Source organism: Schistocerca nitens, chromosome 1 (assembly GCF_023898315.1).
Source record: "Schistocerca nitens isolate TAMUIC-IGC-003100 chromosome 1, iqSchNite1.1, whole genome shotgun sequence".
NCBI classification, from domain to species: Eukaryota; Metazoa; Arthropoda; class Insecta; order Orthoptera; family Acrididae; genus Schistocerca; species Schistocerca nitens.
The window spans coordinates 625,789,432-625,861,520 of record NC_064614.1 but is presented as its reverse complement, the minus strand read 5'-3'; the positions used below and the strand labels follow the sequence as shown (position 1 = coordinate 625,861,520).

The 72,089-nt window shown below is 42.9% G+C and overlaps 1 protein-coding gene across 1 annotated transcript; it reads left to right on the top strand.

Annotated features, from left to right (window-relative positions):
• Positions 1-16,506: 16,506 nt before the first annotated feature.
• On the top strand, positions 16,507-56,955 carry LOC126257673 (facilitated trehalose transporter Tret1-like). Its single transcript, XM_049955582.1, has 3 exons — positions 16,507-16,580; positions 51,619-52,649; positions 56,244-56,955. The coding sequence occupies exons 1-3, from the start codon at positions 16,529-16,531 to the stop codon at positions 56,583-56,585; spliced, it is 1,425 nt and encodes a 474-aa protein (XP_049811539.1). The 5' UTR covers positions 16,507-16,528; the 3' UTR covers positions 56,586-56,955.
• Positions 56,956-72,089: the final 15,134 nt, after the last annotated feature.

Below are 72,089 nucleotides of genomic sequence, written 5' to 3'. Positions count from 1 at the left end.
GTGTGACAAAGACAGAGACGACTGTGGTAAGAACAGATCTTTATTTTTTACGTTAAATACAATTTTTTTTTTACATCAGTGGCACATTAAATTTTAGATAACTGCCATTTCGCAGATCACTCAGGTATCATAAGATAATCCGTCATCATTTTTCGTACATTATTCGCACAAATTACCGTACGCACACATTCACTTCTTGTTATACTTTCAAGTCCAGTTACGGACAGAGTATCCTCGGGGTTGTATCCTTCTTTTCTAAGAATGGTATTGTGCAAAACAACAAATGCCATGACAATGTCAAGAGCAAAATCGGGTTTTAAATTTATAGCGCTGTTGAAAATCCTCCATTTATTAGTCAGTATCCCAAATGAACATTCTACGTACCTCCGGCCGCTTGACAGGCGATAATTGAACACTCTTTTAGCAATTGTAAATTGGTGTCCAGAGTATAGTCACATGTGTTAATGCAGTCCAAACGCTTCATCACCAATAAAAAATAAGGTACCTTTGGACTTAACTGTGCTACGAAGGCAGTTTTTTCCATTGGTGATTTCCATAAAGAACATTCTTTAAATATAGTAGAATCACTCTCTTTGCCATAACTGCCCATATGTGCGTAGATAAATCTGTAGTCAGTCAGCCACAGCCATCAACACTATAGATGAATATCCTTTGTACATGTAATACATTGAGTTACATGGATGGACGATACGAATGTGCTTCCCATCTACAGCTCCAATGCAGTGAGGAAAATTTCCTCTTTGCTCAAATTTTCCAGCAATGTTTTCAAAGTCGTCTTTGGTAGGTAGAGGCATACATTCAAAACGTGGAGAGCAAATTGCTTGGCACACACGTCTGACTATTTTACTGATTATGGAAACGCCAAGTCTATAACTATAATGCAGGTCTGTGAACGTACAACCACTGACCAGATATCTGGAAAAAAAATTTGCTTCAGTAATATTACATTTTTTATATCTTTCTGGAAAAGCGGATAGTGTATACCTAACGTAAACAATAATGGAAGAAATGAAGTGGACAACCCTACATTAGGACCATTCTCTGCCCAGTGATCTGAAATTGGAAACAATTCGCGCATGATCATCACACTTCTTGATGAAACTATGTACGAACATTGGTACAGTCGTGCTCAATCGTATCCGAACGACCTGAATTGCATTTCGCCTGATTTGCATGCAACTCCCATAACGCAGCTGTCTAGCAGGTCCTCTACTCGTTCCTTGGTACAGTCGTTTGACTATTGAAAATGGTTCCAACAAGTCACCACTAGAAGACACTGCTCTGTATCGCAATAACGCAAGATGTAAAATTATACCCCGATACTAGAAATATCAGGGAACACCTTATCACAGATAAGACTGTCCTTAAGGCTTGTAAGCTCACATTTATTGCAATAAATGATATACCTGAAATGTTACCACTCTCATTGCTACGTCAGATAGGTAATGCACGTAGTAAGTTAGTCGTATTCATGATTTCCTCTTCAAAGTAACATATCGTACTTGTTATTTAACACAAAATTACATTAAACTTTAAATTATTCATGAACAGCTGGTTGGGAATATGTATGAACTTCAAATGACACGACGAACCGTCTCGTTCTGCATATGGATTCAAACCCAGGTCATGCAGACTAAGATTTCGCGACTGACGGAAACTAACAATCATTCCTGACTAGGCATACCTCGATTTTAAACAGTGTCAGTTAGCAAATATCAACTTTAAATTACATAACGTAAACATTTTTAACAGACGCCAATTCCTACCAGCATCTATTGTCCCTGTTAACGAACTACGAGAGATGTTAAATATTGCTTATTCACAAGTAACTTACTTGAAATGCCGTGAGGTAAAGTTTTGAGTTGGACAGGGATTCGAACTCAGAACCTAATCGGATTGTTATCGAAGCACAATCAACTGTGACATATCCGATTTTCTCGGCAGTAGTTAGATGTTTTAACTGAAATGACGAGACGAAACATTAATGTTTTCATTCCCAGGACTCCAACCCGGTACCTATCGCTTTTATATTCTAGAGAAAACGAACGTTAAATATGGGTTTGTTACACCAGCAGCGACATGTGAGCATGTTTGAACTATAAATAATATGACGAAGAGTTCAGTGCCGACTGGGAATCAAACCCCACACATGTCGTTGTTGACTACACACAAAGAGACGTCAGCTACCGAAATTTTCTCCGCCAGCAGCTGGGAATAACATCCTCGAACTTAGAGTGATCTCTCAAATAGTTCTGTGTCTCACTGGGAGTCATAAGACGTCAGATTTCGTTAGTGTTGAGAGCGAATGAAAATGCATTAAAAATCAAAATTATTATCCACCAGCAGATAGCTGTTCTCATGCTAGAGCTTGATGATACATAATGAAAACTTTAGTGCCGGGCAGGAATTCGAACCCATTCACGCCCAATATGTGGAGATGTTGAGGAATCTGCAGTTTTGAGTAAACAACAAATAGTAGTCGAGCTGTATTGTCACGAAGGGATCAAATTCCGCGTCGACGGCGGTGTCAGTTGCACTCCAAGTTCAGAACCAATTTCGTCGACATACAGAAGCTTAAATAAAAGATGGAATAAGTGTCCTGCGACCCTACATAGTGTTTGTTTCGTCACTAGAAATAAATAACTACTATAAGAAAGTTACTGGTGATAGAATTCCCACATTTCGACACTCCTGACCGTATTGTGGTTGAACTTAACGTCTACTTGGTAGAGAAGGAATATCATGTTTAATGTGAATTTCAGACCACAATGCCATTATACCTTCTTCACTTGGTGTAGCCAGAAGAGAATAGAATCTGTCTCTCCCTATTAAAAATCATAGGCAGAAGTGGGAACGAATCCAGACCATCAGCATAGCAACATATCATCAAGCCAACAGACCACCAAATCCTCTTCAGCGCGACACTTTCATCTATCACAACACTGTTGCGACAACCCGATGAGAATTCTGACACACAGGCTCCCTGTAGTGGTTTGCAGCATGTTCAGTACATTCATTTACTTGGTTGACCGAATCGCCATGAACTAGCTGCCTCGGCTACCCAGCTACCATTCGACTCTATTTTGTAATCACCGAAATAAAATCACGTAACTGCCACCTACACAGAACTGCCAACAGTGTAGGATGCAGAAATTTAAATAGGAAGTGTTCCTTTCCATTTGAGCTACTCTATTGCGCTATCTGTTTGTTGAAAATGTCATGCAGTGCAAAAGAAAAGCTGTAACTGTCTGTCTCTCAGAAGTCTAGATCCGGCTATTCGCATTATCTCACAGCACTGTGGAATGCGGAATTTCTGGAGGAGCTGTTGTTGACATCTGGAGCTGCTGCAGCTGCATGAGAGCTAGTAGCGTAACGGTAAGCGCCGCGCACCGTAACTAAGAGACGCGAGTTCTCTTATTCGCTGCTACATTTTTTAAAACGCAATTCTGCCGTCTGCTGAATTTACCAATTTAATGGAACTTTGCACATAATTCTTTTCACTTCTCAACCCAAAATAGCCGCATGTGGACAAAGGGCTAACTTCTGTGACATTTTGTCCTTTTCAGGTTTAATATACGGCCAGGCAGCAGATGCATCTCGAAGCTTTTGTATTATGTATGGGGAGAGCGCATCGTGCCAAAATAGAAAAGTATTTTCTACATTAGCTGTCGTCTGGTAGTGGCATTTTATTCTTCTTCAAACTTTGTTGGACAGCTTTAACTCAGAACAAGTTTTCTACATGGATGTAATCAATAAACTGCACGTGCATTGTCAGACTGTTATAGATAACATCAGAGAATTCACATATATCGAGATGATTAATTTCTCTCTCATGTTTAGTGTTGGTTTAACAACACTAAAGGAAAGCTTACGAAAATTGTGCACTGTATTATAAGAAATTGAATAAAACTACCCACGATAACCTTATGACGAATGTTTTAATAAAACTGAGTATCTGTACACAAGCGTGCCTCTATCGGCACAAATTAGTAAAATACTACTGACTTAGATTTCGATTGGGACTGTGTTTAATTGGTATGCTGTGTCATACTCAACAGGTATGCAAATTGTGGCATTTCGTAAATAAAGCTATGTATTGCTAGAAACCCAAAATTTGCTTGTCAGCAGCGGAAAGAGTCGTCCCCTTTTGTGCAGCATTGAAAGATTTTCACCATTGCACTATGAGCTGAAAGTATTTTCTTGCGACTTCCTTATCGATGTTTGATCTGACTGCTTGTAGCTGTTTCACAGAAGGGATAAAATCGTTTCAGTCTGCGAGACTGGAACCGCGAAGCATAACAGACGCTTTTCCACAGCTCAACACGTCACGACACAGCTAGCGAAGAGGTATGTGTTGTGCCTTCCTCTTACGAGGCCAATAGGGACTACAAATCGTAAACCGCTATTTAAAGGACGAGATTAGTTGCGATTTCCACGTGCAACGGCTTTCCTGGGCTGAAAACCGTAAATTTGCAAGCTTTTGTTACACCTCAAACGATAATAAGTCAGCTTATTCAATGGAAATGACAGGAAATATCAAGTGAACTTTGAGGCTTAATTCCGTGCACACCAGGAAGTAACTCGTAGATCACAGAGTTGCGAAACATACATTGCCTTGTTGCCAAATCTCAGTTACAGTACCAGCAGGAAGAAGACGAACCGATGTGATCCTACAGCGGTCTGGGAAGTGACCATAGCTGGCGTCTCAAAGACGCGGCTGCTACGGCCTGGAATGCGTAATGCGTCTGATTCGCATTTCTGTAACTAGGTGTAGGGACTGGAGGGTACTTACTAATAATACTCAGAACTGACTGCAAACTAAGCATCATAAATCAGTAACTCTCATAGTTGTTTTTATATTTCTTTCGTAACTGTACTCAAAACTAAGAAACTCATTCACGGACGTTTTCGTGCCTCGCCGATAGTCGAGCACACCAAAAAAATAAAAATAAAAAAAGAATGTGTGTGTGTGTGTGTGTGTGTGTGTGTGTGTGTGTGTGTGTGTGTGTCGAAAACGTCCGTGAATGAGTTTCTTAGTTTTGAGTACAGTTTCTTATAATAAAGTGCACAATTTTCGTAAGGTATCCTTTAGTGTTGTTAAACCAACACTAAACATGAGAGAGAAATTAATCATCACGATATATGTGAATTCTCTGATGTTATCTATAACAGTCTGACAATGCACGTGCAGTTTATTGATTACATCCATGTAGAAAACTTGTTCTGAGTTAAAGCTGTCCAACAAAGTTTGAAGAAGAATAAAATGCCACTACCAGACGACAGCTAATGTAGAAAATACTTTTCTATTTTGGCACGATGCGCTCTCCCCATACATAATACAAAAGCTTCGAGATGCATCTGCTGCCTGGCCGTATATTAAACCTGAAAAGGACAAAATGTCACAGAAGTTAGCCCTTTGTCCACATGCGGCTATTTTGGGTTGAGAAGTGAAAAGAATTATGTGCAAAGTTCCATTAAATTGGTAAATTCAGCAGACGGCAGAATTGCGTTTTAAAAAATGTAGCAGCGAATAAGAGAACTCGCGTCTCTTAGTTACGGTGCGCGGCGCTTACCGTTACGCTACTAGCTCTCATGCAGCTGCAGCAGCTCCAGATGTCAACAACAGCTCCTCCAGAAATTCCGCATTCCACAGTGCTGTGAGATAATGCGAATAGCCGGATCTAGACTTCTGAGAGACAGACAGTTACAGCTTTTCTTTTGCACTGCATGACATTTTCAACAAACAGATAGCGCAATAGAGTAGCTCAAATGGAAAGGAACACTTCCTATTTAAATTTCTGCATCCTACACTGTTGGCAGTTCTGTGTAGGTGGCAGTTACGTGATTTTATTTCGGTGATTACAAAATAGAGTCGAATGGTAGCTGGGTAGCCGAGGCAGCTAGTTCATGGCGATTCGGTCAACCAAGTAAATGAATGTACTGAACATGCTGCAAACCACTACAGGGAGCCTGTGTGTCAGAATTCACATCGGGTTGCCGCAACAGTGTTGTGATAGATGAAAGTGTCGCGCTGAAGAGGATTTGGTGGTCTGTTGGCTTGATGATATGTTGCTATGCTGATGGTCTGGATTCGTTCCCACTTCTGCCTATGATTTTTAATAGGGAGAGACAGATTCTATTCTCTTCTGGCTACACCAAGTGAAGTATGTATAATGGCATTGTGGTCTGAAATTCACATTAAACATGATATTCCTTCTCTACCAAGTAGACGTTAAGTTCAACCACAATACGGTCAGGAGTGTCGAAATGTGGGAATTCTATCACTAGTAACTTTCTTATAGTAGTTATTTATTTCTAGTGACGAAACAAACACTATGTAGGGTCGCAGGACACTTATTCCATCTTTTATTTAAGCTTCTGTATGTCGATGAAATTGGTTCTGAACTTGGAATGCAACTGACACCGCCGTCGACGCGGAATTTGATCCCTTCGTGACAATACAGCTCGACTACTATTTGTTGTTTACTCAAAACTGCAGATTCCTCAACATCTCCACATATTGGGCGTGAATGGGTTCGAATTCTTGCCCGGCACTAAAGTTTTCATTATGTATCATCAAGCTCTAGCATGAGAACAGCTATCTGCTGGTGGATAATAATTTTGATTTTTAATGCATTTTCATTCGCTCTCAACACTAACGAAATCTGACGTCTTATGACTCCCAGTGAGACACAGAACTATTTGAGAGATCACTCTAAGTTCGAGGATGTTATTCCCAGCTGCTGGCGGAGAAAATTTCGGTAGCTGACGTCTCTTTGTGTGTAGTCAACAACGATATGTGTGGGGTTTGATTCCCAGTCGGCACTGAACTCTTCGTCATATTATTTATAGTTCAAACATGCTCACATGTCGCTGCTGGTGTAACAAACCCATATTTAACGTTCGTTTTCTCTAGAATATAAAAGCGATAGGTACCGGGTTGGAGTCCTGGGAATGAAAACATTAATGTTTCGTCTCGTCATTTCAGTTAAAACATCTAACTACTGCCGAGAAAATCGGTTATGTCACAGTTGATTGTGCTTCGATAACAATCCGATTAGGTTCTGAGTTCGAATCCCTGTCAAACTCAGAACTTTACCTCACGGCATTTCAAGTAAGTTACTTGTGAATAAGCAATATTTAACATCTCTCGTAGTTCGTTAACAGGGACAATAGATGCTGGTAGGAATTGGCGTCTGTTAAAAATGTTTACGTTATGTAATTTAAAGTTGATATTTGCTAACTCATACTGTCTAAAATCGAGGTATATCACTCTCTGTGTGCCTAGTCAGGAATGATTGTTAGTTTCCGTCAGTCGCGAAATCTTAGTCTGCATGACCTGGGTTTGAATCTATATGCAGAACGAGACGGTTCGTCGTGTCATTTGAAGTTCATACATATTCCCAACCAGCTGTTCATGAATAATTTAAAGTTTTAATGTAATTTTGTGTTAAATAACAAGTACGATATGTTACTTTGAAGAGGAAATCATGAATACGACTAACTTACTACGTGCATTACCTATCTGACGTAGCAATGAGAGTGGTAACATTTCAGGTATATCATTTATTGCAATAAATGTGAGCTTACAAGCCTTAAGGACAGTCTTATCTCTGATAAGGTGTTCCCTGATATTTCTAGTATCGGGGTACAATTTTACATCTTGCGTTATTGCGATACATAGCAGTGTCCTCTAGTGGTGACTTGTTGGAACCATTTTCAATAGTCAAACGACTGTACCAAGGAACGAGTAGAGGACCTGCTAGACAGCTGCGTTATGGGGGTTGCATGCGAATCAGGCGAAATGCAATTCAGGTCGTTCGGATACTTTTGAGCATGACTGTACATATCTCCAACTAACAATGGCAGTGTTCTACTTTCGCGAATTACTACTTGTGGAAATGTTGTCACTTGTTTCACCCCAGAGTGCACCTTTGCACAGTGTGTCCACAGTTTTCGACAACATTGAGATATTCTTTCCCATTCATCTGATTGTAATTACAAACATTCGTGTAGGCTGGATACATTCTCGGAAGGATGTATTACGGCGTTCAATGGAACTTTTCATTCGTGCATGTAGATCGTCAAAAGTTCGTAAACTCATCCGAAAATAATTAAAAAACTTATGTTCATCTCCCTTTAATTCCTCAAAAAGAACAAAGAATGCACCCACTTCGTCTCTTCTCATATTGAGTGGATGACCCAATGCATTCTTCTTCTGTTTTTCAAACGTCAGTACAAGAGATACCACTCTAATAGCCGGTTGTGCTCCATTTGTAATCGAGAATGACTGAATATACACAAGACACGGATGGACGGCAGGACATGCCGTGCGGTTGTCGGCTACGTATGAAGAAGCGGTAGGTCCTCTGTCGGCCCGGCAAAAATCCCGGCTTGTCGGCTGCCCGGTTGATGTGAAATAAGCCCAGACGATGGCTACATCATACGACGGTGACACTCAACAGCAGCAGCGTTAGGACTGGATTATGAATAGGAAGGTAAAGCAAAGAGTGTGTTGCAGTGAATATTTCAGTGACAGGGTTTTTCTTGTCAGAATCGACAGCAAACAAACGCCGACAACGATATTTCAGGAAAAGAGCTAGAGAAATTATATGAAGATATTGAAAGGATAATACAAAAAAAGTGAGATGAAGATTTAATAGCCATGGGGGACTGGAATGCAGTTGTAGGAGAAGGTGTAGAAGAAAAGGTTACGGGAGAATATTGTCTTGGGATTAGGAATGAGGGAAGAGAAATATTTATTGAGTTCTGTAATAAATTTCAGCTAGTAATAGCGAATGCTCTGTTCAAGAATCACAAGACGAGGTGGTGTACTTGGAAAAGGTTGGGGGATACGGGAAGATTTCAGTTACATTACGTCATGGTTAGACAGAAATTCCGAAATCAGATACTGGATTGTAAGACGTATCCAGGAGCAGATATAGATTCAGATCACAATGTAGTAGTGATGAAGAGCAGACTGGAGTTTAAGAGATTAGTCAAGAAGAATCAATACGCAAAGAAATGGGATACAGAAGTACTAAGGGATGACAAGATACGCTTGAAGTTCTCCAAAGCTATAGATACAGCAATAAGGAATAGCTTAGTAGGCAGTACAGTTGAAGAGGAATGGACCTTTCTAAAAAGGACAATCACAGAAGATGGAAAGAAAAACATAGGTACAAAAAAGGTAAAAGCGAAGAAACCATGGGTAACACAAGAAATACTTCAGTTGATGGATGAAAGAAGGAAGTATAAAAATGTTCAGGGAAATTCAGGAATACAGGAATTCAAGTGGCTGAGGAATGAAATAAATAGGAATTGCAGGGGAGCTAAGTCTAAATGGCTGCATGAAAAATGTGAAGACATCGAAAAAGAAATGATTGTCGGAAGGACTGACTCAGCATACAGGAAAGTCAACCTTCCGTGACATTAAAAGCAAGGGTTGTAACATTAAGAGTGCAACGGGAATTCCACTGTTATATGCAACGGAGAGAGCGGATAGGTGGAAAGAGTACATTGAAGGCCTCTATGAGGGGGAAGATATGTCTGATGTGATAGAAGAAGAAACAGGAGTCGATTTAGAAGAGACAGGGGATCCAGTATTAGAATCAGACTTTAAAGAGCTTTGAGGGCCTTTAGGTCAAATAAGGCGGAAGGGATGGCTAACATTCCATCAGAATTTCTAAAATCACTGGGGGAAGTGGCCACAAATGACCATTCACGTTGGTGTTTAGAATGTATAAGTCTGGTGGCATACCAGCTGACTTTTGGGAAAATATCATCCTCACAATTCCGAAGACTGCAAGAGCTGACAAGTGCCAGAATTATCGCACAATCAGCTTAACAGCTGATGCAAACTATAGGGAGAGATGGGTAATATACAATATGTACAGCCGGCCGCGGTGGCCGAGCGGTTCTCGGCGCTACAGTCTGGAACCGCGCGACCGCTACGGTCGCAGGTTCGAATCCTGCCTCGGGCATAGACGTGTGTGATGTCCTTAGGTTAGTTAGGTTTAAGTAGTTTTAAGTTCTAGGGGACTGTTGACCTCAGAAGTTAAGTCCCATAGTGCTCAGAGCCATTTGAACCATTTTGAGCCAATATGTACAAGAGCGAATAATAAGAGTGGACGACCAAGAGCGAAACGCTCGGATTAAAACTGGTGTAAGACAGGGATGTTGTTCTTCGCCTCTACTGACCTATCTGTACAGCGAAGAAGCAAAGACGGAAATAAAGGTTCAGGAGTGGAATTAAAATTCAACGTGAAAGGATATCAATGATACGATTCGCTGATGACATTGCTACCCTCAGTGAAAGTAACGAAGAATTACGTGATTTGCTGAATGGAATGAACAGTCTAATGAGTACCGAATATGGACTAAGAGTAAATTCAAGAAAGACGGAAATGATGAGAAGTACCAGAAACAAGAACAGAGTACAGCATTGTATGGTAGTGAAACATGGATTCTGGGAAAACCGGAGCAAATACAATCGGATCATTTGAGATGGGGTGCTACAGACGAGTGTTGAAAATTAGGTGGACTGATAAGGAATGAGGAGGTTCTGCACAGAATCAGAGAGAAAAGAAATACGTGGAAAACACCGACAAAGAGAAGAGACAAGGTGATAGGCTATCTGTTAAGACTTCTGGGAATGACTTCCATGGGACTAGAGGGAGCTGTAGAGGACAAAAACTGTAGAGGAAGACAGAGATTGGAATACAGCAAATAATTGAGGACATATGTTGCAAGTGCTACTCTGAGATGAAGAGGTTGTCACAGGAGAGACATTCGTGGCGGGTCGCATCAAACCAGTCAGGAGACTGATGACCCCAAAAAATAAGACAGTCAACATTTGTGCCGGGCTGGGGCTTGAACCCATATCTTCCGCTTAACGCGAGCGGTCGCTTTGGCCGCCTCGGGTACATGAGAACGCTCGGCGGACCGACACAACTTCCAGATGCCTCTACTTTCGTGCAGATCCTCTATTCACACAGATACTGTGAGTCCCGTACATGAAGAGAGTATAATTGAAGTCGAAGCCCAGTAATGAAGGGTGACTAATGGATAGCGCAGTCAAGGTTTAGCCATATCCGCATATGAGAATATCTTTCTCGTTGAACGCTGCCTGCTAAATCTACTAGAATTCTCCAACTTGTGAGCTCTAACAGACATGCCGTTCGAACCGCTCCTTTCTCGCCGTTACCTTATCCTGAGAGAAGGTACGTGTCTAAATTTTGTCCTTGCTCTTTTTTCCTTCGAATGCAGAGCCTGACGTTACACAGAGCTTTTCGCAGCGAGATGTTGTCTATCATTGAGTCGCTTTTTGTACCTAAGTTTTCAATCTGACTTCGCTTTGCAAGAGTAAAACTTTCTTAACTAAATTATAACTAAATTTTTTGCTTAGCCTGTGCTAGAAAAAGCACTGGTAAAATGGAATTGCCGTGTGGCTAGGGCTTCCCGTCGGGTAGACCGTTCGCCTGGTGCTAGTCTTTCGAGTTGACGCCACTCGGCGACCTGCGCGTCGATGGGGATGAAATGATGATGATTAGGACAACACAACACCCAGTCCCTGAGAGGAGGAAAATCTCCGACACAGCTGGGAATCAAACCCAGGCCATTAGGATTGACATTCTGTCACGCTGACCACTTTTTTTTTACCACTCAGCTACCGGGGACGGACATGCCAGTACTTATTAAGCCATTACGCACCCAGACTCATGAACTAAAATTCCATGTCATGCATATGAGAAAAGAAAGGAAAACCAATTTGCATCTTTTACAGGAGCGGCGTACACTAATTCGACATCAGACTAGATCTTACTAGTCGTGTTGGTTGAGTGAGTTCCTGTTTTATTGCTTTCCGTGACAGGTTTTGATGATTAACAATCTCAAATCTTCCGACCTTTATTTCTTTACATCAGTAATACGATAATACTACGGGGTTCCAGTGGACGAGACTTGTGTATTCTCTTTCTCCCACATTTCTTCACCAAAGTACCGTGAGGACACTGATTACGTGCCCAGAGCCGTCCTTCATCGAACAAAGTTAGACATGTCTGTGCGATGGTGCAATGATGGCATTGATTACTGAATTTTTCGCAAGTAGTCTTCACAACCATGCGATTATTTTCACACACTTTCAAGCCTGACTGAAACTTTCATTCTCACTGATGTTTACACCTATGAATTCCGAACACACGGTATGTAGGAAATATGCCAGAGGGGGAGAGTTGTAGATTATCCTGCAATAAAGGGTAGTATCCGATGAATTAGATTCAATGAAAAAGAATGAATGAACCGTTGGGAGTGAAAACAATGAAGAAGTAACGATACGATATCGGTGAAATTCATTAAGTTGCTTGCTACGCGGGAGATACGGATTCGTATTCCGTCCTGACTAAACCCAATTAGTGATTTCACACAACATGTTACATTTTCAGCCTTTGAATGGTTTTCACTTAAATCACTCCAGGCTATTGTATCTCGTTTCATTTCATCCACACTGAACGCTTAATTTTATTTCAGTGAATCTAGTGGCGGATACATACGGGGGCCGCGTGGGCGCGTGCCCCCCCCCCCCCCAGGCTTGCCGGCCACTGGCATTGCCGCCCCCCCCCCCCCCCCAGGCTTGCCGGCCACTGGCATTGCCGCCCCCCCCCCCCCCCCCCACCACACCAGTCAGCCCGCACGCTATTAGTTCGTTTCTTTCGTCAGCCGACTCGACCGAATCGAGTTACCCAGTAATTGTACTTTCCTATACAGCACGCGCGTCCGCGTCATCGTATTTTATACGTTTCTGTCACACAGATAGTTAACACATACCTACCAGAAAAGTCGAGGCCATTCTAGTGATCTCGATACGTTATTCTGTCTGGCATTTGTTCGAGAAAAGTCACGAATATTCTACTGTTTTCTTCTACGGAGAACCTTCGATACGTAGCGTTGCCGCGCGGAGTGGCCGCACAGTTGGAGGCGCCATGTTACGGACTGAGTGGCCCCTCCCGCCGGAGGTTCGAGTCCTCCCTCGGGCGTGGGTGTGTGTGTTTTTCTTAGCATAAGTTAGTTTAAGTTAGTTAAGTAGTGTGTAAGTCTATGGACCGATGACGTCAGCAGTTTTGTGCCTTAGGAATCCACCCACACAAACACACATACGTACACGTAGCGCTATAAATACGGACTATTCGCCGAATACGAAGCTAGTTTACATTCACAAATATTAAGATTACTGACTATTTTTTTTTTATTACGGTAAAACTAAAGGTAGCTCAGTACATCCCTAGCGCCTCTTCCTTGAGGCCGGCCGGAGTGGCCGTGCGGTTCTAGGCGCTACAGTCTGGAACCGAGCGACCGCTAAGGTCGCAGGTTCGAATCCTGCCTCGGGCATGGATGTCTTTGACGTCCTTGGGTTAGTTAAGTTTAATTAGTTCTAAGTTCTAGGCGACTGATGACCTCAGAAGTTAAGTCGCATAGTGCTCAGAGCCATTTGAACCATTTTTCTTCCTTGAGGTTTTTCTGTATCCGCCACTTATCTAATGTAATTAGTATTATTTATTAGTGGTGTTCCAAAATAGGTCAAAGAGCGAATGGTGACAAATACTGCACTGCATCAGATTAATTGCATGAATAGAGTCAGAAGAATTAATTATTCTCCACAACAATATGAAGGAGACAGTAAAGAAAAAAAAATACATGCAAGAACTGTCCCGTAAATCCAAAACATTTCTAGTTTGCATTACTAAAAAAATAATGTTAAGATGGCGCATTTAATGATTTACGCGAGCTACAAAGTCACTACCACTTCAGTTCCATGCACAGAATGTCACACAATGTGAGCCGGCCGGGGTGGCCGAGCGGTTCTAGCCGTACAGTCTGGAACAGCGCGGCCGCTACGCTCGCAGGTTCGAATCCTGCCTCGGGCATGGGTGTGTGTGACGTCCTTAGGTTAGTTAGGTTTAAGTAGTTCTAAGTTCTAGGGGGCTGACGACCTCAGAAGTTAAGTTCCATAGTGCTCAGAGCCATTTTGTCATACAATGTGAAATTGTCCTTTGAGATGTTGTTCAACTCGACCGTCACATTCGCACCTTCTTCGGCCTTGACGGACCACTCTGCACTTTGTCGTTTTGTGGTGGACTGTATTAACAACACGAAGTCTCGTCACCAGAGAAGTTTTTTTTTTTTTCTAAATTGTCCTCGTTTTTCATTTCAGTAAGTTGGAGCAGGCGTCCGCGGGTTGTTGTCTTATTTTGAGAGGCAAGGTGTGCGGGACAACTTTGCACACACTTTCCTCTTCTTCAAAACAACGTATCGAACTCTTGACTTAGGATGCACAGTTCTCTGCTCCATTACGATTTGTGACGTAACAACGTTGATACAATACGGCTACACGTCCATCAAGTCTGTTTTTAGTTTAAGGTGCCACTGTAGTTACTCTGCCGACGTCGCTAATACGCCGGAAATAAAAGCATTTGCGGAACTTTTTGATAGAAGTTGTATATGTCTTTATGTACGACAGTCTACTTAATTTGTCATGCTGAATATGTCACTTACCAAGCCACAATCTCGGTTTAACCATACGAATAAAATTAATGTAGAAAAAAGGCGGCAAATACACTCCTGGAAATTGAAATAAGAACACCGTGAATTCATTGTCCCAGGAAGGGGAAACTTTATTGACACATTCCTGGGGTCAGATACATCACATGATCACACTGACAGAACCACAGGCACATAGACACAGGCAACAGAGCATGCACAATGTCGGCACTAGTACAGTGTATATCCACCTTTCGCAGCAATGCAGGCTGCTATTCTCCCATGGAGACGATCGTAGAGATGCTGGATGTAGTCCTGTGGAACGGCTTGCCATGCCATTTCCACCTGGCGCCTCAGTTGGACCAGCGTTCGTGCTGGACGTGCAGACCGCGTGAGACGACGCTTCATCCAGTCCCAAACATGCTCAATGGGGGACAGATCCGGAGATCTTGCTGGCCAGGGTAGTTGACTTACACCTTCTAGAGCACGTTGGGTGGCACGGGATACATGCGGACGTGCATTGTCCTGTTGGAACAGCAAGTTCCCTTGCCGGTCTAGGAATGGTAGAACGATGGGTTCGATGACGGTTTGGATGTACCGTGCACTATTCAGTGTCCCCTCGACGATCACCAGAGGTGTACGGCCAGTGTAGGAGATCGCTCCCCACACCATGATGCTGGGTGTTGGCCCTGTGTGCCTTGGTCGTATGCAGTCCTGATTGTGGCGCTCACCTGCACGGCGCCAAACACGCATACGACCATCTTTGGCACCAAGGCAGAAGCGGCTCTCATCGCTGAAGACGACACGTCTCCATTCGTCCCTCCATTCACGCCTGTCGCGACACCACTGGAGGCGGGCTGCATGATGTTGGGGCGTGAGCGGAAGACGGCCTAACGGTGTGCGGGACCGTAGCCCAGCTTCATGGAGACGGTTGCGAATGGTCCTCGCCGATACCCCAGGAGCAACAGTGTCCCTAATTTGCTGGGAAGTGGCGGTGCGGTCCCCTACGGCACTGCGTAGGATCCTACGGTCTTGGCGTGCATCCGTGCGTCGCTGCGGTCCGGTCCCAGGTCGACGGGCACGTGCACCTTCCGCCGACCACTGGCGACAACATCGATGTACTGTGGAGACCTCACGCCCCACGTGTTGAGCAATTCGGCGGTACGTCCACCCGGCCTCCCGCATGCCCACTATACGCCCTCGCTCAAAGTCCGTCAACTGCACATACGGTTCACGTCCACGCTGTCGCGGCATGCTACCAGTGTTAAAGACTGCGATGGAGCTCCGTATGCCACGGCAAACTGGCTGACACTGACGGCGGCGGTGCACAAATGCTGCGCAGCTAGCGCCATTCGACGGCCAACACCGCGGGTCCTGGTGTGTCCGCTGTGCCGTGCGTGTGTGATCATTGCTTGTACAGCCCTCTCGCAGTGTCCGGAGCAAGTATGGTGGGTCTGACACACCGGTGTCAATGTGTTCTTTTTTCCATTTCCAGGAGTGTATATTTTTCCTAGACATCATCAGTGCAGCTCGCCCATCGTCGACGTATATGGTAAGTGTTTCAGTTAAATGAAGTTTTCCGTGCAGATACTGTTATTAGCTGTTGCACAATCATATTTGCAGTAACATGGCAACTAGTCTCGGGCTCATGAGTGGCACTGAATATCAGCAAAGCGAATATCATATTATCTCTAAGCGAAATCTTATTACTAAGCAAATTGCTTCTACTCTGTTGACATGAAAACTGAGCTCCCGGAATTAGATAATTTGCTTTGTGATTCCTCTGTATAAGATAACAGAATTACTGAAAAGCCGTAGTTAAAGCGGTTGTTCGTAATATTCTGCGACGTTGTCAGTCTTATCTGTCATTTAATATTGCTCAATTATAATGTGACGAGCGGCCGAAACGTATAAAGCACGCCTGCGCATTTTACCCATATTTCAGTACCAGCTGCAAGCAATTGCCTGAAGCATGGCGGTAGGACACAGCCGACGCAAGATGCAGTATCTGACTGCGGTGACAGGTAAATACTTGTTGCCTACTAGCTTTCCACCCCACTCGCTTTACTATTCATGACAACGACATACGAATGTCAGCGAATGTCTATTAGGAAATATCCCAGCCGACCAGGAGAGTGATTGAGCGTACAAGAGTAAAGAGGTTCCTGAAACTGTTGTCTCTGTTTTACCATCTTCATGAGAAAATGCAGTTTAGACTCGTGTGGCTCAATGCCTGAGGAGAGCCTTCTAGTTGGCGTTACTTGCACGTCTCGAGTAAATGATTGTGGAATGTGACAGAGTAGTGTGCTTGTGTTGCTGACGATGGAGGACAATATGAAGGGTGGAAAGTTGCTGCAGAGACATATATAGGGGAAGGGTGTTCTTACGTCACAAGGATTCGTGCTGGTTGTGTCCAGGTCGAGTATCACCGTACATGTGTGCGGTTATATTATCAAGGCGTTTGGTCGAAAAGCGATACCATACCAGAAGGAAGCTGAGTTAAAATTACTGTCCTCCTGGCCTCATTTACATTTTCCGTGGTTACTGTAGTTCACATTAGAATTGCTGGAAAATTTCTTGGACAAGGCCACGATTCTTCGTTCAGCAACTTGTGTTCTCGTGTTGTTCCAGAGACGAATTGTACAAAAATACATTGAAAATCGTCTCACAGTAATTATTCGCACTGTGACTCCCAGTATTAATGATGAGTCAGATGACATATGCGCTCAGTACACAAAAATTAAGTTTTTCCAATTAACACTTAAATTTACAATACAAGAAATGAATATCCCTGATACATTCCTGACATGGTCAGTCGGGGGCCAATTTGCATTGTATGACAACTGAAGAAAACTTTACAAGCCAAGATAGTTAAACAATCATTTTATTGAATGACCAGTATCAACAGAGCTATGCTGTCATCATCGGATCTTATGCCGTAAAAATTTTAACAGCAGAAGATCCGTTGATCACAGCATAGCTCTGTCGAAACAGGTCATCGAATTTTTAGCGAACGTGGTTTGTGATGTTTTTTCACTTATCGAATATCCCTAAAGATATGAACTGAACCTTATACATTTACTCAGCACTCTGTTATTGAAGACAGAAATACTTCGAAAAATTCTCAAGAAGGGATTTATCTACAAGGAATATATCAGTGATATTCATTTCTTCTACGGTAAATTAACATATTCACATACTGAAAACACAGTAAATAGTAGATATTTGGAAATGTGTGTGATTTTTCAGTTGTAACGAGCCAGGTTACGTTGTAGAGCAGCCACGTAAAGTTGTGGCAGTGTCGTAATACTGTTATTTATTTTCTCTGCCAACATTGCAGGGGAAAGAACACTAGGGCTGAACATCCCATCTGCACAGACGATTTGCCCCCCACCGGTACGCGGTTGCTAAGTCAGGGTTTGACACTGTGCAAACCGATGCATCATCCGCCTATCTAAAGGGACATGGTCGTCACATTTTGCATTCGTTATCAAAAAAAAAAAAAATAAAATAAAATAAAATAAAATAAAAATAAAAAAAAATAGAACGGTGCGTGGCGGCCATAAGGCGACTACCGTGCTTTAAGGGCGAGAATGATACCAGACCTTCGTCCAGTGCCTCTGCTACGAGACTGATATCAGGTATTGTATGTGAAACGGTGCTTAGCGTGTTAAATTGTACCGAAGCATACATGCAAATACCGGTTTCTGAGAAAGACATTCCAAAGATGGTCAATATGACACCTTTTGGTTTGTCTGAAAGCTTACTCTTGACTTTCGACTTGAGAAACTCTGCGCAAACATGGCAACGATTCATTGATTCAGTGTTACGAGGATTATCGTGTTATTTCGCTGACCTGGACGGCATGCTCGTGTTCTCAGCGAATCCAGAGGAACATGAACGGCAACTAAGAGAAGTTTTTGAGCGCACCGATGTGTACAGCATCGTTTTGATCATCTTTAAGTGCGTGTTTGGACAACGTTTTTTGGCCTCCTTATTTCATCAGCGGGAACACGTTCTCAGCCGGAGAAACTTGAAGCCTTTTGGAACATTCCTCGCCCAGAGACAGCCAAAGAATTACGCAGGTTCAAAAATGGCTCTGAGCACTATGGGACTCAACATCTTAGGTCATAAGTCCCCTAGAACTTAGAACTACTTAAACCTAACTAACCTAAGGACATCACACACACCCATGCCCGAGGCAGGATTCGAACCTGCGACCGTAGCAGTCCCGCGGTTCCGGACTGCAGCGCCAGAACCGCTAGACCACCGCGGCCGGCATACGCAGGTTCCTTGGTGTGCTCAATTTGTGCCGCTGCCATCTGCCACATGCGGCAGAATGTCAAGAACTACTTAAGGCAGCTCTGGCCATTTCGAAAACTAAACGTGGAGCAACTGTGCACAGGTCACAGTCAGTGATAGACGCCTTCGATATAATCAAGAAGAGCATACCTGAGGACGCGCTTTTCGCTCATCCTGCTTAGATGCACCCCTTGCGATAGTGGTCAACACTAACCAGATATCAATCGGTGCAGCACTGCAACAGTATGATAACGAAGCCTCGCAGCCCCTCGCTCTTTCCTCTGTGTTGACATCGAGCACACATGGTGATTCCCTTAAATATACACATATGGGTGCACTGTAGCAAGAGGCCAGTGATCAAAGTCGCTTCCACTGACATGCATAAACTTTGCCACCTGTACTGGAAGAAGACTATATTCCGTAGCTTATCAATCACAATAGAGAGTTCTCGTGTTATTTCATAAGTAGTTTAATACAATGGAACATGTATGACCTGGAATTATTGGCATCTACACATCCTTGAACTATTCTCATCTGCAGCTGGAGGCAAGAGTATTCACAAGTAGGAGGATAAAGCCAAAGTTGGTGCAGTCTGCATTGTTGCCAAATTTGTTTAAGATGGCGACACTCCCTGGAGGGTCAGCCCAACTCCTCTGTGTGGGGGATAGATGTGGCAACATGACACTGATGATTTCACCCCTCCTCTCCTCTCCTCTCCTCTCCTCTCCTCTCCTCTCCTCTCCTCTCCTCTCCTCTCCTCTCCTCTCCAGGTCATATAAATGAATTGTCATGCACACGGGTATTACATGAATTTCAGACACATGAAATATCAATACAGAACAGTATCTTTCACATTATCTGATCCCATGTAGGAAAAAAAAAAACGACAATCATTTTTACATTTGACAGCAAGATAAAATTCACATCTCTCTCATCCTCGTTACTTTTCTAAAATCCAACAGAGTAGAATACAAAGTATAAAAACGTCGCTAATGTCACCTGATAGAGAACTTGATAAGATTTTTATCACTTCTCTCTCCTTCGATATACCCAAACAAATACCATCTCTGTGCTGACGTCGAGCACACATTAGTTCACAGGAGCAGGTGGCCAGTGATCAAAGTCGCTTCCACAGACGTGCATAAAGTTTTGTCGCCTGTACTTGGAGAAGACCATATCCCATAGACTATCAACCACATTAATGTGTTCTTGTTTCATAAGCAATTTTTCGACATTGTTTTTTTTTGCTGTAACACATACAGCAGTGTATGACTACAACTTTACACACCACCACACGTTTTATGTTTCTACCATGACTTGGGAGGTCTGTGTAAGGTGCTAAACCAACATCAACATGTTTCGATCTATTGGCTATCACAGAAAGCTCGACATCATACGGTATATGGTAAGCTCCTCTCACAACATGCAGGTTGGTTGAAATAAAAGACAGAGGCGCTGTTCCTTATTGACAAAAATGTGGAAGACATGAGAACATATGGAAACTGGAAGAGTTTTCAACATTGTAGAGCATTTCGAAACAGCTGTCTGAAGGTGATGACCTCTACATTTAATCTCGTGTTCCATAGTAACAGGAGTAGCAGATGTATTACATTTTCGAAGAGACCAAGACCATTGTTTCCTCATATTGGTGGTGCATATTACACCCAGGTATCCAGTATCTGTTTTGGTGTTCATTCTGACCTCCAGATCTTTGGACATTGCGTCTTTCATCTTTATGACTTGGTATGCATAACCACATGTGGAACAAGGGAGTATTATGCAGGACATAAACCACAGGTCACACCGAGTATGGACAATCGGTTGTCAGTCGCATAGGTGGAAGAATGGAATTATTTTCATACACTCAGGTGATTATGTGAGTACCCTCATTCCTCCAGACTTTTGTCACATTTTCCGCTTTTTCAAGTATATTCCATCAATTTTCCAAATTTTACAGGTTTTCCGTAATTTTAACGCATTTTACATAATTACTCAAGTTCCAAACTGCTGATCTCCACGACTTGTCACGTCAGCAATACATCACATCATATCGTTCTTGGGATTGCAGTATGGTTCTCAGTTTCTGTATCATTGTTAAACCACCCCCTCCATTACTATGTGACTGTTATATACATGTGAAAATATCGTGAACCCTGTTACGCTGGCTGTATCACGTGGTACAAATACTGTTTTGTAGTGTGCAAAATAACCAGCAGTAGAGAAGATATGCAAAAACTACGTTCCTTAGCTTGAAAACTTCATAAAGTCGGTAAGATTTTATTACTATTGGCCATCTCTCCCTCTGTGGTTGGGAGTCACAAAGTATTCTCACTTTCATAGGCTAAGTCGGAGATCGAAAAATCTCGGCAACGAATCATAGCCATAGCAACACTCTGCCCTTTATTTAGAAACAACCTGCGCCATCGTTGAACTTATCAGCTAAAGATCCTGAGCAAAACACTAGATGGTCTTGCTGCATCTTGTAACTGTTCCACTGTCTTTAGCTAACCCTCCTTAGGCAACATTGCCTCTGATTTAATTTGCAACTGACAAAAAGGTGGTGAGTAACAAACGCGCTACATTCAACGTCTCATGAAGGAAAGGAACGAGCTGAGTTCCACGCAATGGATACACTTCAATATTTTGCTTTCAGAAAGTGCATAACTTATGTTCCAAACTTGCACAATTAACTGTCGCTAGTGATATAGACCAGTATTCTCATTCCAGTATCGTAACTGCCTTTCCAAGAAGGCTGTTACGCGCCAATCTTAATCATGTCACTCATCCAAGTACACATGATCTCTCTAGATACATGAATGCTCAGATCGTTAGCACTCCTTACTGGTGTAGAGCAGATACGAGCCTAATACATTTGAGAGTGTTGTGGCGATAGAACAGATGGTTAAGGAGAAAAAGAAATGTATGCTTAATGCATGGTGGAGCTCCAGGCGGAAGGAGTTTCAAACATTTTACGTAAACCACATGTACTATCAATTCTTGAGTATTGTCCTAGTGTCTAGAGACCATACCAAGGAGGTACTGGAGAGAGAGAGAAATGATTTAAGACTATAAACACACACTCCTAAGGCTACATAATTCCGCGCTTAAACATGTTGTGTGGTGTGCGTACTGTAAGACCTTCGGTACAGACACCATCAGATTATGTGACTTGTCGCTCTAACGAAGTAGGCGAGTGTAAGCAACATGTCTCGTGGTCTTATCGTGGCGTGTTTATCTTCTGCCGTTAGGTCAGACGATAGAAATGCCACTTGCACGCTTAGAGTAGTAGATTGACGTTGACCAACTTTAAAGAGAACTTGATTAATTTTCACACACATTTATTAAAATAATAACCAGCATAAACATTACTTAACTTAGTTCTGGATGCTATTTACAATTGACAATCTGAAGTTCCTTTGGTCTTGGTACGTTAATCTTATTCTCACATATCTCTGATACTTGACAAAGTGTCTATACATTTATCTTCATGGTTATGTACAGGAATATGGTAATCTTATTAGGCGCAGACTGAAACTTGACTATAGACTGGTACCGACTAATGCAGACTGATACAGACTGGTGCAGACAAATGCAGATTGACTAATCGGAGGTCTGTACACTCGTTATAGTACCTCGAGCGTTCAGGTATCACTGCGCGAGTGTGATCCGCGAGGAGAAAAGGTTCTACATTAGCAGCAATCTCATTGGCTGCATTACATATTAATACGCGGATCGGCGGAAGCAGAATTTGGTCCGTCTCTAAGACAGCGCCATCTCGTAGTGCGGAGACGGACGAGTGCTGCTCCTGCTCTGTTGTGCTTAGTGGGGCGCGCTCTATTGGGAAAGTTGTGTATGCGCTGACTACGCGGAACTATGTACACAACATGTTGTAATGTTAAAGCAGTGTAGTTTCCGATATATTAGTCGTGTAAAGCAATGCAGTTAATGTTCCGATGCAGAGAAAATATTTCCAACACCATTCGTAGGTTCACAGTGCAAGCTTCGTATCCCCCTCAATATGGTGGCAAACCTTAAGATGCTAAAACTTCTGCCTACTACATCAAGAGATAAAAACATAGATTCTTTGTGATACACGCACAGTAAATGTTCTCAGAGGTATATAGTGCCCATTGTTCACGTCCTATTACGTTTCGGAAATTGCGCTACATTCGCAACAGTCCTATAAAATGATCACCAGCAATGTAAAATGCACGAAAAAAAGACATGAGGAAATGGAAAATTGCTTAAAAGCGGTGTTCGACGTGTGAAATTATATTCCATGCTGCACTAAGTCCGTGAACAGAACACAGTCTCTTCCACACACAACCACTGTCAAGCAAATGTATACACAGGCATTGCAGTACTTCATGTACCTCATCACTAACTTAGAATAGCTGCAGTTACGAAACTGAAGACTCGATTTATGTACAATATATAGCGAGGAAATAGTGCACATCGCAAGCATCTTCGTTCATCTAGAGCAGGGTGCCAAAATAGGTTTTCCATCGATTTGGTGGACATGATTCATCACGCATGCATTGTAAGTCCTCTGTCAGCTATCGTATAGGGAGGTTTGCTGCTAATGATCGCAGGTAGATAGCACTCTAAATCACACCCAGAACACACAATTTTATATGAGTCGAAAGCAGGTTATACCAGACAACAGAAAATGACTAAGAGAACAACAGAAAAAAATAGTTAACTGTGCAATAAATGACCTACCACATCATCTCCTTCTCTGTAGTATGCATCATCAGTCTACCTTGTTACAGCGCCTCTCAACCAATTACTCCGTTTACTTTCTTTCTTCCTTTAACGCAGATCCATGTCAGTTTAGAGCCAAATGGTTGTCTTTCCAGAAAAGCATCAGAGACAACAGTCAATCCGCATGTATTCCTTAGATGAGTTTAAAACACTTGCACAGGGTCAGACACGCGAGCCATTCTGTAGTTGGATATTGCAGTCCCCAAGCTGGTAATACAATACTCTATAGCAAAAAGGACGTAAAGTTTACCGTAACCACATGTCCAGACACTTTATAAAAATGCTGCAAGGTGGTTGTTGATAACTTTGTGATCACTCCAGGACTTGTGATCTGACATATATAAATTTATTACTCCACATTTGGTGCTCATCTACGTTAAACGATCTGTTCCAGCCATCTTATCGCTGTCTCTGATTAATTAATGTTTCACTGGTTCCCTGTGCTTCCATGACGACTTTTTCTCGTATTCCTCTTGCTGTCATATAATCGCTCTCATGTACAAGAATTTACCTGCACCAAGCAAACATGTCAGTACTCTCTCATACTCCCTCTATTTTGTTGTATTTTTCCTCAGTTTACATGTATTTTCCATCAGTTTACGTAATTTTGTCGGTTCTATGTCTTTCCTGCATTTTTTCGATATGTATATGCTTATATTGCTGACATGACCAGATGTGGCTTGATTTTATATGAGTAATATTCCTCAGCCTGTCTAAAAATTCTCGAGAATTTCCCTCCTTCTGATGATCTACTTGCATGTATTTAAGATAGGACATGCATGAAAGTAATCGAACTAGACAGTTGAATGTGTAGTAGCCCCCATTTCATAGCTACATGACAATCGACGAATGTTGCGTGCAAAGGATACAGTGGGAACTTCGTGTGCATGGACCATAGTTTGGGGTTAGAAAGCTGACGTTATCCTGATGTAAACACGACGCAATTAGGCTGTTTCGTATGCGAGGCGAGGACCCCAAACCCTTGCTCCCTCATTCCAGCAACACCAAAAGTGTCGCCAGTGACGGTAGGTTTCTGGGGAAATTTTCGATATCCATACGGTAGGTGAGTCCAACTCCACCATGAGTGGGATATTGGTAATGCTGGATCCACACTGTACTACATTCAAGAATATTATTAGATGTGGATCCAGCTCACAACACATCGTTGGTATATTGTATTGGGCAGATACACCTGTACATAGACAGGTATAGCGGATGGGGTGGATCCGTCGACCTAATAATACCAGGATAATGTTCAGAATGGATCAGCCCCATGTATGATGCTAAGCGATGTCTGAAATGTGGGTCCACCTGCATTAAGTCTTAGAATATTATTCGGGATGGATCCAGCTTTTTGTACTTGCAAGAATATGGTTCATTCTGAATTCAGTAATATTTTTTTGGGGGTGGATCCACTTACGCAAAGCCTAGGGTGGCGGTTGTGGTGGATCTCTCTGCATAATTATTCCCTCATAATTTAGTGTGGATCCGCCCCACTGTATAGTATGTAAGTTAGATCAGCAACGTTAGAGTCGATGCTACCACCACAGGAGATGCATTCAGTGTCAATGAAGTAAGGGAGATAAGGGATAGGGCCCCCACCTGGGGAACTCAGCAGATGAAGTAGCGTAATTGCGTTGTGCTCGCATCACAGTAACGTCAGTTCTGTAACCCCAAACAGCGCTCCATGTACATGTGTAAATACCCTGGCTAGATTGGTGGCATGTATCACAGTTGGATGGTATATACAAAAATAGCAGACGCCTACAGAAAATCGCGGTAGCAGCAGCAGGAGAAATCAGTTCCATACAAGGTCAGCACTATGTTGCACCTTCCTGTAAATTGGAATGCGAACCAAGTCAACATGCAGAACTGCTTCCATACTTTGAGTTTCTATCAACTACACCCCTACATGAGTCTGCAACATATTCATTGGTGCAGCAGAGTACGACACTAGCTTGTTTCCAGACTAAATTTCCAATATATCCTTTACATGTGGCAGTCATCAAGTTTCATATAGATACCAAATGGGGTTACTTTCAACTCTCTAGTTCGATTACTTTCATGCTTGTCCCATCTGAAATGTATGCATATAGATCATAGGTAAGGAGTAAATTCTCGGTAATTTTTAGTAGGTTAATGAATATCACCCACCTTTATAAAATCAAACCACACTTGGATATGTTAGCAATATGAGCATGTACAGTCGTGCTCAAAAGTATCCGAACGACCTGAGTTGCATTTCGCCTGATTCGCATGCAACCCACATAATGCAGCTGTCTAGCAGGTCCTCTAATCGCTCCTTGGTACAGTCGTTTGACAATTGAAAATGGTTCCAACAAGTCACCACTAGAAAACTCTGCTCTGCAACGCAATAACTCAAGATGTAAAGTAATATCACGATACTACAAATATCAAGGAACACCTTAACACAGATACGATTGTCCTTACGGATTGTAAGCTCACATTTATTGCAATAAATAACATACATGAAATGTTACTACTTTCATTATTACGTCAGATAGGTAATGCACATAGTAAGTTCGTCGTATTCATGATTTCCTCTTCAAAGTAACATACCGTACTTGTTATTTAACACAAAGATATCGTGACTGACGGAAACTAACAGTCATTCCTGACTGGGAGGAAGGAGACCCGACCAAAAAAAAAAGTTGCGTAACGGTAAGCGTCGAGCGCCGTAGATAAGACGTCGCGAGTTCTATTATATTCGTTGCTACATATTTTTAAAAAGCAATTCTTCTGTCTTCTCAGGTTATCAGTTTAATGAAACTTTGAACATAATTCCGCCCGCACCTCGTGGTCGTGCGGCAGTGTTCTCGCTTCCCACGCCCGGGTTCCTGGGTTCGATTCCCGGCGGGGTCAGGGATTTTCTCTGCCTCGTGATGGCTGGGTGTTGTGTGCTGTCCTTAGGTTAGTTAGGTTTAAGTAGTTCTAAGTTCTAGGGGACTTATGACCACAGCAGTTGAGTCCCATAGTGCTCAGAGCCATTTGAACCATTTGAACATAATTCCCTTCACTTCTCACCCCAAAAAGCTAAATGTGGAAAAAGGGTTAACTTCTGCGACATTTTGTTCGTTTCAGGTTTAACAGACTTCCAGGCAGCAGATGCATCTCGAAGCTTTTGTATTATGTATGGGAAGTGTGGTGTCACCGCCAGACACCACACTTGCTAGGTGGTAGCCTTTAAATCGGCCGCGGTCCGATAGTATACGTCGGACCCGCGTGTCGCCACTGTCAGTGATTGCAGACCTCACGCCAGCCTGCGTGAGCTTAACGCGTGCCTTTCGGCTTCCTCCTAGTGGCTTGGCTGTCTTGCCAAGTCACAACAGTTTAGCGACGAGCTAAATCGCGTTTGTACCAATTCTGCAAATGCAAAACGATGTGGCAGCAGCCGCTCCACCGCTCACGCAGCCACAACACGCAGTTGCACCACCTTTTCGTCCTTTTGATGCGGCACTGGAAAGCTGGACGGAGTGGTCACGCCAATTTGGATTCCATCTCGCCGCCTACAGAATTCAGGGTAACGAGCGGCAGCCTTTCTTATTATCGTGCGTTGGAGTGTCCACCTACCATGTGATAGTCAAATTGTTTCCCGACGCGACGTAGTAACTCTGTCCTACGAAGAAATTTTGTCTGCGTTAGATGCATATTTCAAAGAATCAGTCAATGTAGTTGCCAAACGGTATACGTTCTTTCGTACAAAACATGCGGCTGGTCAAACTAATCGGGAGTGGGTTGCAACCTTGCAAGGCTGTACTAGGGATTGCGCTTTTGAGTGTGAATGTGGACTTCCTTATTCAGATACTATGGTACGTGATGCAATTGCACACAACTCTGATGTTCGTATACGGGAACAGATTTTGAAACTAGTCAAGCCCTCCCTTCAACAAGTGATAGACATATTGGATCGGCAAGACACACTTGACTTTGCTCAGGAATCATTTGAAACTTCACCAGCCATGTGTCACATTAACCGGCCCGCCGGGCGAGCTGCACGGAACAGTAAACAGCCCTCGCGCCCGTCCGCGCAGCTGCCGCCAAGCTCTCAGCCACGTGTGCCGTGCAAGCAAGCACATGCAGTGCTAAAATCATGCCCGCAGTGTGCTACTAGACATTCGCGTGAGAATTGCCCGTCACGCCAAGCTATTTGCTTTTTCTGTTATAAAAAGGGACATGTTCAAAGTGTTTGCCAGAAAAAGCTCAGATCGGACACTCACAACCATTCCAGGCCCTTTGCTTCGCGCCGGAATCGGCATCGAACCAAGGATACTCCGGCTCATGAACCTTCGCCCATGGAAATTCATGTAGTTCATTCCACTCCGCCTAGTGCCACTCTCTCTAACAGTGACTGTGTTCGTCCCACAAATAGTGTTTGTCGACATCGCTGGAAATCCCGTCAAGTCGCAAGTGATTCTGTACCAGTGTCAGTTCATTTTGCACGAGACAGTCGCTCTTGTCGTCAGCAGGACAATAAACTTTTTGTAGACTTGGACATTAATGGCAACGTGATACCATTCCAGCTCGATACCTTGATCAATCAAGACACGTACAAACAGCTGGGCACACCTCCGTTGCGTGCCGCAAATGTTAAGCTCAGAAGTTATTCAGGACAAGCAATCCCTGTGTTAGGACAGTGCAGCCTTCTGGTAACATACAAGGGAAAAACAAAACTTGTGTCATTGTACGTCCTTAGTTCTTCTTCTGCAGTGAACTTGTTGGTTTAGATTTATTTCAGTGGTTTAACTTGTCTATAGTCAATCAGGTCCTATCAGTGAACCAGGCTGTGCCTTCAGACAGTGTTTCTCGTCTATGTGAAGAGTTTGCAGACATTTTTGCACTGGGCCTTGGTTGCGCTAAGAACTATAAAGCACATTTGGAACTGAAAGTAAACACGCAACCGAAATTTTTCAGGGCGCGCAATGTTCCCCACGCATTGCGTGATGAGGTCGCAAGAACATTAAACGATTTGGAATCACAAGGTGTAATTGAACGTGTGCAGGCTTCTCTCTGGGCATCACCCTTAGTAATTTTGCAAAAACCTTCCCGAAAATTGAGACTTTGTGTGGACTTCAAAGCTACAGTGCATCCACAACTAGTGACTGCAACTTTTCCTTTACCCCGCCCGGAAGATCTTTTTGACAAACTGTGCCCGGGTAAATATATTTTTCGAAGTTAGACCTAGCAGATGCGTACTTGCAAATACCGGTGGACGAAGACTCCCAGCGCGTTTTGGTGGTTAACACGCATCTTGGTTTGTATCGATTCAAACGACTGCCATTCGGGTGTGCATCCGCCCCTGCATTGTTTCAGCAATATTTACAAACTGTTTGTGCGTCGGTCCCTACTGCAGCAAACTATCTGGACAATATTGTGATCTCCGGAAAGACGGAAGAAGAACATTTAGCCAATCTCAGAACATTATTTCAAGTCTTGCGACAAAATAGTCTTCGCTTGCGGAAGGACAAATGTGTGTTTTTTGCTCGTGACTTACCCTATCTGGGACATGTCCTCAATGCCCAAGGCATACTTCCCAGTCCAGAGCACCTCCGTGCCATACAAGACTTGCCTTCGCCGCAGAATTTGAAGCAGCTACAGAGTGTGCTGGGAAAAATCAATTACTATCATAAATATGTGCGCCACGCCTCTTCCATTTCAGCTCCGCTTCATCGCTTACGCCGTAAAGGTGTTCCGTTCGTCTGGACGACGGAATGCGACCGCGCCTTTCGCCAGTTGAAATCGGCGTTGCTTTCCAATACATGCCTTACGCCATTCGATCCCCGGACGCCCCTTTTGTTGATGGTGGATGCATCGGATTTCGGGATCGGTGCTGTGCTTGCGCACAAAGATGTTTCGCACGATCGCCCTATTGCCTTTGCGTCCAAATTGCTCTCGTCTGCACAAAGAAATTATTCACAGATCGAGAAAGAAGCTTTGGCTCTCGTATTTGGTGTTACAAAGTTTCATGATTTCTTGTATGGTCGTCACTTTACCATCATCACGGACCACAAACCTTTGACATCGCTTTTTCATCCGAACAAGCCTGTACCTCCACGTACAGCGCAGAAATTCATTCGCTGGTCAATTTTCCTCTCGCAGTACCGCTACGATATCTTGTATCGGTCCACTGCTAAGCACGGAAACGCCGATGCGTTGTCCCGTTTGCCTGTTGCTGAGGATAGAGCATTCGATTCTTCCGGACTTGCTTGCATGTTCATTGATGCCGAAACCGATGACGGGATCGAATCGTTTCCGATTGATTTTCGTCGTGTAGCTACAGCCACAGCTGCTGACCCTGTCCTTGCTACTGTTTTGCGTTTTGTTGCCACGCAATGGCCCTTGTCAACGTCACGGATCGAGGATCCGTTGGTTCGCCGATTTTTTGCTCACAAGGAGAGACTTTTTGTTCGACGTGGTGTTTTGCTGTTGCGTTCTGATAATGATCAGTCCAGGGTCGTGGTCCCACGTTCGTTACAGTCCTCTGTCTTACAGCTTCTCCACCAAGGACATTGGGGTATAGTGCGAACGAAACAACTTGCTCGTCAGCACTGTACTTGGTTCGGAATCGATGCTGCGATTACGAATATGTGCTCTTCTTGCATGGCGTGTGCCGAACAACAGTCAGCACCACAGCGGAAATTCTTTGCATGGCCAAAAGCCACTTCCCCTTGGCAACGCTTACACATCGATTTTGCTGGTCCATTCTGGAATGCTCGATGGTTGGTTGGTTCAAATGGCTCTGAGCACTATGCGACTTAACTTCTGAGGTCATCACTCGCCTAGAACTTAGAACTAATTAAACCTAACTAACCTAAGGACATCACACACATCCATGCCCGAGGCAGGATTCGAACTTGCGACCGTAGCGGTCGCCCGGCTCCAGACTGTAGCGCCTAGAACCGCACGGCCACTCCGGCCGGCTCGATGGTTGGTTGTGGTAGATTCATTCAGTAATTTTCCTTTTGTTGTCCGGACGTCTTCCACGACGTCATCTGCCACCATCCAAGCGTTATCCGCTATCTTTTGCATTGAAGGTCTTCCACAGACTATTGTTTCCGACAATAGCCCACAATTCATGTCCGCAGAATTTCAGTCATTCTGCAAGGCCAATGGTATTCAACATCTGACGTCCGCGCCGTTTTCGCCGCAGTCAAACGGTGCCGCTGAACGTTTGGTCCGGACTTTCAAGTCACAGATGTTGAAGTTGAAAGAGTCGCATTCTCGGGAGGACGCGTTATTGCTCTTTTTGTCCTCGTATCGCTCTCAGCCCCGAGATGGTCGCTCGCCGGCTGAGTTGCTCCACGGTCGTCCTCATCGACCCTTGATGTCTTTGCTACATCCGCCGCATCAGGTTCCTGTGCAGCGGCAGACACCTGCTTTTGCCCCAGGCGACGTTGTCTACTACCGCAACTATCGAGGTTCACGGCGCTCGCTCGAAGGGCGCATTCTTCGCTGCCTCGGCCGCGCTATGTATCTGGTTTTGGGGGCCTCTGGTGAGGTGCGTCGGCATCTCAATCAGCTGCGCCTCTGTCGTCGCACGGTATCTGCCGCTCCCCGTCTGCTTTCAGCGACGGTGCCATCCGGACAGCGCCCTGGGGACCCATCTACTGGCTCGCCTCATCCCGAGGTGTTACCGACGCTGCCTTCCATTTTGCCCCATGGCGACGCGCCGCCGCCTGTACTCCCGCCGGCGACGCCCGCAGTGGACGCGTCGCTGCAACCGCCGGGCGCCTCCCTGGGTCACGCGCCGCCGATCGCTTCCCGTGACCCGTTGTCCTCCGCCATGGACTTCTTGCCCGCTCCGGACCATAGGACGTCTTCGCCCGTCGGGTGCCCCGACCCGATGGAGATCGACCCTTCGGCCCCTCCTGTCTCTCTACGTGCGCGTACACCGCATATTGGCGTGCACCCTGGACTAGGTTTTCAGGCGTTTCCTAGCTCCCCTCGGACCGAATGGCAGGGTGCGGGTGGCACAGCCTCGCCTGTTGTTAGGCTCCCCACCTCGTCGCATACGTCAACATGGGGTCCTCCCCACGGCGGGTGGAAGCCTAGTAACACAACCGTAGGCCGATTTGCGGGGGAGGAATGTGGTGTCACCGCCAGACACCACACTTGCTAGGTGGTAGCCTTTAAATCGGCCGCGGTCCGGTAGTATACGTCGGACCCGCGTGTCGCCTCTGCCAGTGATTGCAGACCTCACGCCAGCCTGCGTGAGCTTAACGCGTGCCTTTCGGCTTCCTCCTAGTGGCTTGGCTGTCTTGCCAAGTCACAACAGGAAGAGCGCAACGTGCCAAAATAACCAGAAAAGTATTTTCTACATTAGCTGTCGTCTGGTATGGCATTTTATTCTTCTTCAAACCTTGTTTGACACCTTTAACTCAGAACAAGCTTTCTACATGCATGTAATCAATAAACTGCATATGCATTGTCAGACTGTTATAGACAAAGGCAGAGAATTCGCATATATCGTTGATGATTAATTTCTCTCTCAAGTTTAGTATTTAGTATTGTTTTAACGACACTAAAAGAAACCTTAGGAAAACTGTGCACTGTATTATAAGAAATGAAATAAAACTACCCACGATAACCTTACGACGAATGTCTGTTTTAAAAAACTGAGTATCTGTACACAAGCGAGCTTCTATTGGCACGAATTAGATACATGTTACTCACTTAGATTTCGATTGGATCAGTGTATAATTGGTATGCTGTGTCATACTCAACAGGTATGTAAATGTGACATTTAATAAACAAAGTTATGTATTCCTAGTAACCCAAAGTCTGCTTGTCAACAGCGGAAAGAGGCGTTACCTGTTGTGCAGGATTGGAAGTTTTCACTATTGCACTATGAGCTGAAAGTATTTTTTTGCGATTTCGTTATCGATGTTTGATCTGACTGCTTGTAGCTCTTTCACAGAAGGGATAAAAACGTTTCAGTCTGCAATATTGGAACCGCGAACCATAAGAGACGCGTTTTCACGGGTCAGCACGTCCCCATACAGCTAGGGAAGCGGTGTGTATTGTTCCTTCATTTTACGAGGCCAATACGAATTGGAATTCGTAAACCGCTGTTTGACGGAGGAGATTAGTTGCGATTTCCACTTGCAACGGCTTTCCTGGGCTGAAAACCGTAAATTTACAATCTTTTGTTACACCTCAAGCGATAATAACTCAGATTATGCAATGGAAGTGACATGAAAAAGCAAGTGAACTTTAAGGCTTAATTCCATGCACACCAGGAAGTAACTCGTCGACCACAGTGTTGCCAAACATACCCTGCCTTGTTGCCAAATCGGAGTTACAGTACAGGGTGATTCAAAAAGAATACCATAACTTTAGGAATTTAAAACTCTGCAATGACAAAAGGCAGAGCTAAGCACTATCTGTCGGCGAATTAAGGGAGCTATAAAGTTTCATTTAGTTGTACATTTGTTCGCTTGAGGCGCTGTTGACTAGGCGTCAGCGTCAGTTGATGCTAAGATGGCGACCGCTCAACAGAAAGCTTTTTGTGTTATTGAGTACGGCAGAAGTGAATCGACGACAGTTGTTCAGCGTGCATTTCGAACGAAGTATGGTGTTAAACCTCCTGAGAGGTGGTGTATTAAACGTTGGTATAAACAGTTTACAGAGAATGGGTGTTTGTGCAAAGGGAAAAGTTCTGGACGGCCGAGAACTAGTGATGAAAATGTAGCACGCATCCAGCAAGCATTTGTTCGCAGCCCAGGAAAATCGACTCGCAGAGCTAGCAGAGAGCTGCAAATTCCACAATCAACTGTATGGAGAGTCCTACGAAAAAGGTTAGTTATGAAACCTTATCGTCTGAAATTGGTTCAAGCACTGTCTGCAGCTGATAAGATTAAAAGAATCGATTTCTGTGATTTTATCCTTGCTCAAATGGAAACAGATGAATCTTTCGTTTCAAAGATTGTGTTTAGTGATGAAGCAACTTTCCACACTAACGGGAAAGTCAACCGTCACAATGTCTGTATATGGGGCACTGAGAATCCGCGGGAAACAACTCGGTATGAACGTGACTCGCCTAAGGTGAACGTTTTCTGTGCCATTTCAGCCAATAAAGTTTTTGGTCCCTTTTTCTTCGAAGATGCTACTGTAACTGGACTACAGTATCTGGAGATGTTAGAGAATTGGCTGTTCCCTCAGCTCGAACAAGAAGCACAACAATTCATATTTCAGCAGGATGGAGCGCCACCACATTGGCACTTATCTGTCCGTAACTACCTGAACGTCAACTACCCGAGGCGATGGATCGGCCGCCAGGCAGCCCGTGACAGAGCACTTCATCACTGGCCTCCAAGAAGCCCTGATCTTACCCCCTGCGATTTTTTCTTATGGGGGGTATGTTAAGGATATGATGTTTCGGCCACCTCTCCCAGCCACCATTGATGATTTGAAACGAGAAATAACAGCAGCTATCCAAACTGTTACGCCTGATATGCTACAGAGAGTGTGGAACGAGTTGGAATATCGGGTTGATATTGCTCGTGTGTCTGGAGGGGGCCATATTGAACATCTCTGAACTTGTTTTTGAGTGAAAAAAACCTTTTTAAATACTCTTTGTAATGATGTATAACAGAAGGTTATATTATGTTTCTTTCATTAAATACACATTTTTAAAGTTGTGGTATTCTTTTTGAATCACCCTGTACAAGCAGGAAGAGGACGAACTTAAGTGACCCTAGGGCGGGCTGGGAAGTGACCATAGCTGGCGTCTCAAACACGCGGCTGCTATGGCCTGGAATACGTAATGCGTCTGATTCGCGCTTCTGTAACTAGCTTTAGGGACTGGAGCGTGGTTATTAATAATACCCAGAACTGACTGCAAACTAAGAATCATATATCAGTAGCTCTCATAGTTGTTTTTATATTTCTTGCGTAACTGTACTCAAAACTAAAAAACTCATTTACAGACGTTGTCGTGCCTCGCCGATAGTCTAGCACACCAAACAAATAAAAATAAAAAAGTGCATGTGTGTGTGTGTGTGTGTGTGTGTGTGTGAGAGAGAGAGAGAGAGAGAGAGAGAGAGAGAGAGAGACAGAGACAGAAAGAGATAAAAAATAAAAGGATGAGAGAGGGGGTAAAAAATTGTTGTAAAGAAATTGAATACTGGTATGTAAAGAAATCTTTCATTAAAATGACACGTTCCGCATCATTGCGAAATGTCGTATTCATGACCTATGGAACAAGTATCGATCTAATCTAATCTAATCATATCATATTGCTGACTAGCCGTGACGAGTCATGAATTACCGAAATTTTCGCCAATATCAGTAACCAAATCTTAACTTGAAAATAAAAGACGACAGGTTTGTAATAAACTGGGACTCCAATCAAGACCCTTTCTTTCCTGTTACCTAACCACGAAAGATGTCTGATATACCTCCATTCAGAAGTAATAAACTGTGTATGCATTTATAGATGAAGCGCTTGATGTGAAGTTCTGTGACGGAGATACAAACCAAACACGTAATCTGGTTGTTAACTAAGTAAAATCAAATGTTACGTATCGGTTTTTCTTACCAGCTGCTAGGTGTTTGAATCTAAAATAAGGATCAAATTTTTGTGCCTGAGCGACAATCGAACTGCACTGCTATTGTTCTTCTTTATCGTCCCTGAATATATCTTAAGTATCAATTGCTTGCTCAGCAACAGTAAGATGTGTGCGTGTTTGACCAGAAATTGTTGGCAACACATGAACAGACATTAAAAATGCACGTCATTTTCACTAGCAGGCCGGTGTGCACGTGATAGGGCTTGAAATGGAATTATGAATATTTTTGTACTGGATCAGGAATCGGACCCACATACTTACCTTTGGAGGAGACATAAGGAAGATTGCAGTCTTGGAAAAAGGAACGAAATGATCGAACTATACTGTTCCGAGACTTTCAGATCCTCGAAAGAGGAAATACAAGTTCGAATCACAGTCCAGCACCAAGTTTTTCGACGTCCCTAGTTCAATCAAGTACAAATAAAATAAGTGCCCTGTTTCTTTAAATGGCTATCGGTTCATCAAAAAAAATAAAATTTTCTAATGTAAGTAAGTTTACTGGCGACAGTATTTCTGTTTACCATGAGCTCCACCTATGTCACTTCCCTAAGTAAACCGGCGCTGTGCAGGTGGGACTGAAGGAGCGTGATGTTTAATGTGGATTCTGGATTATGTCTTTCTCTTGAGGTTACTGGAGGTAAAGTAAATCTGTTTGTGCCTCTTAAAAGTAAATGCCTGAACCCACGCATTGCACTTGTGATAGTTCGTTCCACCAGACCATTGTGGCCATATTTCCCAGCCCTAGGAGTGTGCTGTAATGGATGATGTGCTTAGCTTACAAAATTAGTCACGATGGAAATAATGCGAGTCTATTACATGGTTAAGTAGAAGCAAGCTTCTGAGGCGGAGACTATGCTATTCTCATGTCAGCAGGATGTAAAGACTCTTCTAGGCATCACTGCCTCGATGTGAAGCCATTTTGAAATTTTCACTAATTAAGGAAATTTATTAGTTCGAGAAAAACCACTGCGAAGTGTGAAGTTACCGGATAATTCGGTTATTACTGTCATTATCACTATCATTTTCTCCACACCGCTGCTGGAACACATGTGCTTGAAGATCATTTAATGCCTTTTGGTCACTATAGAAGTAGTTTCCCAAGAACAGGTTGTTTCCCTGTCTACGGAATGCTTTTCATGTTAATATCAAACATCAGCAATTACTCGTAGATTGCATGAAACCTAAAGTAATTAATGAAGACGTTACTTTATAACAAAAACGCGCTGCCTTTCTTCATTTACTTGCGCCTAGAAATGGCTGTCGAATACTGCCAAACCAAAAGCCTAGGCACCTTACTGCCTTCCGATATGCGTCGCTGTCAGTTCTTCCATATTATTTGGTCGACGTGACTTGTTTCAAGTTGTGTTTGACAGAAAACGTTCTAGAAAATCAATTGTTTTCCTTTGCAATGAACAGAAATATTTTCATTCTAAGCTATCCAAGTTCCAAGTTTTCGCAATATTAGTTCAAATTTAATATTCGCTTCTATAATGTAGGAAAGTATTTCACAGTTGCAAAACCCGCATCCGACTCATTGTCCTTACACTTAGTCGCTGGCCATAAATTCTAGCTCAGAGTGACACCAGTTTAAGTAACCTAATGTAGCGAGGACTGTTTGCCAGTGCTCTTTCTCACCGGAAAATACGTAATTCACTCGTTGGACTCGATAAGTACACTGTAACAGTAATTTCTGTGTGTATGCAATGCATACGGATTGTAGAATTTAGTGGTGCTCTCTCTTCCAGTTCTGTATACAATATGTCTGACCTAAACGGGCCATTTATCATTACAGGCCGTGGGTGGTGCAACATCATACTGACAACAGTAATGTGCTTATACTACAACCTCACTGTTCGTTTAACCTGATTTTGTAATCATTTAAATAAAATAACATCACCTTCCAGTGGGAGACATTTCATCCCCCTTTTCCATCTGCGAAATTTGTCAGTAAGCTTTTTGCCTTCCAACCAGCGAAATGCGACAGAGTACGACCGGTAAACGATTCACAAACGACGATTTAGTGCTGTTAAGACGATTTCTTTAAACATTGGCGTAGCTGAAGGAATTTAGTTTCTTCTTAAATCGTCTTACGGTGCAACGTTCACAGGTATCTCAAATAGGAAATACTCTTTATCCAGGTGCGAAGGTTGTAAAACAAACTTCTCACAGTTTATGTCAGGTTGATCTTTTCGTCTGATAGCACTGCGTTAAGTATTTTGTCTAAGAGGTATCACGGGTAGTGTTCCTGTAGCTATGGGAAATAGTGGTTGAAAACGAGTTTAACACCAGTGGGTACAGCACTGCAAAATTTTCAAAATGATTATCAACCTAAGTTTGAGTTCATACACAAACTGAGGCGCATTTATAATATTCAAGCTAGACTGTGTATCCTTGTCTCCTTGAGTGGGCACACACGTATACAATACAATGAATACTTCGAACACTATAGTTAATGTTGCTCTCATAAACTAATTTTTTTAAAATTCTTCTCGTTCTTAAGCGTGCAATATGTGTTGTAGATACAGTCTTAGAAAAAAGAACTGACCGCCGAGTCGTTCACGTAAGGTGGACAATAAAGTCGCACTCCCCTCTGAATTCTGAGCTCGGCAATATGCTCTATCTGGCAATATTGAACTGCTACACTTCCCAGAGGAACTCTTGACTGCCGTCTGAGTACATTACTCTTGTCTATGACCATATTCTTGAGATAAAACGCGAGACTAGCTAATGTGAAGTCTGATAACCATAAGCACACGTCGACAAAATTTGCCACTTTCCTCTCGGTGCGGAAGCTATGAGTATAATTGATGCGAATCTACAATATATTTCACTTTCTGTCACATTGGTAATAACAGTTTGGTTCAACAATATTTTAGCGAGAGATTTCTGAGCCGACCATCTGCCTGTGAACACCGCATGCGTCTGAGTTCTTTGGGACCCGTTTGCTGCCTACCGGCGGGGTCTGAGGCACTGTGCTGCCTCACCTTCTGCCGACAACGTCTGCTCCACTCCTCACGCTCGATGGTGTAAAATGCTTTAATGTTGTTGAGTGGTGTCCCATAAAATCTGTCTACGATTTGTGTTTTACACTCGATAGCAATTGAGGTGCAAAACCGTTTTCATTTGATGAGTATTTTATTACACTAGTATGCAATACATCGATGTGGCACAGAATTAATTTCATTGTTTTTGATCCAGTGCATTATAATTGAAGCATCACATCTTTTTCTTTCTCGTTTCACAGGAGATTCATCAAATAATTTATTTTTGTCATGGATTCATTAGTGTTAGTCAAGGCACAGAGTGTAAATGCAGTGTAATGTGTTTGGTTTCTTTCTTTGATTCCCTATGTTATATGGATGCGAAACATTGTGTCTATACCTTTCAGAACATGCTCTATAGCTACTATGGCAAATTGCTTGTTTTGAGGATCACGCATTAAATAATGGAGAAGTGAACACTGTTCAAAAGTGACATTTAAAATATTCAGTTGGATTTAAGGCGACAAAATTGCCCATATTTGAAGCTACCCAGAGAAAAAGTAAGTTTCTAGAGCCATTGTTAGCAAATGTTTGCAGAGAGTTCCTAATTGCTACTGTGGAAATTTAGCATAGAGGCCCTGTAGTAATCAAGAGGTTCCTCTCCTTCATATTTATCACTCCGGCATGTGAGTCTTTAGTGAAGAACAACATTGAATTTCATATCGTTGACGGTCGATTCGAATTTCTTCAGAGACGCTTGTATTGTGAAGCAGCTTGGCAGTCAGAAAGCCGAGATCTATGTCCATTAACGCAACTTACTGTGTCGAGCTACCGAGAGGATTTGATGCATAAAGGTTTTCTCCTGATTTTGTTACAGAATTTTTTCTGCAAAATCGCACTGCTATAAAATCAATCAGAAAAAGAAGCTCGCACACGCTGGCCCCAACCACAGGTAGAACAGATGACTCCTTGAACCGTTGCGACACAAGACATGGGTGGTACCATGGGCTACGGACACACTGCTGCCAGCACCCCACTCTCATCATGGTATTGGTCACTCAGCCTCATAATGCATCGTGAAAGATAATAAAAGTTGTCACTTATCTGAAGAATAGCATTTCTTTAGCCAAAAATTGAATTTTCTGTCTCAGTGTCTTAGATTACATGAGGATTATATAGCACGAGTCATTCAAATGGAAAGGGAATATCAAGTAAGTTTAGCGTGTCAATTCAGTACCATACACGGAAGTGATTGCACTGTCACAGTGTTGCGAAATGTTTATGACGATGTTTCCAATTCATAATTCCATTTCAAGCCCTATCACGTGCACACCGGCCTGCTAGTGACAATGACGTGCATTTTTAATGTCTGTTCATGTGTTGCCAACAATTTCTGGTCAAACACGCACACATCTTACTGTTGATACTTAAGCTATATTCAGGGACGATAAAGAAGAACGATAGCAGTGCGGCTCGATTGTCACTCAGGCACAAAAATTTGTATCCTTATTTTAGATTCAAACACCTAGCAGCTGGTAAGAAAAACCGATACGTAACATTTGATTTTACTTAGTTAACAATACGATTACGTGTTGGGTTTGTATCTCCGTCACAGAAATTCACATCATGCTCTTCATCTTTAAATGCATACACACTTTGTTACTTCTGAATGAAGGTATATCAGACATCTTTCTTGGTTAGTTAACAGGGAAGAAAGGGTCGTGATAGGAGTCCCAGTTTATTACAAAACTGTCATCTTTTATTTTCAAGTTAAGATTTGGTTACTGGTATTGGCGAAAATTTCGGTAATTCATGACTCTTCACGGCTAGTCAGCAATGTGATATGATTAGCTTAGATTAGATTAATAGTTGTTCCATAGATCATGAATACACACACACACACACACACACACACACACACACACACGCACACACAAACACACACACATACAGACATTCTTATTTTTTTATTTGTTTGGTGTGCTAGACTATCGGCGAGGCACGACAACGTCTGTAAATGAGTTTTTTAGTTTTGAGTACAGTTGCGAAAGAAATATAGAAAAAGCTATGAGAGTTTAAGAACCTTCAACATCGCAGCGCATCAGCAATCGTTGGTTAATATATTAAAAAACTAAAACTAACACTAGGTGCTTTTTTCGCAATCGAGGTGGGTTTTTAGTTTTTTAATAAACTATGAGAGTTACAGATTTATGATGCTTAGTTTTCAGACAGTTCTGAGTATTATTAGTAACTACGCTCCAGTCCCTAAAGCTAGTTACAGAGGCGCGAATCAGATACGTTACGTATTCCAGGCCATAGCAGCCGCGTGTTTGTGATGCCAGCTATGGTCACTTTCCAGCCTGCTCTGGGGTCACATAAGTTCGTCCTCTTCCTGCTGGTACTGTAACTCCAATTTGGCAACAAGGCAGGGTATGTTTGGCAACGCTGGGATCGACAAGTTACTTCCTGCTTTGCACTGAATTAAGCATCAAAGTTCACTTGATTTTTTTGTGTCATTTCCATTGCATAATCTGAGGTATTATCGCTTGAGGTGTAACAAAAGTTTGTAAATTTACGGTTTTGAGCACAGGAATGCCGTTGCATGTGGAAATCACAACTAATCTCGTCCTTTAAATAGCGCTTTGCAATACATACATACATCTTAGCTAGCTGTGTGGTGACGTGATGACCTGTGAGTAAGTGTCACTTATGGTGGGCGGTTCCAGTCTCGCAGAGAGAAACGTTTTTATCCCTTCTGTGAAAGAGCTACAGTACATGCAGTCAGATCAAGCATCGATAACGAAATCGCAAGAAAATACTTTCAGCTCATAGTGCAATAGTGAAAACTTACAATGCTGCACAACAGGAAACGCCTCTTTCTGCTGTTGACAAGCAAACGTTGGGTTTCTAGGAATACATAACTTTGTTTATTAAATGGCACATTTGTATAGCTGTTGAGTATGACACAGCATACCAATTAAACACAGTCCCAATCGAAATCTAAGTGAGTAGTATTTTACTAATTCATGCCGATAGATGCAGGCTTGTGTACAGATACTCAGTTTTATTAAAACAGACATTCGTCGTAAGGTTATCGTGGGTAGTCTTATTGCATTTCTTATAATACAGAGCACAGTTTTCCTAAGGTTTCTTTTAGTGTTTTTAAAACAATACTAAATACTATACATGAGAGAGAAATTAATCATCAACGATATATGCGAATTCTCTGCCTTTGTCTATAACAGTCAATGCACATGCAGTTTATTGATTACATGCATGTAGAAAATTTGTTCTGAGTTAAAGCTGTCAAACAACGTTTGAAGAAGAATAAAATGCCATACCAGACGACAGCAAATGTTGAAAATACTTTTCCGGTTATTTTGGCACGTTGCTCCCTTCCCATTCATAATATAAAAGCTTCGAGATGCATCTGCTGCCTGGAAGTCTATTAAACCTGAAACGAACAAAATGTCGCAGAAGTTAACCCTTTTTTTAAACATGGAGCTTTTTGGGGAGAGAAGTGAAGGGAATTATGTTCAAAGTTTCATTAAACTGATAACTTGAGAAGACAGCATAATTGCTTTTTAAAAATATGTAACAACGAATATAATAGAACTCGCGACGTCTTATCTACGGCGCTGGTCGCTTACCGTTACGCTGCTAGCTCCCATGTAGCTACAGCACCTCCATAAGGCGACAAAAGTTCATCCAGAACTTCCGAATTTCACAGTGCTGTGAGATGATGCATATTGCCGGATCTAGACTTCTGAGAGACCGACAGTTACAGCTTTTCTTTTGCACTGGACGACGTTTTCAACAAACAGAACGCGCATTAGAGTAGCTCAAATGGAAAGGAACACTTCCTATTTAAAATTTCTGCAACCTCCACTGTTGGCAGTTCTGTGTTGGTGGTAGTTACGTGATTTTATTTCGGTGATTACAAAATAGAGTCGAATGTATGCACTGTGTAGCCGAGGTAGCTAGTTCATGGCGATTCAGTCAACCAAGTACATGTACGAACCGAACATACTGCAAACCACTGCCGGCCGCGGTGGTCTCGCGGTTCTAGGCGCGCAGTCCGGAACCGTGCGACTGCTACGGTCGCAGGTTCGAATCCTGCCTCGGGCATGGATGTGTGTGATGTCCTTAGGTTAGTTAGGTTTACGTAGTTCTAAGTTCTAGGGGACTAATGACCACAGCAGTTGAGTCCCATAGTGCTCAGAGCCATTTTGCAAACCACTACAGGGAGCCTGTGTGTCAGAATTCTCTTCGAGTGTGTCGCAACGGCGCTATGATAGAAAAATGAGCCTCAGAGAACATGATTTGGTGGTCTGTTGGATTGATGTTAGGTTCATATGATATTGTTCTGGATTCGATTCCGACTTCTGCCTACGATTTTTGGTAGGGAGAGGCAGATTCTATTCTCTTCTGGCTACGCCAAGTGAAGAAGGTATAATGGCATTGTGGTCTGAAATTCACATTAAACATTATATTTGTTCTCTGCCAAGTAGACGTTAGGTTGAACCACAGTAAAGACAGGAGTGGGAACTCTATCACCAGTAACCTTTGTTATACTAGTTATTTATTTCTAGTAACGAAACAAACGCTATTTAGGGTCACAGGACACTTATTCCATCTTTTATTTGAGCTTCTGTATGTCGATAAAATTGGTTCTGAACTGGGAATGCTACTCAGACCGCCCATAACGCGGAATTTAATCCCTTCGTGACAATGCAGGTCGACTACTATTTGTTGTCTGTTCAAAACTGCACATTCCTCAACATCTCTACATACTGCGCGTGAATGGGTTCGAATTCTTGCCCGGCACTAAAGTTTTCATTATGTATCATCAAGCTCTAGCATGAGAACACCTATCTGCTGGTGGATAATAATTTTGATTTTTAATGCATTTTCATTCGTTGCCAACACTAACGATATCTGACGTTTTTGACTCGCAGTGAGACACAGAACTATTTGAGAGATCACTGTAAGTTCAAGGATGTTATTCCGAGCTGCTGGTGGAGAAAAATTCGGTAGCTAACGTCTCTTTGTGTGTAGTCAACAACGATATGTGTGGGATTCGATTCCCAATCAGCACTGAACTCTTTGTCATATTATTTGTATTTCAAACATGCTCACACGTCGCTGCTGGTGTAAGAAACCCATATTTAACGTTCGTATGTCTTGAATATAACAGCGATAGGTGCCGGGTTGGAGTCTGAAGAAGGAAAAAATTAATGTTTCGTCTCGTCATTTCAGTTAAAACATCTAGCTACAGCCGAGAAAATCCTATATGTCACAGTTGATTGTGCTTCGATAACAATCCGATTAGGTTCTGGGTTCGAATCCCTGTCCAACACAAAGCTTTACCTCACGGCATTTCAAGTAAGTTACTTATGAAGAAGCAATATTTATCATATCTCGTAGTTCGTTAACAGGGACAATGGATGCTGCGTAGGAATTCGTGTCCGTTAAAAATGTTTACGTTATGTAATTTAAAGTTGATATTTGCTAATTGATACCGTCTAAAATCGAGTTTTATCAGTCTCTGTTTGCATAGTCAGGAATGACTGTTAGTTTCCGTTAGTCACCTGGGCTTGAATCCAAATGCAGAACGAGACGGTTCGTCGTGTCATATGAAGTACATACATGTTCTTAACTAGCTGCTCCTGAATAACGTAAATTTTTAATGTCACTTTGTGTTAAATAACAAGTACGGTATGTTACTTTGAAGAGGAAATCATGAATACGACGTACTTACTAGGTGCATTACCTATCTGACGTAATAATGAGAGTGGTAACATTTCAGGTATGTCATTCATTGCAATAAATGTGAGCTTACAAGTCTTAATCGCAGTCTTATCTATGATAAGGCGCTCCCTGATATTTGTAGTATCGTGGTATTACTTTAAATATTGAGTCATTGCGATACAGAGCAGAGATTTCTAGTGGTGGCTTGTTGGAACCATTTTCAATAGTCAAACGACTGTACCAAGGAGCGATTAGAGGACCTGCTAGATAGCTGCGTTATGTGGGTTGCATGTGAATCAGACGAAATGCAACTCAGGTCGTTCGGATACTTTTGAGCATGTCTGTATATATCGAAAAAGTGTGCAAGAAAGACAAAAAATCGGTGAAATTAAGAAATCGTCGAAAAATACATATAAATTGAGGGAAAATGTACTGTTGTTGTTGTTGTTGTTGTTGTGGTCTTCAGTCCTGAGACTGGTTTGATGCAGCTCTACATGCTACTCTATCCTGTGCAATCTTCTTCATCTCCCAGTACCTACTGCAACCTACATCCTTCTGAATCTGCTTAGTGTATTCATCTCTTGGTCTCCCTCTACGATTTTTACCCTCCACGCTGCCCTCCAGTACCAAATTGGTGATCCCTTGATGCCTTAGAACATGTCCTACCAACCGATCCCTTCTTCTAGTCAAGTTGTGCCACAAACTCCTCTTCTCCCCAATCCTATTCAATACCTCCTCATTAGTTACGTGATCTACCCATCTAATCTTCAGCATTCTTCTGTAGAACAACATTTCGAAAGCTTCTATTCTCTTCTTGTCCAAACTAGTTAACGTCCATGTTTCACATCCATACATGGCTAAACTCCATACAAATACTTTCAGAAACGAATTCCTGACACTTAAATCTATACTCGATGTTAACAAATTTCTCTTCTTCAGAAACGATTTCCTTGCCATTGCCAGTCTACATTTTATATCCTCTCTACTTCGACCATCATCAGTTATTTTACTCCCTAAATAGCAAAACTCCTTTACTACTTTAAGTGACTCATTTCCTAATCTAATTCCCTCATCATCACCCGATTTTATTCAACTACATTCCATTATCATCCTTTTGCTTTTGCTGATGTTCATCTTATATCCTCCTTTCAAGACACTGTCCATTCCGTTCAACTGCTCTTCCACGTCCTTTGCTGTCTCTGACAGAATTACAATGTCATCGGCAAATCTCAAAGTTTTTACTTCTTCTCCATGAATTTTAATACCTACTCCGAATTTTTCTTTTGTTTCCTTTACTGCTTGCTCAATAAGTAGTGCTAACCTCCTCGTCATACATACATCTAGAGAGATCATGTGTACTTGGATGGGTGGCGTGGGTAAGATTAGAGTAGAAAAGGCTTCTTATGATGGTAGTTATGGTAGTGGACTGAGAATACCAATCAATATGATTAGTGCTGGTAATACAATACGGTCTGTATCACTAGCATCAGTCAGTTGTGCAAGTTTGGAACATGTGTTATACTCTTTCCGGAAGCAAAATATTGAAGTGTATTCATTATGTGGAACTCAGGTCATTCTCTTCCTTCATGAGTTGAATGTAGCGTGTATCGTGCTGTCTCCTTTTGGCCAGTTGCGAATTAAACCAAATTCAATGTTGTAAATATAGTTGGTTAAAGATAGAGAGACCATCTAATGTTTTGCTCAGTATTCTTAGCCGATAGGTTTAATAATTGGGCAGATCATTTCGAAACAGATGGCAGAGTGTTGCTATGGATATGCTTCATTTGTTGAGGTGGTATTCATAATATATATTGGTGAGATATTTCAGTCTCCGACTTTCTCCTATGAAAGCGAGAATACTTTGTGACTCCCAACAACAGAGGAAGCGATGGCCAATAGTACTAAAATACTATCGAATTTATAAAGTGTTTCAGCTAAGGAACATAGTTTTGGCACCTAAGCTCTGCTGATTGTTATTTTGCATATTACAGAACAATTTTTGTGTCATGTGACGCAGCCAGCGTAACAGGTTTGACGATAAGTTCACATGTATATAGCAGTCACAAATTAGACAGTGTGCTTTAACAATGATACAGAAACTGAGAACCATGTTGCAATGTCACTGGCAGATGGAATCACAAGAATGATGTGACGTGACGTTTTGTTGACGACAAAAGTCGTGGAGAGGAGCGGCTTGGAACTCGAGTAATTGTGTAAAATGTGTTGAAATTACGGAAAACCTGGTAAAATTGGGAAAATTAATGGAAAATACGTGAAAAAACAACAAAAGTCTGGTGGAGTGAGGATACTTACATACTCACCTGGCTGTAAGAAAATCATTCCATTCTTCCACTGGTGTGACTGACAAAGGACTGTGCATACTGTCCGTGTACTGTAGTTTAAGTCCTGTACTATATTCCATTGTTCCAAATGTTGTTACGCGTGTTGTTGTTGTGGTCTTCAGTCCTGAGACTGGCTTGATGCAGCTCTCCATGCTACTCTATCCTGTGCAATCTTCTTCATCTCCCAGTACCTACTGCAACCTACATCCATCTGAATCTGCTTAATGTATTGATCTCTTGGACTCCCTCTACGATTTTTACCCTCCACGCTGCCCTCCAATGCTAAATTTGTGATCCCTTGATGCCTCAAAACATGTCCTACTAACCGATCCCTTCTTCTAGTCAAGTTGTGCCACAAACTTCTCTTCTCCCCAATCCTATTCAATACCTCCTCATTAGTTACGTGATCTACCCACCTTATCTTCAGCATTCTTCTGTAGCACCACATTTCGAAAGCTTCTATTCTCTTCTTGTCCAAACTGGTTATCGTCCATGTTTCACTTCCATACATGTCTACACTCCATACAAATACTTTCAGAAACGACTTCCTGACACTTAAATCTATACTCGATGTTAACAAATTTCTCTTCTTCAGAAACGATTTCCCTGCCATTGCCAGTCTACATTTTATATCCTCTCTACTTCGACCATCATCAGTTATTTTGCTCCCCAAATAGCAAAACTCCTTTACTACTTTAAGTGACTCATTTCCAAATCTAATTCCCTCAGCATCACCCGACTACATTCCATTATCCTCGTTTTGCTTTTGTTGAGGTTCATCTTATATCCTCCTTTCAAGACACAGTCCATTCCGTTCAACTGCTCTTCCAAGTCCTTTGCTGTCTCTGACAGAATTACAATGTCATCGGCGAACCTCAAAGTTTTTCTTCTTCTCCATGAATTTTAATACCTACTCCGAATTTTTCTTTTGTTTCCTTTACTGCTTGCTCAATATACAGATTGAATAACATCGGGGAGAGGCTACAACCCTGTCTCACTCCTTTCCCAACCACTGCTTCCCTTTCATGCCCCTCGACTCTTATAACTGCCATCTGGTTTCTGTAAAAATTGTAAATAGCCTTTCGCTCCCTGTATTTTACCCCTGACACCTTGAGAATTTGAAAGAGAGTATTCCAGTTAACGTTGTCAAAAGCTTTCTCTAAATCTACAAATGCTAGAAACGTAGGTTTGCCTTTTCTTAATCTTTCTTCTAAGATAAGTCGTAAGGTTAGTATTGCCTCACGTGTTCCAACATTTCTACGGAATCCAAACTGATCTTCCCCGAGGTCCGCTTCTACCAGTTTTTCCATTCGTCTGTAAAGAATTCGCGTTAGTATTTTGCAGCTATGACTTATTAAACTGATAGTTCGGTAATTTTCACATCTGTCAACACCTGCTTTCTTTGGGATTGGAATTATTATATTCTTCTTGAAGTCTGTGGGTATTTCGCCTGTCTCATACATCTTGCTCACCAGATGGTAGAGTTTTGTCATGACTGGCTCTCCTAAGGCCATCAGTAGTTCCAATGGAATGTTGTCTACTCCCGGGGCCTTGTTTCGACTCAGGTCTTTCAGGGCTCTGTCAAACTCTTCACGCAGTATCTTATCTCCCATTTCATCTTCATCTACATCCTCTTCCATTTCCATAATATTGTCCTCAAGTACATCACCCTTGTATAAACCCTCTATATACTCCTTCCACCTTTCTGCATTCCCTTCTTTGCTTAGAACTGGGTTGCCATCTGAGCTCTTGATATTCATACAAGTGGTTCTCTTCTCTCCAAAGGTCTCTTTAATTTTCCTGTAGGCAGTATCTATCTTACCCCTAGTGAGACAAGCCTCTACATCCTTACATTTGTCCTCTAGCCATCCCTGCTTAGCCATTTTGCACTTCCTGTCGATCTCATTTTTGAGACGTTTGTATTCCTTTTTGCCTGCTTCATTATTATATTTTCTCCTTTCATCAATTAAATTCAATATTTCTTCTGTTACCCAAGGATTTCTATTAGCCCTCGTCTTTTTACCTACTTGATCCTCTGCTGCCTTCACTACTTCATCCCTCAGAGCTACCCATTCTTCTTCTACTGTATTTCTTTCCCCCATTCCTGTCAATTGTTCCCTTATGCTCTCCCTGAAACTCTCTACAACCTCTGGCTTTTTCAGTTTATCCAGGTCCCATCTCCTTAAATTCCCACCTTTTTGCAGCTTCTTCAGTTTCAATCTGCAGTTCATAACCAATAGATTGTGGTCAGAATCCACATCTGCCCCTGGAAATGTCTTACAATTTAAAACCTGGTTCCTAAATCTCTGTCTTACCATTATATAATCTATCTGATACCTTTTAGTATCTCCAGGATTCTTCCAGGTATACAACCTTCTTTTATGATTCTTGAACCAAGTGTTAGCTATGATTAAGTTATGCTCTGTGCAAAATTCTACAAGGCGGCTTCCTCTTTCATTTCTTCCCCCCAACCCATATTCACCTACTATGTTTCCTTCTCTCCCTTTTCCTACTGACGAATTCCAGTCACCTGTGACTATTAAATTTTCGTCTCCCTTCACTACCTGAATAATTTCTTTTATCTCGTCATACATTTCATCAATTTCTTCATCATCTGCATTCATCATCTGCATTCTTGTTACGCATACTAAGCCATTAAAACGAAAACTGCAATGTCCAAAGATCTAGAGGTCAGGATGATCACCACCTAGGACACAAAAACAGTCATTGTAAAGGTACGTGTAGACAATCCACATATAAATAAATAAAGACAGTACCTTGTGTCCTGCCTCTCCAGCAGCTCAGGACAATCTTTTTCTGATCAGCTCACAATTCGTTGATGGGAGGCAACTAGAGGACAGGAGGGGTGAAAGTGAGGGAGAGAGGGGAAGTGGGGGTGGTCACACTGCCCCCCCCCCTCCCCCAATCCCGGCCCCTCCCTGGGCAGAAAGTTTGGAAACGCCCCTGGGAGAGTTGCCACAATGAATAAATTGGCAACAACGCTGACTGCACCAACTTCAGCTTTATTCTCCTACTTTCACATTCTACACGGACCACAAAGCTCTGACCTTCGCTTTCCACCAGAACAGCGACAAGTGCTGTCGAAGGCAGTTTAACCACCAACAATTTACTGCCCAATTTTCCACAGACATTAAACATACTTGAGTATACAAAAATGCAGTGTCGGACTGTTTATCGCGCGTTACCGCCGTCACGGTGACAATCGATCTCGCATGCTTGGCTCAAGCAAAGCAGTTTGACAAAGAACTCAAAGATTGCCTAAACGATACAAAAATAGCTCTGCAGCACACGCTCACTGACGTTTCAGAGGCAAACATTGAAACTAAGGTGTATTGTGACATATCCAATGGAAAAGCTCGCCCGTTAGTTCAGGCAGAGCTGTGCAAACAAGTATTTCATAGCCTCCACGATCTCGTCATCCCGGAGTAGCGGTGACGACGAAACTTTTATCTTATCGTCATGTGTGGCCCGGGATACAAAACGATTTCCATTAATGGTCTCGTGAGTGCGTTAATTGCCAGTGCAGGAAAGTTTCACGTTATGTTCAAGTGCCAGTAGGTAAATTCCTGGACACGACCGAGAGGTTTGCCCATATACATACTGAGATCGTGGGACCGCTACCACTACCCGAAGGTCAACGGTATATGTTAACCATTGTTGACAGATTTACACGCTGGCCGGAAGCTATTCCTGTAGATAATATCCCCGGCGAGGCGCTAGCTGCTACGTTTACGTCCAACCAGAGGGTGGAATCGTTGTCCCGCCACAGACTCGAACTGCGGTCCCCCGTTGGATGCTTCATGTAGTCTCCCTTGTAGCACGGTACCGTCGTCCAAGAGAGCTGTGACACTAAAGACACTGATATTACTTGACAGCCCCCTATTTTTACTCGGTAGTGCGCAACCGTTTTGCGAATGGACCTCTTCAAGTCACATTACGATAGCGCTAATACGCTAGTTTCGATGGCGGTTTATTGCAAAAGTTACTCGCAATCGCACTGAGTACGTCGTTTCGGCAACTCTTGCGCCAATGTCGGCACAAAATACTTTGCTGCTTCACATAGCACAAAGTTATTATCAACTAGCCGGCCCCTGACTTACGGGTACGGCTACAATCCACTGCTACAGATTCACACTAAAATTACTTTATGCCGTGACGCCGATACAAAAGCAATTATCTTTTTCTTAATCCATAGAGACAATACTTTTTATTCTCCTTCTAAAAGTTTATTCGTTGCCTAGTCACTTATTTCGGCTTATCAGCTGTCTTTCGCTAATCTTTCTTCTTTAACATTGCACAGATTATAAAACTATCCTTGTACTGTTTAGAGGTATTAGAAACACGAATACCATTCTTATGTTTGGTTATTCTTCTGCAACAACCTTATTCCCCGTGACAGCATGAACACTTTTTGACATTCTTAGGAGTCACAAATGACATTAATTTAATGTAATAAGTAGGAAAAACCGCAACACGGAGAACGCAACGTCAACAAAAAATATTCAGTGAATGCAACCCTGCTTACAGCTGATGATACTAACGAAATGGGAACATGGCGACAAAGTCATGTCTGAGCGTTCATGAGCGTATGTATAAATGCGGCTCTCGATTTGTTCGTGGCTAACGGCATTCTTGTCTTGAGGTATCACGATATTGACTGTTTAGTCTCATAGCTCGGTTTTTGCCCACTAGAAAACACGTGGAAACCAAAACAGTTTTTGATTGCGAATTTGTTTTATTCGATTCAATAATCAGTTTCGATCGTTATAACCGTCATTAGATCGATCTGTCTGCCTAAAATCAGTAAGAGAAACAAAATCAGTAACTGTGATTGCTCCCATCACTTAATACAAAAACAAGGTAAAACTGTGATGAACAAGAAAATGGCTCTAAGCACTATGGGACTTAACTTCTGAGGTCATCAGTCCCCTAGAACTTAGAACTACTTAAACCTAACTAACCTAAGGACATCACACACATCCATGCCCGAGGCAGGATTCGAACCTGCGACTGTAACGGTCGCGCGGTTCCAGACTGTAGCGCCTAGAACCGCTCGGGCACTGCGGCCGGCTGTGATGAACACTCAGGTCCTGTGGCGAATAGCCATCGCTAGCATACAGGGCAGTACTGCAACTTTAAGCAGACCGTATTTACTATCAAAAACTGTTTTGGTTTCCAGGTATTCTCAAATACTCAGTCACTGTTACCTTCAAGGTGTCCGTATCACCCCTCATCAGTTCTGCCCACCATGTGGCCGGGATCTCGCAGATAATATGTTCATACTCTTATGGCCTTCTTTTTGTTTTCTTACAGTGTCGCTGATCTACACGTGCTACGGCACTTACATGGGTTGGCCTGGAACGACTCTGCCGATCCTGGAGGCTGAAGATTCGCCAATTCCACTCACCGCTGACGAAGGCTCTTGGCTCGCGTCCATCAACTCACTCACCATGCTGGTGGCCATATTCGCTACTGGCTACGCAGTGGACGTCATGGGGCGCAAGAAAGTGGCCCTTCTTGGAGCAGCACCCTTTGTCGGCTGGTGGTTGATGGTGGCATTCGCCGATTCCTACGGAATGCTGCTCGCAGCACGAGCGATTGGGAGCTTGGGAGGTGGTGCCATTATCACGGCCATACCCGTGTTTCTGTGTGAGATAGCCGACACCGACCTAAGGGGGACGCTAATTGCGATCCACTATATCCTGATGCAATGTGGCACCCTGCTCGTGTATTGCATTGGGCCTTACCTATCCATCACCACCGTTGCTCTCATCTGCACCTCAATTCCGATCATCTTCGCCTTGACATTCATCTGGATGCCGGAGTCACCATACTTCTTTCTCACACAACACAGAGAAGCGGAAGCTGTTAGGTGTCTCGAAAGACTCAAAGGCCAACTAACACCAGAGGAGCTCAAGTTTGAGCTGGAGTTGTTGTATAAAGATATACGTGAGAAACAACAAAACAAAGGGAAAATCACGGACATCATCTTGGTGTCTGTGCATCGCCGAACGTTGCTCTTAGCGATAGGGTTCATTCTGCTCCAGATGTCGTCTGGATCGATAGCTCTCACCACGTACACGACGTACATATTTGAGAAAAGTGGAAGCGAACTTGACTCGAACATCTCTTCCATTATCCTGTCGGCCATCACGCTTGGTGCAAACGTTGCGTCGTCGCTGGTCGTCGAGAGGTTCGATAGGCGGCCCCTCTGTATGGCGACTTTCACAGTGTGCGCCATCTGTCTGGCTGCAGAGGGAGCCTATTTCTATGTCGACGACATCTACGGAGACGTGCCTACTTCCTTCGATTGGGTGCCGCTCGCCGGAATGATTGGATTCAATGTAATGCAACAGCATCTCAAGGGAAAGCTAGTATTGGTTTCATGTATAATATTATCTTTGGTTTTCCAATATGAATATAGTTACTGTAAAGTGATTTTTCAGCAATTCCATAACGTTATTCTTGTTTACTTGTAAATGGCTCTGAGCACTATGGGACTTAACATCTGTGGTCATCAGTCCCCTAGAACTTAGAACTACTTAAACCTAACTAACCTAAGGACATCACACACATCCATGCCCGAGGCAGGATTCGAACCTGCGACCGTAGCAGTCGCGCGGTTCGGGACTGAGCGCCTAGAACCGCTAGACCACCGCGGCCGGCTTACTTGTAAATGCATCACATGAACCCGTATGCATCAAACAAATAATAATTAATGTAATGCAGCAGAACAAAGTGAACGAAACCATGCAGAAGGTTTCGGTAGACGTAATATAATTTTAGAGCGTGTGAGGTAGTGATTTTAAGCAGCTGTTAATTATCTAACGAAGATTTTAATTGCAGGAGTAATTTTAGATACATTACGTATGGCGTGACAGACGGCCACTGTTGAGGGATAATTTTGATCATTTTGAATGGCCAATATCTTGGAGCTACCGCAGGGATGACTATCTCCTTCGCCGGCGTAACCGATGATTGTGTTTCCCTATGAATAACTATACTCGGGAGAGTTCGTGGTACTCGTAGAATCCTATTCAATTTTTTTTGCACTGATGTAAATATCAGTGAACACTTTTCACAACATCAGAATGTTAATAATAGTCTGGTGGTGGAGGTAGCACCACGCAGAAGAGTGCTGCCACTGTCAGAATAATCAGATACAGTTGATCGGCGGCTGCATCGTGGGTTTTCTGAAATGTTTAACGTTAAACCTATTTGGCAGATGCTACACAAAAAAATGGTTCAAATGGCTCTAAGCACTATGGGACGATAAACCTATTTGGCAGAAGATCTACAAAAAATGGTTCAAATGGCTCTAAGCACTATGGGACATCTGAGGTCATCAGTCCCATAGACTTAGAACTACTGAAACCTAACTTACCTAAGGACATCGCACACATCCATGCCCGAGGCAGGATTCGAACCTGCGACGTAGCGGTCGCTCGGTTCTAGACTGAAGCGCCTAGAACCACTCGGCCACTCCAGCCGGCATTAAGAAATGACATCAAACGGATTTTACTTTGCTTATTCGAGGTTTCTTTGATGGAGGTAATTTGTCGTGTTACATTCTTCACTTAGACGTTCTGGTCTGGAACGATAAATGAAAATCCATTAATCATAATTACTTAAAATATGATTGAATAAACCTAGACCATTGGCAGTTATGTCAAGAAAGTCAGAACATACGACGATCAATTGTCTTTTCGTTCAGTTCTAATTTATGTTTTGAAACCAGCTTGACTTACAAACTTTTCGTGTCCCAATATTGTACCACACTCTGGAGAAAGGTAAAACTCAACTTACTAATCCTTAACCTCAATATTATCTGGCGGTCTCAGCCGAGAAGAGCGTTTACTCATTTCACGTTTGCGTCAATTTTTGACGTCGTTAGCCCCCATTACCACGACTCGTCTTTTACTGTTTCTCTTTTACTATGCGATTCAAAAATTTGTGCCCTGAGAAGGAACGTCCCCTGAAGACTTCCGCGCGACAGCTACGGTCGCAGGTTCGAATCCTGTCTCGGGCATGGATGTTTGTGATGTCCTTAGGTTAGTTAGGTTTAAGTAGTTCTAAGTTCTAGGGGACTGATGACCTCAGAAGTTAAGTCCCATAGTACTCAGAGCCATTTGAACAATTGTTCGCGAATTCCCGAAGCTTTATATAAAAACTGTAGGCACACGTTCGTCCAAATGTGGCTGTCCCTTCTTTCGTGGCGCAGTACAAAAACTCATCTTCCCTTATCTCGTTGTATACGGCTATGTATCTCCTGAAGGAGACTGAGCCCGCATCTCGTGGTCGTGCGGTAGCGTTCTCGCTTCCCACGCCCGGGTTCCCGGGTTCGATTCCCGGCGGGGTCAGGGATTTTCTCTGCCTCGTGATGGCTGGGTGTTGTGTGCTGTCCTTAGGTTAGTTAGGTTTAAGTAGTTCTAAGTTCTAGGGGACTTATGACCACAGCAGTTGAGTCCCATAGTGCTCAGAGCCATTTGAACCATTTGAAGGAGACTGAAATTTGTACTGCCAGCCAAAGAGAGATTGACCTAGAAGCGCCGGCCGCGGTGGCCTAGCGGTTCTAGGCGCTTCAGTCCAGAACCGCGCGACTGCTACGGTCGCAGGTTCGAATCCTGCCTCGGGCATGGATGTGTGTGTGATGTCCTTCGGTTAGTTAGGTTTAAGTAGTTCTAAGTTCTAGGGGACTGATGACGTCAGACGTTAAGTCCCATACCCATAGTGCTCAGAACCATTTGAACCATTTTTTTTTTTTTGACCTAGAAGCGTCGGAGAATATAAGTCAGCAATGTTGCCAGATCGCTGTCAGCGATACCTGTCATTACGTTTCTGTGGGTGCAGGTTTACCAATTTATATTGCTGATGTAAAGCTATACAGTTTCCAACTGGGTGACTGTTTTGGAAAACTGGTATCTGCAGTTGGGTAAGCGTTTTCTGTATTAGTTTCATTATTTTCTGCCACATCTCCCACTCAGAATCCATCTACATCGAAGGATACACATCTGTTCGTTTAGAATGGTGTGTTATAAGTTCCGGCTCTTAGGGATAATGAAACTTACCTCCTTTAATTTTACTGCCTACACAAGAATTCATTCTTGAAGAGAACGATTATCAGTTCAGTGAAAATGTTGGTGTGCTTTGCTTTTAAACTTTCCCCTCTAACGAATCGTAACCTGTGCAAACGTTGTCGGTGGCATCACTTACGTATTATCTTCAGGAAGATACAACCGCCCAGAGACTGCAGCAAGGGAAGAGCGTATGTAGTACGGACACTGTGGTCTTACCAATTGAGTACAAAACAACAAAATATCGGTGATGTATGTGCCTTCTAACCACTGGGCGTCGTTGGCCGATAGTTTTCCAAGCTGAAGCTATGGTTTGATGTACATCCAGTAACTTTGAACACGAGAATGAAGAAATTTAGACAATATCATGGATTCTTCCGTCACTGTTTGATAGGAATATTTTCATACTTGTCAATCAAAATACAAATAGTGAATGATCTGCATCACAATAGATTTTTCAGTTACTTATTTTGACCATCTGTGTCTGAGACGTTTCAGTGTGAAACTCGAACACCATTAAAACTTGTCCATCTGTCGTCGTTATTTAATGCAGATCGTTATCACACCTACCTTCCCTTACCGTCACAGAAGCAAATGTTTCTCTACAAGACACTGACTATTAGGTACACATGATAAAAGCAGATTGTAACTTCACTTCTGCGTAACTGTCAGTTTTATGCAGCACTACTATGGTAACAACATACGCAGCTTTTGAGTGACTTCTATGGGTTTTGAAATGTGTAAGGCCAATACACGTTTTAGCATTGCACTTTTTAATATGTTTAGCTACATGTTAGATTATCTTAGCTTTCTCTAAGAAGACCGGAAAATGTGAAGTTATAATGTATGTTAAACTTGTTCCAGATTTCATTCTCTGTCGGCCCAGCACCAGTGATGTCCTTGATCATGGGTGAACTGTTCCACGTGTCTGTCAAGGGCATCGGTGTGTCTATTGGCACGACTGTGATAGCGCTGTATGGCTTCTTCCTCAAGAAGATGTTCCAAGTGGTCTCTGACGGCCTGGGCGCCTACTACTCCTTCTGGGGATTCACCGTGATGTGCATGTGTGCTGTTATTTATGTCTACGCAATCATGCCCGAGACGAGGAACAAAACTTTTGCGCAGATCAACGAGGAAATGGACAGTCGTGTAGGTGGACCGGACGACTGTAATCCGGATGAATCCACGAAAGAATGTCCAAGATGAATCCAAAGCAGCTGTGGCTCCTGAGTCACTTGGCTCCAAATACTGCCTCTTGAGTTGCTTGTCTCAAAATCTGAAGCAAGACCGATTATAATTTATTCTGTCTGTTGCTAGACAAATTGCGATGACTACCGGAACCTAGCGTCAGGGACGTGGACCATAAATTGCTTGTAACTAGTATTACTACATGAGATTTAAATGTTATCAAATCATAGCTGGTAAGGTAGAGCCGATGAGGAAACTATCATTGTCAAACATTTGGCTCATAAATGCACAACTTATTTGCTTAAGGAACACAAAAGGCGACTGGAATGTTGATTAAGGAACATACATATGAGTAATTTTCTTTTATTAAGAATGGTAATGCCGTGAATCGACAGTATGTAAACCGAAATGAAAAATGATTGTTCAAATTTCTATTTTTCAGCTAATCTTGACATAGCTACATATACATTTATAAACTTCAAGTTATTTTGCGCTCGTGACGTGTTAGGCGAACGATTGAAAATCTTAGCGAACGTCGTCAGACTTCGGTTTGGATACAGCCTGATGCAGAGTCATTAGACATTTCGTGATACAGTTACAACTACGAAAACATTATTAGTTTGCGTGTTTGAATCCTGACAAATAGATTGTATTTCCCCAAGAAATGGAGGAGAAATAATCGTCAGTAATTCATGAACAGCTGACTGTCCAGCAGTGCGCTGGGTTAATCCCAATTCCTAATAAGCTCCGTACTGTCACAAAGAGAGGTGATGAAACGTAGACTAGTATCTGTACGAGAAAAGTTCATTTACACCCAGCTTCAGCTTTTCCATAGATCTGCTAAATAATCTTATGGTGAAAGCCAGAAAGATTCCTCTGAAAAGACCGAAACCAATTTTCTGCGCCATCTTTATCCAGACAGAGCTTGTATTCCGCCTATAATGATCATGTCATTAACAAGACGTTAGATGTCAATCATCTTTTTCTATGCGTTTGTTGGAGATATATTTCAACACTGTTCTTATTTTGTAAATACAGTTGACACATACTGATCACTTTCCTTTAAAAATGAAATTAAATTTATCAGACACTTCAACGCAATCAGGTTATCATTTAATGAGCGTCCAGGAACACTGAGTTCGAACAAGTTCGCTTTTATGAGTGCACCATCGGTACGGGAAGTGTAAACCTAGATCACAAGCTTGGCTCACTTCAGTGTTGTAGGTGTCTGCCGTACACCAGCTCTTTAGCCCATGCATTTATTAGGGAACTCACTGTTCGATCTGTTAGGCAGATTAGCGAAATGATTTATGAATAAACACAGTGTCTGTCGAAACAAAATAATTATTGTTTAAATCCAATACTTGTTTGTCGTTAATAATTCACACATTCGCGAATGGTGGTCTTACACAACTGTGGAATCAAACGGAACACGTGCAAGGAAAATAAGCTTAACAACCAAGTTCTACAGAAATATTCAGAGTCGGCCAATACAGATTTTCATTATTAATCGAAACACAAAATTCAAGGTCATTATCCTGAATGATCACTACGAAAACAAGTAAAAACCGATCACAAGCAAAATAGTTATATTTCTCAGCTGCCTCAAGTCCCAAGTTAAAAGGTATATGGGCGCTCAGTCACCAAAAATACCGTCAAGTCCAGTGATAAAGTCTGAGCCTACGCTCAACAAATTTATACCGTCCAACGGCAAGTTATTTAACTAGCGCAGCTGCTTCGCCGCCCAGATTGTCTCGACAGTCGCCATGCGTGTCTGGGGGACGAACTTATAGGGAAGATTGTGTGGAAAAAAAACAGCAGCATTTCCTCATATGGACAGCCTGTGAATCCAAGATGACGAGTAAAACAGAAGAAATATTGTAATCCAATAGGCAACACAAGCTGTGTGGCAGAATAAGTAAGTTCAAACCTCACAGAATATGGATCGCGTTACTATAATTGCGGGCTGGTTGTTTGTCTGGTCTCTAATCCCAACGTTGTATATAATTTAAAAAAGACATGGGAACGCAGAAGTAACTTCCCACTTTTGGCGTACAAAACGCTCATCAAGAAAAAAATGGTTCAAATGGCACTGAGCACTATGGGACTTAACTTCTGAGGTCATCAGTCCCATAGATCTTAGAACTACTTAAACCTAACTAACCTAAGGACATCACACACATCCATGCCCGAGGCAGGATTCGAACCTGCGGCCGCAGCGGTCGCGCGGCTCCAGACTGCAGGGCCTAGAACCGCTCGGCCACTCCGACCGGTGCACATCAAGAAACAAGAGGTTGTTACTGGCCTGTAGGAGTGTCCCCACTGATTGGTCTACCTCTTCGCGCCAAGAACTGTGGTGACGGCGACTCATTTTATTGGATATACCAAAAACTTGGAGCGAAAGCAACTGACTTGCTCACGCTGCTCAGTCTGTGCCATAGAGTCCCGTCCTTTGATGTTCGTACAGTAGAGGGAAAAGGCAAAAATGTCATGTTCAATTATTCTCTGGCGACGCCAGTGCTGACATGGTGGTCCTTGCCCTCAGAGAGGATAGACACCGGCTCTAGCCAACAAAAGCACAGAGTGGGACGTAGCCTCACTCTGCTAAACTGCTGCACTCCCCAGGAATGCTTACCCCTCCTTAATAAATTCACTGACCAATTTCTGCTGACAAACAAGAACTGCAGACCACACAGGGAGTAAACCTTCTCTGCGAGAAAAATGGAATGTCTTCCAGCCAAGCATACGTGCCTAGAACTCTTGATTAAAAAAAATATAAATAAAAAAATAAAAATAAAAAAAGCACTTACACAAAATACTGGCAGAGAAACGAAAAAATATCACATGGAGATATTTGACAGTCATGTCACATCAACCTCAAATATTTTTAAGTAACAATACTGTGGCAAGGACTGACTTTGTCCTCCTTATTGTGAATTTCGTAATCATTGGTAATGCAATTTTCGGTCTTGCTGGTTTGTCATTCTTCCATTTATTTTCAGTGGTAGAGTTCACACAAAAAAACAAGGAGTCTGCTAACTATAGCTGGGACGAAACTGCTCGCAGGGGCAGCAGTTATTACTCACCGATGAGTACTGCGTGGCAATCGATTGTGTTTAAAGGCCGTGCTGCAGGTCCTAGCTGCATAATCACCAGTCAGCAATTCTTCCTATCTATCGTCAGCGTTCTAATATGTATTTCATCACAAGGAAAAGTCGTTATTTTTCCTGTCACCTTATTTTATTTCATATATCATTCATAGTTATCTTGTTGTGTGTAACAGTACTATTATTCTTGTTCAGTACTGTCCACATACCAACAGTGATCACTTTTCCTCAAAAAAGTTCTTCCGTAGGGTAAGAAACAATACTATTATCCTTGTTAAATACCGTCTACATACGAACAAAGATTATCCTTTCTCAAATTTCTGGAGTAACAACAATTCCCGCAAACGTGACGTCAGTTTTACGTCAAACACAATATCGACGGCCACATGGTCGGCTATCGAATAATATGAATATTATTGCTCCTCGATTCACTTGCAGTAATTTAAACTGTCCTCGTAGGATTCTGCCTAACCACACACTCGGAAGTCGCTACATATTCGGAAATAAAGAGAAAAAAATTTGTGAGAAGAAAAAAATACAAATTTTATTGCACCTCATTTTAGTCGTAGCGTTTAAAGCTGAACTCTTAGTTTCCTGCCTGACCAAACATTTGGAAATAGTCATATATTCGGAAATAAAGAGCGAAATATTAATGAAAAAGCGGAATATTAATTTTATTACTGCTTGTTTCAGTCGCAGAAATTAAAGCAGTACTCTTAGGTTCCTGCCTAAACACATACTCGGAAATCTCTAAACATTTATTTCATCCTCGTTCGCCGGCCGGAGTGGCCAAGCGGTTCTAGGCGCTAAAGTCTGGAGCCACGCGACCGCTGCGGTCGCAGGTTCGAATCCTGCCTCGGGCATGGGTGTTTGTGATGTCCTTAGGTTAGTTAGGTTTAAGTAGTTCTAAGTTCTAGGGGACTGATGACCACAGCAGTTAAGTCCCATAATGCTCAGAGCCATTTGAACCAACCATCCTTCGTTCTCAGATCGGACTGAATGTAAATAATATCCAATACTGCAGAATACACTTGTATTAGATTCATAAGAAAGTAACAGAACGTGTTAACAACGCTAACATGAAAAAATGCAGATAACGGAACGTGAACCAACAACTTTCGACTCCAGAAACCACCACTTTATTCATTACGCTAGCACGTAACCACGCGCTGTTTAACTTCGGTCTTAGATATCATATTCTATGTTGAAGGCTTGTATCGTTGACGCGTTATTAAGCAACATTTAATGATAATGCTTATGTGTTTATGATAAATTTTCAATGCTCCGTTGAAACGACATACTGCAAATTATAAAGCAAATTTCTTTCATTCTAATTTGTAAATTGTCGACGATAATAACTCACTCATAAGAGAGCACTCTTATATGAAGGCATTAACCTTCGATAAATTACTGACTGACATAATTATAATAAATCATTCGAAGAATGACATGTTTTTGTAAATCTTCGGTACGCGTGCTTGAAACCTTGAAAGAGGTCCGTATCGAATGCTAGCAAAAGTCAATAGCTGATCATGCTGCTGTAGATATTGTGCGTGACGTCAAAATGACTTCACGTTTGCGGGAATTATTGTCCAACGAGCGTTACCCTAACTTCTGAAGCACAAAGTCTCTAACAACCACAGAATTTGTAGCGGTACACGCCATTCCAGCTACTGCCCATTAAATAATGTCCCTGGCGCGATTTGTATCATACAATATATTAGAACCCCTTCATCACCCTTTCAAAAAAGAATAAAAAACTCCGAAAATTGCATACTCGTTCGTCACCTATTTCAGGCATCCCAGAAATTAAATAATTCAAACAACCACTGGAAGTATAAGATTTAGAAAATGACTAGGCGTTATATTACCTGCTACATTTATAACACCTCAGGTTTGTACATAGATAAAATGTGTTAGCGATATCAAAACATAACACCAGGAATCTCCGTTATACATAACATAAATCAAATAAAGTTATCTTTTAGCCTGGGCTCAATGTGCGAACTTGCTACTAGAAGCTTAGTGTTTGTCGACTTCATTAATCAGTTATTTGCGTTACATTACGTAATATGTGTGTAATATGCATCTTTCATGGACCAGTGCCCACCAGTCTCAAACATGCTACATAATTATCACAATATCCCTCGTTTTAACAAATATTTATGATGGTTAAATATTTTGCTCAAAATACTTCCGAAATTGAACCTGCAACCACTTTTCTTAAAAAAATGATCAGATATCACAAAACATTTTTCTGTGACATCGGGATGTAATAATTGCTGTAATAATGTTGCTTGTTTGCATAAATTTAACAAAAGGAAAACTTATCTTTAGTACGTAAATTTGCATCAGAAAGATATGTTGTGAACTTGACAGTTCATGAGAGCTTAACGTAGTACCTAATGGCGCTCACACTAGAAAAGGCTTGTTCATTTGTTTTTACTATTTATAAGTTGTACAAGGTGTTAATCTGAATGCAGAACGACACAAAAAATTAAATAATCTCAAAAACGAAATCCTCTAGAGTCTCAATTGGCCAGATACAATTCTTACCTAGTACCTGGTGAGTAGTAGATACGATGAATGGGCGTCAAAAATCATCTACAGTTCTTGTGAGTCCAAAGTAACTAAATATGTCATTACAAAAAAAATTGTTCTGCCAAAAAAAAGAAAAAAGGAAAAAAAGGGGGCCTAATATGCAGAATAAGAGTAAAAACTTTCGACCCTTTGAGGCACAGCTCGGTTACAACGTTTCATTGTGCAAAACCACGCTCCTTTGAAAGGGTGACTGCTTCTGTGGCTTAAAGCACACCGATTGTCTGTTTTGGTTGACACCTGTATTATGCTAGCCGACACGGCAGTGGCAACAATCACGTGCGAACAGTTGTTTGTGTAAGCACGTGAGGAGGTCGCTGACCTGCGCCAGCCCAAAGGGAGGGAGGCCCTATGTTCTATCTGCTGGACATGGCTCTTCTCGGGTCTGCTTCATGTCCCACCTGCTTATGTAATAGTCGTAAGATTTATTAGCTAGGTTGACAATTGTATACAAATTCACAACAGCTCATGATAATCCTGACATGAAATCTTCCCTATGTCTGAAGATCGGAATAAAAGTGCAACCTTGAAATATTTAGAAAAATGGTCTTTAGCTTGATGTCTGTCGCAAATCAAGGCAAAGCAAAACACGATTTCCACAGCAAAAGTTAAGTGCAGACCGTGACGCAAAGAATCTCATTTCTAGAATGAAATTTTCACTCTGAAGCGGAGTGTGTGCTGTTATGAAACTTCCTGGCAGATTAAAACTGTCTGCGTGACCGAGATTCGAACTCGGGACCTTTGCCTTTCGGGGCCAAGTGCTCTAGCAACATTTTTTTTTACCAGAAACAGGGTAAGTAAACAAAACATCTTTATTTGTACAAACATAAATGCAACAGAAAGGCCATCCTTCCGGCGGAATCAACACGAGACGTTACACTCGAACAAGGCGAGCAATAGTCTATATTAACAAGGTGTGGGAAAAAAATAATAACAACAACATTGAAGTAAGTTAAGAGGTGTGAAGCCATAGACAAAAAGGGAAGAAGGTGCGGGGGGTATGATAAGACTTGCAGGCATCTGCTGGGCAGGGGTCAACATGCGAGGCCTGGCCATGGTGTGTCCGAAAGGAGGACAGAGCCAAGGAAGCCAAGGAGGTGACAGTTGGGGGAATGACCAGCGTGCTCTGCTATAGTCCATAAAAAAGGGGGCACTTGTCCATGCGCCTATTCCACTGTGTGTTACGACATAGAAATGTATCGCGGAGAGTTTCAGATGTCAGCAGGAGGGAGGGGGGGGGGGGGGGGGTGGTATCATCCAGCTGAGCAAAGGTGACGTAAAGATAGCATGTACTTAATTGGCGAAGAAGGCGCGGTAGCGCAATTTGCGCGCGACTTCACTGTGGGCGGTTTGTAAGTACCGCCAGAAGTCAAGGCGTGATTTGTCGCTATCATTATAATGTAGGTGATCGTCCACCCCTTGACCCAAACGATCGCATGATTTTTGGTGGTGGGGAAATAAGTATCCTCGGGATGGATAGAAGTTCAAATGGTTCACGCGGTTCCAGACTGAAGTGGCTAGAACCGCACGGCCACACCGGCCGGCTGGATAGAAGTCCATGGGTCAATCGAATCCGGCGGAACGCGGAGATAACAGGCAACGAACTGTCGACCCCGTTCCCAGACGTCGCTGGTGGCAGCACAAGTCAGTTGGTGGGCGTCGTCATCCATGAGGTAGCATATCAAACAAAGCGGAGTGTCTGTTAGTCCGATAGCGTGAAGACGTTGATTTGTGGCGAATTTTCCACATGCGACGTGGTACCATGTTGCCCGGACGTTGGGGGGAAGGAGGCGCTGTTGGATATGACGCCAGACCGTGGACCACCACGTCGATGGATGTTTGAGTTCGATGTTGTTGCTGGATATGAAGCAATGGAGTGTAAAAATCTTTAGTTCCAGGAAGACGCGTGATCGGTAGGTGAGTATGAGCGTAACTGAAGTCGACGATGAAATGAAAAATGTGCGCCAGACGGTGCTTGATGTGTCCGACTGGTACTGGTGGCGTTATGGTCGCGGGCATAAGAGTTTCCAGCAAGCTGCGCGTAAGGGATGGGCACCTGTTCCACTGCTTCTGCACGGTGGACATGTACAAAGCCGCAGCTAGGAGTCGCACACGGACAAGGCCAGCCTGGAGGCTGCTTCCAATAGTTGATGGCAGCAGGAGAACCTGTGCGATATGGAACACTCTGAACGCCACATGTTGATTGAGGTATTCGACACGTTGTAAAGAACCGAGTCGGTGTAGGAGATTTTGCTGTCGCAAAGTGAGATCAGAAAGGTGGCTCGTCAGACTCCGGATGTGTGGCTCCAGGTTTAAGGCACAGAGTGGTGTCGAAAGTGGGCAACCTAGTGCTAGTTCTTCTAGATTCTTAAGAGAGCTTCTTTGACGTTTAGAAGGTAGGAGACGAGGTACTGATGAAACTGAAGCTGTGGTGACGGGTTGTGAGTCATGTTCGGGTAGTTCAGTTGGTAGTGCATATGCCCGCGAAAGGCAAGAGTCCCGAGTTCGAGTCTCGATCCGACACACAGTTTTAATCTACCAGGAAGTTTCAATCTCATTTCTATCTTTAACAAGTCGTTACCCCAAAAATTTTATGTTTAACAGTTTTTCGGTGCACCGTCACCGTCATAGATCTGTCCATGTGATGATCTGAGTCACATTTGCAATACGCATAGCAAGTTCAGAAAAGATGGCGTAATCCAAATTAGGCCACACTTCTAGCAGTATGGGCTGGTCAATGTACAAAAGTGACAAACAAGAAGACAAAATTCCTAACTTAAATTTGGTCAGGATCGCTCAGCGCTCTATTGGCGAAAGCTGGCGTCTGACAAATCCTCTGAATATCTCAACAAATACCCCATGGTATAATACGCAGCTGGAACTATGTCAAAAACCAGTAAAATCATCTACAGTGCATTCTATGATGAAGCAGAATATAATATTCGTAATTCCTCCTCATGTCACGCACACGCTACATTTTCAGAAGACCGAAACATCACTTTTGTTACCTGACCCGTTGCTTCGTTGACGGTCTTGAAAGAAAACAAGACATGTTTGTCACTGCTTGTAGCTGCACTGCATCATCTAAAACATTTGTAAAATTAGCATTATACTCATGCAATATGGGGTTATCACGCTATGTGCAGTGAGACAAGAAAAAGTGGACATACAGATAAATACTTCTATAAAGTGGTTAGCGAGGGGCATCTAGTTGCAACGCCCTTTGCGTAATTCTAATACTGACCTTGTTTTACATATTACTATGCCCTACTACTGACTGCCAGAGTGCTAATCTAAAAGTGTAATTGACTCCCAAAAAGGACATGTACTTGCAATCTATTGGAATCACAAGCATCAGAAGGTAAATCATAAAAGATCTTACTGCTAAACACAAACTTGATTACCAATTTTAATAGCTACGATGGGACACACAACTCCTTCAGTGCTGCTCATGTCGGCCAACAGGTCGTCTCTGACTTTGTAATACTTAAGCAATCTGAATCTACATCTACATCTATCCTCTGCTCACCACTGTGAAGTGCATAGCGGAGGGTACGTCTCATTGCACCAGCTACTAGAGATTTTTCCCATTCCATTCACTTATGGACACGGGAAGAATGATTGTTTAAATGCCTACGTGCATCCTGTAATTAATCTGTTCTTGTCCTCGCAGTCCCTACGGGATCAATACGTAGGGGATTGTAGTGTATTCCTAGACTCGTCATTTAAAGCCAATTCTTAAAATTTTGTAAGTCGATTTTCTTTGGATAGCTTACGTCTGTCTTCAAGAGTCTGTAAGTTCAATTCGCCTCTGTGACTCTCTCCCACAAATCCAACAAACCTGTGCATATTCTTAGAGCCTTTCTTTGTACACTTTCAACGTCCCCTGTTAGTCGTATTCGGTACAGGTCCCACACACCTGAGTAGTTTTCTAGGACGTGTCGCATAAGTAACTTGTACGCAATCTCCCAAAGTAGACTAACAGAGTTTCCCCAGTATTCTACGAATAAACTGACGTCTATCACATGCTTTACCCATGGGTGAGCCTATCCTCACTAAGTGTTATACCCAAGTATCTGTATGAGTTAAACTATTCCAGCTGTGACTCACTAACACTGTAGTCATAGGATACTAAGTTTTTTTTTCATTTTGTGAACTGCAAAATGTTACGTTTCTGAACATTTAAAGCAAGTTGTTACTTTTTGAACCACTTTGAAATCTTATCAATATCTGACTAAATATATATGCAGTTTCTTTCGGACAGTACTTCTTTATAGATAACTGAAGCACCTGTAACAAGTCTGAGGCTACTATTAATATTTTCCCCAGAGTCGTTTATATAAAAGATGAAAAGCGAGTATCCAAACACTCTCCTCTGGGACCCACCCGAAATTACTTCTACACGTGTTGTTGACTCTCCATCCAAAATATATTGCTGCGTCCTCTCCACCAAAAAATCCTCAATCCGAACCACAGATTTAGCTTGATAGGCAATACGTTTAAGCTATGGTTTAGAGATGGATTTCGTATTTCGACTATTCTTGCTGCTCTATTTACCTGCTGCCTTGGCTGACTTTACAGACCATTTCCAGGAAAAGATCTCTCATCACATTATCTGGGTGTCTGATGTCGCCAGTTATAGTCTGATTTAGAGATCGGCTACTTTATACCATACATTGAGGTGACAAAAGTCGTGGGATAGCGACATGGGCGTATACAGGTAGTGGTAGTATAGCATACGCAAGGTATAAAACGCCAGTAAATGGGCAGTCATTTGTACTCAGATGGTTCTTGTGAAAAAGATATCGACATGATTATGGCCGCACGACGGGAAATAACAGACTTTGAACCCGGGATGGTAGTTCCAGTTAGACACATGGGACATTCCATTTCGGAAATCGTTAGACAATTCAGTATTCCGAATCCACAGTGTCAAGAGTGTGCCGAGATAGCACGTTTCAGCACAACCTCTCACCATGAACAACACAGTGGCTGACGACCTTCACTTAACGACTGAGAGCAGTGGCGTTGACAGTACCAACAGACAAACAATACAGCGTGATATAGCCGCAAAAATCAATGTGGAACATAGGACGAAGGTATCGATTAGGTCAGAGTGGCGACATCTGGCGTTAATTGGTTATGGCAGCAAACAGCCGACGCGTGTTCCTTAGCTAACAGCACAACTTCGCCTGCAGCGCCTCTACTGGGCACGTGAGCAGATCGGTTGGACCCTAGACCACTGGTAAGCTATGGCCTGGTGAGATGAGTTCCGAATTCAGCTGGTAAGGGCTAATGGTAGGGTTAGAGTGTGGCCCAGACCACACGAAGTCAAAGACCTAAGTTGTGAACAAGGTACTGTGCAAGATGCTGGTGGCTCCATTACAGAGTGAGCTATGTTTACATGGAATGGACTGAATCCTCTGGTCCGTCTGAACCGATCATTGACTGGAAATGGTTATGTTCCGGTACTCTGAGACCAGTTGCAATCATTCATGGATCTCATGTTCCCAACCAACGATGGACGTTTTATGGATGACAATGCGCCATGCCATCTGGCGACAATTGTTCGCGATTGATTTGAAGAACGTTGTAGACAAATCGAGTGCACGATTTGGTCACCCAGATACCCCGACATGAATCCCACTGAATATTTATGGAACATAATCGGGAGGTGAATTCGTACTCAAAATCCTACATTTGCAACACTTTCGCAAATATGTGCGTTTGTAGAGGCAACATGGCTCAATATTTCTGCAGGGAACTTCCTACGACTTGTTGAGACCATGCTACGTCGAGTTGCTGCACTACGCCGGGCAAAAGAAGGCCCAGCACGAGATTAAGAGGCAGGGATCTTCTGTCTTAAGTCGGCATTGTGTTTATGGACAGTTAGTCAGGTCACCACTATTGAAAGGGTAGTCAATATGCTGATTCCATTTCTGGATGTCATTGAAATACGTTAAATAAGATTGAAAGTGTGCTCCATTCAGTGGCGGAACTTTTATGAGGCTAACCCTATTTCGTTTTGCAGGAAAGCAGTACTACTTTATAAAATTAGATTCAAACTCTGCGAAGGTTGTACAGTGTAATGTGACTGCTAAAAGTTTCACGATTACGAAGTTACTCATGAACTTCAACTTTCTTCTAATTGGCCAAGAGCTTAGCAGGCTATCACTAAACTTTCCAATCAACGTTTCAATGTGTAGGCCTACACCTGCGGTATAAGTGAGGAATCTCATCACTGAGAAAAAAGTGCTTGTCATCAAAATCCTGCCCCTTGACGGACACGAACACGGATTCCGCACACACTTCTCTCACAATGGGCCTGTTTTTCATCGAGGAAGGCGCTACCCTTCAGAATACGCTCTGCTACACACGTTAGTGGCGTCACAACTCGAGATCGCTCAGTCCTTCTCCTTGAGATCGCTGAACCTCTGAGACCTGAACCGGTTCTGCAGCCTCTGATACCAAAAAATGGCTCTGAGCACTATGGGACTTAACAGCTGTGGTCATAAGTCCCTTAGAACTTAGAACTACTTAAACCTAACTAACCTAAGGACAGCACACACATCCATGCCCGAAGCAGGATTCGAACCTGCGACCGTAGCAGGCCTCTGATACAGTTTGCTCCTCCAGCGACTGCACTCTTGAGATATTGCTTAGATAATGAGGTGTTAGTGTCCTTTACAGTCTGCATTCTTTCAGAAAGAGAAGGTGTTTGTTTCCTTTACTTTGTTCAATTTTGACACAGCCCGGACCAGTCTGGTCAAGCTTTTCCTGTCTGCTTCGGCCTGTCTATCCCTCACCTCCACTTCTTTCTGTCTGCTTCTGGTTGTTCTAGCATCTGTCTTGCCCGGAATGGAATGATCCCCACAAATCCGAAATTCGAGCTACTCTACGCCATGGTCGACTCTGTTTTGCAAGCGATGTTACTTTCACTCTGTTCGCTTGTCAGGGCGGTTTCCAGGTTTTCAGGCAATGCGACTGCTACTGACACGTTCCTCAGATTCCATTCAAACTGACACGTTCTTCAGATTCCATTCAAACCTCATAGGGAAAAGCTTTCTATGCACCACTAGACCGCGCTTGACTAACCCAGTTCATGTTTTAGGAATGAAATCTAGATCTACTCCACAGAGACTTGTCTCTGTCACAAATTTAACATATATAAATTACCCTAAGCACAGAAAACCTTCACATGTCCGAGCAAATCTCCACATACAAATATAAATTTACTCCAGTTAAGACCCCCAAAATACATACGCCCACACACGCACACAAACACACACACACATACATACATACATACAAAAGAAATATGTTACGTCTTCCTTTGCACGGCGTGTGTTTCTTTAGTGGATACAGAATCATGGAACACACCTCTTCATGAACGTATAACTAGGATATTCAGAAGGATGTAGGTTGCAGTAGGTACTGGGAGATGAAGAAGCTTGCACAGGATAGAGTAGCATGGAGAGCTGCATCAAACCAGTCTCAGGACTGAAGACCACAACAACAACAACATCTTCTCTCAAGTAGTAAAAATAATACATAACGTCGTTGCTTTATTTGCAGCGTCGGTTGCTAACAGTAGATTTGAATGTAGAAATATACGGGGTGTTACAAAAAGGTACGGCCAAACTTTCAGGAAACATTCCTCGCACACAAATAAAGAAAAGATGTTATGTGGACATGTGTCCGGAAACGCTTAATTTCCGTGTTAGAGCTCATTTTAGTTTCTTCCACCTACGCTCAATGGAGCATGTTATCATGATTCCATACGGGATACTCTACGTGTGCTGCTAGAACATGTGCCTTTACAAGTACGACACAACATGTGGTTCATGCATGATGTTGCTCCTGCACATTTCAGTCGAAGTGTTCGTACGTTTCTCAACAACAGATTCGGTGACCTCCACCCTCTTGACTTTCATTTATGGGGGCATTTGAAAGCTCTTGTCTACGTAGTCCCGGTACCAAATGTAGAGACTCTTCGTGCTCGTATTGTGGACGGCTGTGGCACAATACGCCATTCTCCAGGGCTGCATCAGCGCATCAAGGATTCCATGCGACGGAGGGTGGATGCATGTATCCTCGATAACGGAGGACATTTTGAACATTTCCTGTAACAAAGTGTTTGAAGTCACGCTGGTACGTTATGTTGCTGTGTGTTTCCATTCCATGATTAATGTGATTTGAAGAGAAGTAATAAAATGAGCTCTAACATCGAAAGTAAGCGTTTCCGGACACATATCTACATAACATATTTCATTTCTTTGTTTGTGAGGAATGTTTCCTGAAAGTTTGGCCGTACCTTTTTGTAACACCATGAATACAAAGATTCATAAATCTGTCACTCTTCAGTAAAATGTATATTCAGAAGACGCCGAACCCTGGCCACTATGAAGGTCTGTAAATGTTATTCATCTGGCAAACACACGAAATGAGTTCACTGCATGAATGTTCGAAATTAAGTACACCAGCCTCTGGAGCTTCGGAGAGGGAATGCTTGATCTCGTTGGCAGCTGCATAATCTTCGTGGCAGCGCCTTCGTGCGACACTGGCGGCTGTAGGAAATGCGGTGGCGTAACCAGCGGCGCGCGTATTTGAACGAGCGGCCTATAGGATACTGCCTGATAGCGCAAAACAAACTGCAAATAACACACACTTCGAAAGTGCCACTCTAGCATATGCTGCAACTGCAGCTTGATGTGTAAGCAAATACAGAATGGGACACAAAAGTCGTCGCTACAGCTCTTTGTACCCCAAGATGTGTCATACTGTGCGGCCTTAACTGAGAGGTATCATATGAAAACCAGAGGTAAGATTATGGACGAGGGCCGACATGGAACTCGACGGGCTCTCTCTTTGACTTTAAATAGCAGTTGGTTGGGCATGGCCACAGTACACAACGAAAACACCAACATTGTGAGAACAACTTAGCTCTAAAACAGGTTATACGAGGGTTGTTCGGAAAGTAAGGAATGGAAACAGCAGTGAAAATCAAAACTGTTTTCTTTGCTTTAGCTACACGTTCCAGGTACTTCTCTACATAGTCATCGCTCTGACTTATTTGTCGGAGCGTTATACCAAGTCATAGAAGGCAGCCGCCTGTGCCCTCCGATAGTTCTCTACGCTGGTCTATAACGCGTAGCCTGCGCCCAAGTGTTGTCTTCGTATCCACAGATGATATTCAGGACGAGCCAGTTAGGGCTGTGTTGTGGGTGATCGAACACTTACCCACTTCGAAAAGGCTGCAGTGGCGTCTTCACTACCCCTGCAGAGTGCGGCAGAGAACTGCCATGAAGGAGGAAGTGCTTGGCAATTGTGTTAGGTGGGCTGCATTCACTAAGGCGAAGCCTCTCAGCGGGCCCTCCTACTTGGCGGGAGACATCGTTGTTCTAGGCATCTTTACTTGCTCACAGTGCGCTCACAACTGAAAAGAGCGTCTTGATGCGATAGACGGACATCCAAAACGTCTGTGAAAAGCCTCGTCGGATTTTCACAGTGCTTTCGATTTCGCGACCGATCGTTTCTCGCTTTCCGAATAGCCCTCGTATGTGTTATTTGTGGGTCGACTGAACGTGGAAAAGTTGTAGGACATTTAACACCATCACGTTACACGGTTACCGTCGTGCAATTTCAGCCATGAATGGCATGGAGACGGTTACTGGATATTTAGTAATTTCAACTTACAGTGCCCACTCGCATTTCCTCAACTTATGACGTGGCTCAAGCACGATCTACTTTCCTTGCTGCCATTTAAGTGCAAATGTGGTACATACACCGCAGAGGCATAGGCACTAATGCTACTCCC

Coding starts and splice junctions, on each gene's coding strand:
- LOC126257673 (XM_049955582.1), top strand. CDS start 16,529: ATGGCGGTAGGACACAGCCGACGCAAGATGCAGTATCTGACTGCGGTG. Junction 16,581..51,618: donor GTATCTGACTGCGGTGACAG/GTAAATACTTGT, acceptor GTTTTCTTACAG/TGTCGCTGATCTACACGTGC. Junction 52,650..56,243: donor CCGGAATGATTGGATTCAAT/GTAATGCAACAG, acceptor AACTTGTTCCAG/ATTTCATTCTCTGTCGGCCC.